We start from the raw sequence: 72,089 nt of genomic DNA, 5'->3' as shown, positions 1-72,089 counted from the left end.
AGAATGTTTAGCTTGTGAATCTTTATGTAACTCTCCCCTCCTGTGTCTCTGGAAAGTGTCTTTTCTGTATTATCCACTGACCAGCTGACTAGCTTTAATTACCATTAGCACTTAGTAACTGTACCAAGAGTGAGCTAGACCATGCTGCCAGCAATTAAAAGGAGTTGTTTTTTGGACAGTGTCAATACCTTTTCTGGACACCCAAAGAGTTTGTGATCTACAGTGAGAGAAATGCTTTTCTATGCTGTATTTTCACATGAAAGATGGATTCACAAATGCTAACAAATAAGAAAGACAAAAATTTGCATGCACTTATTGTGCATATGAACAGCCACAGGACATGCAGGCATGACAGAAATCAGTGTGTGGGTACAAACTGTAAGGCAGTGGGGCTTCAATATTGGGATCCTGGGTGTTACTGTAGTGCAAATCAATGGAAGTGACCATGGTTGACTAACAAGTGAAAAGGTAGAAGAAATCCAGTTTTTTGCATATTACTGTTTGCCTATGATTAAAAAAGAAATGACATGCTATGTGTTAATATATGGTGTAATTCTGCAGTCTTTCTCTGGCCAGACTCAGACATGAATTCCAAGTTGCTAAGCATCCTTACTTTTCTAGGGCAAGTTGGTGGAAACAGCAAGTTCTTAGCCCTTCTACGAATTAGGGTCTATTAGTTTAACTATAAAAGTTGCCTGAATGGTGACTTTAGAATCACACCGTTTCACTGTTATCTTGTAGAGTTTAGCAATTTTACGTAATATAAAAACATTAACTGACACATCTGTGGTCTTGTAGATAAATTCATATCAGCTTCTGGAATACGCTTCCTCCTTTTAACTCTTGTACTGCTGTTTTCTATAATGGAACACCTTAAAAAAGACCTAGATAATCTTGTGACGTTTTCTGATGTGTAGGGTCAGCTTACAGATAGTCTTTATACTGTTCATGTATCTGCATGTGTTTTATATTTTGGAGCCTTTCAAATTACAGCTTTTGGTCTTAGTAAAATTCTTTTTTACAGACTTCTAAACTAATAATGTATGTGAAAGTATGGCTGTCAGCTGGGCTTGAAAGTATATTTCTTCCTATTATGTCAAAATCAAATATAGAAAGGTTATGCATCTTACCCAGTATCTAAGGAGAGAATGGAGCTCTGGGACTTCTGCGTCTTGCATTCATATTAAAGCTGCTATGCTAAAGGTCTTTGTAGCAAACAGTCTGCTCCTGCTGCTGGTGATATAAAAAAGTAGCAGTCTCATGTGTAGACATAAGCATTCTCAAAATACAGGTATTTCATTTTTTGATTGCACTTACACAGAAATCAGAGATCAAAATAATAAATTTTGGTCAAGCAACATTTTGCCTTTGAACATGACTGTTCCCAAATTAAATTAATTCAATTTTAGACAAATCAATCCATGCTTAGCATAAGGAGGGCTCTTGAGTTCAGATTCTCAAAAATCAGCTGGAAAGGATAAAGGTTGAGCAATTATTTTTACGATTGGCTGCCCATTCAATTTCTGTTTCTCTAATGGGATTGTTCAGTGAGTATTCTACCAAAAGCACGGAAATTGGTTAAGCTAATTCTACTCTGCAAAAAAGATGAAAACCCATAACATGGTATTTAACTGCTTGCTTTTTTTTACAGGTCTGCCTAAGCTCTTGTACTGCATTTTAATTTGTATAACTTAACTTCAGATAGTTTTGACAGAGGAAGCTCAGCTCTGACTTTCCATTGAGCCGTGCTTCAGCAAAACACCTACACATGTTCTTCAGCCCCATTGCCTTTCGTGAATAAGCATGCAGCTAAAGATAAGCTGTTGCTTAAATCTCTTCTTGCCTTTGACATTAAGGGGGACATTTATTAACTTGTTGCATATTGTTATTGCTTCATTGATATGCAGTGAGTGACAAGGATTTATAACAAGTAGGGATCTGGATAAATATAATTCATAGGGAAAAGCACGATGTTTTTAGCCGGAAACAAAAACCTGCCAAGGATCTCTGGCAATCTATAAAATCGCATTTAGCTATAACAACCAGGTTAAAAAAAACAAGTAGGAAAGTTCAGAATATCAGAGACTGTCCTACCACATGCACGTCTTTAGTGGATGTGATTTGCCCTTGGCAATTTGTACCCACACCAGCATCAGTTCCTCTACATGTTTGGCTACATGGCGAAACACGGCAGGGAAATGAAAAATCACCTCCCCATGCACACGTTCCCTGTGGATTATTGTACAACTGCAAAAATACCTGTGCTGGCACAAGCAGGTGCAGATGGGGGTTAAAGATGGGGTAAATCCCGCTCAAGCAGCCTTAAGCAATTCTGCTCATTACTGTGAAATGGCAGCTTCAGACTTTAGAAGTACTACAGACGTATCAATAAAGCCCTCAGCCGAGGCTAATACACCCTTCTAGCTTGGCCATATAGATGCAAACCATAGTCCAGGGACAGTGTCATGCTTTAACCCGGCAAGCAGCTAAACACCACACAGCCGGTCGCTCACTCTCTGCCAGTGGGACGGGGGAGAGAATTGGAAAAAAGGTAAAACTCGTGGGTTGAGATAGAGAAAACTTAATAGGACAGAAAAAGGAAGGGAAAATAATAATAATGATAAAAGAATATACAAGTGATGCAGAGTGCAATTGCTCACCACCCACTGACCGATGCCCGGCCAGTTCCTGAGCAGCGGCCATGCCCCTCCGGCCAACTCCATTCAGCATGACGTCCTACAGTATGGAATATCCCTTGGCTAGCTGGGGTCAGCTGTCCCTTCCCAGCTTCTTGTGCACCTCCAGCCTCCTCACTGGCAGGGCAGCATGAGAACCAGAAAAGGCCTTGACTCTGTGTAAGCACTGCTCAGCAACAACTAAATCATCCGTGTGTTATCAACATTATTCTCATCCTAAATCCAAAGCACAGCACTATACCAGCTGAAAATTAACCCTAGAAAGAAAATTAACCCTAAGAACTGACCCTAAGAAAATTAACCCTATCCCAGCCAAAACCAGGACAGACAGGAAGACTCATAGTTAGGCAGACAACAGAAAACATAAAGAGCAACTCATTTTAAATGTATTCAAGTTTACCTAATATACAATCTCAGTGTATAAGTTGATCTCATGTAAAATTTTAGTGGAGTTTGAGTTACAAAATTGCATGGAATATTTATGACTTTTTAATGACATTCTACAGGGCTGAATATTAGCTACATAATGTCTGATCCTCTAACGGTGCCTCTGCTCATGTGAAGCTGCTTTGAGAATGAACTTCATCATGCTGGGGAATTTCTTTGGCTGGGTATTTTTAAGTAAATAAACAACCAAAGAGTTAATGACTTGGAAAAATCTGAGCTATTAAGTGAGTTTATTAGGCATACAAAGCTCTGTCACTGTTTAGTACTTCATATTTCAAAAGATCGGGAAAGATGGAAATGACTGGGACATATGTCAGGGGTACAAGAGAAGAGTTTGCTGCAGCAAACTGACTATAGGGCACATAGGGCAACGAACAAAGGATGTCTGAATAAAAACCTCCAAAACATAAGCCTGAGAGGGAAAAACTATGGAAATTAATGAGTGCTTAAAGTAGGGGGGAAAACAGTGAAACAGCTCTGAGATGAGGATGGATCTACAGAGCAGAAGTTGGAAGCAGAAGCAGCATTCCTCTGTAGGAACAAGTTGTCTCAGTTGCAGCCCGACTTCCCACCTGGGACCTGCTGATCATGGAAACATAGCATTGCTCCCTGTTTCCAACACAGATTAATATTATTTTAGTTCATTTATTAGTAGGAAGTACACTGTGGGGCAGATTTATAAAGATAAACAACTCCTGTTGCTAACAAAATGCCTTTGAAAATCAGCCGTTGTGTTCTAACCATTTAATTTCTCTTGATTATTAAAATAAGTTACTCGCTACTTAAAATAACTAGTCAAGTCATGAAAAGGAAAACTATTTCCTTACTGAATTTTAATTCCTACTTAATAATAGGCTCTCACAGGCTTTTGAATGTAAGATCAGTGGAGAGTTCAGTGCTTTTTAGGATATATCTCACTAACAAAAAGAGGAACAAAGCATGTCCTATAAGAATGATAACAAATAAGGCTTCATCTTGAAATCTGAGTGCTGGCTCAGTCTTTACCACATCACATGTACTTCACAGGCCTAAATTCTGCTGTGACTGGAGTAGGTAGATCCTTTGTCCATCAGGGAAGAGGTGAATGAGAGAGGATGCTCTTAATCCATGAAGAAGGGGGAAACACAAGCTACAAACTCCAGGGAGTGTCACATTCTACAAAAATTATGAGAATCCTTGGGAAATGCAGGGTTATCTCCAGGAGAAGTTGAAGCCTGTGTGGACTCTGATATTGCCTGTGGTTTATCCTGCTAGCAGGTGCTTTTGTAGCTGTAGTGACAGGGTTTTGCAAGCCACAAATACTTCTTTCATACCAGGAAGGTCTGCAGGGCCTGGGCTGTAAGAAATTGTGTATTTGCCTGCAAGAAAATACAAGAAAGAGCAAGTGCTAGAACTGCTATTTCCCTAATTACCAGCTACATTCAGTTGGACTAAATCCTCTAAAAATAGAATTTATTTTATTTAAATTATCACAATAGCTTTATTTAATCTAGAGCAAGTATGAGCAAGCTTATTTAAAAGCTGACCAATCTTTTTAATTATTCATTGTTCTTCAGTTACTTTGTCATGTGTGAGGAAAAACACTTGAAGTTTTTTCTTAAAGTGGCTAAATCCATATTCATCTTTAGCTTGGTTTTTGCATTGCTTTTGAGGGAGGTAGCGAGCCAGTTTAAACTGTGTCAGCATTTGTCTATGAATGAATTGTAGAAAACTGTTTTAATTTATTTTTATGTTTTGAATAATATGTTAACAGGCAATCATTTAATTTTGCTTATGCATATAAAAACAAACAAAACTCATGGGAATGTGTAATGTTAAATCAGATGTTTTACATTTAGGCTCAAATCTAACTAATAACTTCTAAATCCACTTTTGTATGCACATGCAAATTTCCATCAAAAGCAGTTGCAGGGACTGCAGGGTTGGCCTACCAGAATATTTAAGGACAGTTTTTATCAAATCTTAGTTCTTAGACCCAATTTTAATTTGAAAGCAGAAATGAGTCCATACAAGTCAGTGGAACTACAGTTACAAAATTGATCTCACCCCTGAGATCTTATGCAAGCGAAGGGCACAAGGCAAGCCTGGACTCCAGGCATCCTTTATATGCCCTTGCTCTGAAAAGAATGGGGAATCTGCTTGGTCTCTGGCATGTATTGGTCTGATTTGGAGGGGCAGCAATTTAGTTCTTTACCTCAGGATCCTTGTGGGTCTCAGGAGATGGAGGAAACATGCAGCACAGTGGAGTTTGGCCATAGCCTATGTCACTGTGAACAGTCTGTTCCAGTTCTCTGCACGCAGAAGAGGAGTCCCTGTGCTGACACTTCAGCAAATTAATCTCCCCTTCTCTATGGCCCTTTTGTTGCCAGAGTACTATTAAGAAACATTAGCGTAAGGAGAGTTCGGTACTTTGAATTGCAGGCTTCGCTTGTAATCTCTGATAGTATCACATACGATGTAAATACTACAGGAAAATTCATGGAAAGATGAAGTCTCTGCAGGAAAGGAACATTTAAAAGCTATTAATTGAAAGAACCACCAGGGAGGAAGAAAGAGAGGAGATTAGCATCTCTGGAAATGAAAGATATAAAAGATAGACCATTTCCATCACTGCAGTTCAGCAGCATGCAGGAGTTGAAGGCAGATGCTGTGTGATTTATTATTTTTCTGTGCGGGTAGTTCATATATGGTCTTTGTAATATACTGTAAGTCTGCAAAACAGATTCGTGCCTTCCCTTCCCATTTCTTTCTGTTTTATCTCCTATATATATAACTTCTCTGTGCATTTAATGATTAGGATACTAAAAAAACTTTTGACAGTTAGAGACAGGTATTATGGAATACTCCTCAAGTGTATTGGGAGCTCTATTAAACAGTCTCTGTTGGGTGTCTGTTAAACTGGGAATACCAGTCATATCATAATAAGAAAGTGATACATTTATTATTGAAGTATAATGTAGCTGCTCAGAAGCACTGGCTCTATTTCCTGCTTTGCTACTCTTGCTTTATAATCCTGGGCAAGTTGCTCCAAATTTCTAGGTATCTATATTTCGATTTTATCCCATCTTTGGTTTTGTCTACTTAAACTGTTTCTCAGGGTAACAGCTTTCCCTCTGGCTTTCTGTGTATTTTGCTTTGCACTCTAAAACCCTGATCTAAAGTTGGGATGTAGGCACTGGTGTAGTTCAGTAATAGTGATAGATAACAGTAGCAATAAGTCAGTTTTCAAAAAGGCAGTTCCTCTGACACTTGGCATTTACTGTAATGTCAATACGCAGAAAGGTTTAAAGAAAGTAGTCTGAATCATGCCACTGTCATTTGTGAAATCTCCGAGCCTTCTCAAATTGAGAGTGGTATGCATGGCTAGTATTTGGATTAAGAACTCCAAGAAAACTTGAATAAGTTTTACAAGAGCCTGCACTGAGACTTACGAACTTCATAATATTTAGCTCTTGGTAGCAATTGTGTAAACAAAGGTAAGGACAGAGTTCGAGTGTTTTACAAGCATGACATCTGACATGACTGAAATATTTTATCAGTGGCCCCTGCAAGGATTTCTTTAAGCACCACTGTCATACAGTTGATTGCAATGTGAAAAAGGCGAGACAGCAGGAGGTAAACATGCTCAATTCCTAACCACATTACTGCTTTTACAGACCAGTAATTCTGGGGCCATAGTCAATTGCAGCTTTGGAGTTAACTAATAAAGATACATCCTGAGTCAGTGAAGGAAAAATTTTTCTTTCTCAGACTAGATCTGGACAGTTTATCATCAGCAAAGACACCAAGAAACTTTCTGTAAGGATACAGGTATAGGATTCTGATATCTTAGTAAAGTTAGTTTGCCTAGTATACACCAAAGCACAGTTTATTTTAAAGTCAATAAGGATTCCATAAAATGTCTTGCAAGGATAGACAAAGCTGATCCCTTGTGCAATAGGATTGTTTCATAAATTCTCTTGGCAGTTTCGCTTGGATCAACTGTTCCTTTATCTGCTATGCAGTGTTGTGTGCTGCAAGAAGATCTCACCCACAGCTGTATGTATTTCACTGATACATGAAGTAACAACAGTCACTTATTTCAGTAGTGTCTGTGGATCCTGCCTGAGCTCGGGGTCCTGTACAGCTGCCTTCTGCGGAAATCTGTAACGAGCAGCTGTCATCTTGCAAATGGGTGGATTCCGATGGAAACTGGAAATCTCACATCAGCAGCATCACCAAGCCTAACCTTCTGAAATAGGACTCCAGAACCAAGGGACTCCAGAGAAACGCTGAAATGTGCCTAGTCCCCAGGTTATCTGTAATGCAAAGGTAGCGTGGAATGACAGCCTTCACACCAGCGCCATCTGGGAAGCCGGGGCTTTGCAAGAAACCATCCAGAAAAATTTTTGGGAAGCCCAGCAGCTTCCAGAAGGTCTCTATTGATATGATCTCTGTTTTGATAAACAGGTATTTTTCAACAAAGAATTATTAAAACTTTTTTTATCATCTCCACCTCTAATGTTGAGCTGATCCTAATTTTTCAGTGCAGAAGACAGGCGTCAGTTAGGGCTATTCAGGTGTTTTCCATAGAGAGCACAAAAACTAAAATCCATTCCTCACATGCTATGTTATTCAGTCATTTGTTCTTGAGAAAATCTGGAAAAATCAACCCAATAAATTTTAATTTTCAAATTTTAAAAATGATGTTTTTACTCCCTTTTCCACTGCCAGTTTGAAATCTTTCTACAGGCTGCATTTATACTTCTGTTGTAAGGCAGTTGCTAAATAGAACTACAGCAGTTAGAGATAGTAAGAACTTACTGAGTCATCCAGTTCAAGCCCTCTGCTAGGTTATATTTGAAAAGTAAAAGAAACAGGCCTTTTACATAAGGATCCTCCTAGTTCAAATGATGACAAATTTGCAGGATTGGTGGCATAGGATTTTGAATTTTGTTAAATAGTTTAATCATATAGGAAGCAATATAACTTTTGCTAATGATGGAAAATGAGGTTGACCATGTAGCCTGGCATGATTTATGATGGAGTGCAGTGTGCTATAAAGTTCTTTAGCCTTTAATTCCACCAAGACTTACAATCTTTACAACCATAATTTTCAAAAGTTAATGAATGTAGCAGTTGAATAAGCGTGAAAAGGAAGCAGAAATTATTTCCTAATGACTTAGTTAAAATGTTTATGTTAATCTTCACAAGGGACCCTACTTTTCAAAATTAAGACTCCTCATGGAGAAACTGGCTCTGAAAAGGGATTGGTTAAAAGATAAGAAATTATTTATTATATTCCTAACAAAGTGATGAAGCTTTAGAGATACAGGTTTAATCTCCTCTTAATTTGCAGGAGGAATACAATTTGAACTTCATCTAAATGTGGGTTTTTTCCCTTCACCCCAGCCAAATGTAGCTACACTGCAGTGTTTAGGTGTTGCCAGCGAACCTGACTCAGATTTCTTCATCATTATTGTAGGTAATGGCAATGCTACAGGCCAGACAGTACCACTTCTGATACCTTTGGGACTTCTTTATTGCCAATGCAAAACAAATGGCTTAAATTTGGGAAGCAGATCTGGTAGAAAAGCAAAAATTGGAACAGCGGTCAGCTCCCCGTCCTTCAGCTGCGACTCTTCAGTAAAACTTTGTTTTGTGACTAGCAGAAATGAGCTGTGATCTGGAAAACCAGCAGTAACAAATCTTTGGTGTGCAAAGTTAACATTCTTAAATATCTAATTTTAGAGTAGAATGGCATTAATTTTTTTGGTGTCATTTGAATATGAGGGTACTTAGTGATATATCAAGCAAGCAATGATGAACTTGTGAAAAGGCTAGTTACCCAGGGGGCTGTATATTACTGAGTCTTTGGAAATATGCACAAGGGAGGATAAAATAGAGTTACAGAGAGTCATGCTCTTCTGAAAATGTTGCCAAATGCATAGCTTTCAGAAGAGTTGCTCCCCTAAACTACTGTCTCCAAATATCCTTATTATCCTTATCCTCCATATAAATGAAGTATAGAAACTAGGATATGTGCAGCCCTCTTGGCTGGGCAGTGTAATATGCTTTCACAAGAAGCCAAGACTGAGAGAGACAGCTATCAAATGATCAGGAAATATGGATCATGTTTGCTTTTTCTGTCAGGGATTTAAAGAGCCAGAGAGGAGTATGGTCCATTTTTATGGCCTGAATATTCCTCATTATGACAGAGCCCTACCTCTTTTTCACTAAAATGGTGCCGAATCAGGCAAGCCTATGCACTGTGAAGCAAAAAATATATGAATGTTGCTTCAGGATGGAAAGGTAAATATCCCGTTTCCCATCAAATTAATGTTTCAGCACAGAAGGATCCCAAACGCACCAGTCACAGCAGGAGTGAACAGTAAGTTACCACATTTTTGCTGCTGCAGAATTTCACCCTTAGGAAAGGACAGTCAGAGTAAGCCCCATAATCTCTTTTTGGATGTACCTTCTCTAACTCAGGTATATTGTCCTGGATGCCTTCCCTCTCCTTCAAGAGAGGAATAAACCATGACTCTGAATTGTATCAGTGGGACAGTGAGTTTTTGTGCTAATCCTGTCTGTTATCCACTTACCATTACTTCTGCAGGTTCCTATGCTCAAAGCAGAGCTGTATTTTTCCTACACCAGTGCGCAGCTCCATGCCAGCTTACTCAGTCTTGCTTTCAAGCTTTGTGGAAATTCTAATGGAAGCACTAAATCATTTTGCTGTGGAACGTGAGCCTGCTTTGGCTATTAGCTGCAATCAGCATTCACCCTTCCTGTTTTAAATGAGCATGCTGCTCTGCACTCCCCCTCTAAATACAACGTTTTGCTCATTTTAGGTCTTGATTGTCTTTCTAGTAGATAGGTACCTTGAGAATTACTCAGCGATAATTGCTATCATAGTTCATCATTCCTCAAGACTGGGGATTTATGATAAATTTGTACAATATTTATATAAACAATGGCTAATGCAGTTATGCAAATGATTTCCTTTTGTACTGAAGAATAGGTTATTAGCATTAACTTAAAATCTGTTAGTTTATGGTTTACACATTGAATTATCATTTATGTTTATGAAATATGACTGTAAAAGTCTTCCAACCACATTACCTTTGTCTTGTGCGTCTCTAGGGAGCAGCTTATGAAACGATGGAAAATAAAGCCCACTGAGTTAGAGAATGACCCTTTCTAGCTCCATTCTGCCATTCTAGGGACTAAACTTGCCAAAATACTGATGTGTCTGGGAATTTCTTCTTAGTAAGTGGGCCTTTGAGGTGGGAGAGTGACAAAGTGGCAGCACATTATTGGCCGCCTTCTAGCTCCTGTCCTTGAAACACAGTCAGGGAAATGCCTGTCAGCCACAGCACATCCTTCTCTGCAAGAATATCCCTTTGGGGCTGTGCCAGCCCATGATGTACCAGAGCAACCTCTATTAGATGGCTCTGTGCCATGAAACCAGGCCAATCTCTAGCTGAAGACAAAAGTCAGAGTGCAAAAGATTTATGGCTGCTTTACCCTAAGCTGTACCTGCTTGAGTGCAGTTTGGAGTACAGACTTGCTATAGGAACCTGGTGAAAGCACCCAAGGGTCCCTTTTGTCCAAGTGTCATTTTCAGTCCCATAACAAGTACACTAATTTACATGGGAAAATGGTAACTGGGCTGATAGGCTGTTGCAGTTATTCCCTGTTGGGATAATCCACTGAAATGGATTCAGAAAAGGAAGGGTCAAAAGGAAGAATAAGAGTTTGAGGGGGAAGGGGACATTTTTTAATTTAGGGTTTTTTAATACATGTTTTCTCTTCTTCAGTGTTTGAAGGCAAGCTAAGTTTAGTTAAACTAAGTGGAAAAATTGTAAAGTGAAGAAAACATGATTTGGACAGGAAAAGAAAGGCTGTACAGAACATCCTAACTATGAGCAGCGGGAAGCCGCTTTGCTGTGCCTAGGTGCCCTGGGACAGCTCAGGTAACATGGGGTGTCAGAGCAGAGAGGTTTGGACCGGGATTTTTAAACTAACTCATCTGCTTTGCATTGGAGCAGATAAGCAATGCTCATTTGATCCATTTTGCTACTTTGCTGTAGTAAAGTCCAATGGAAGGTGAAGCACAGAGCTTAGAGTGGCAACTGCTTCAGAGACACTAACAAAATACATCCCTCTGCCACCATAGTCGCCTGCCCTTTATAATGCCTGTTCCCATCTCCACTAAATTCTGACCACTGTAGTAACATCTGCATCTGGGAATTAGGGAATGCACCATTTTGGTCAGCATCAAATAGGCCCGCTTTGGATTAAATGTTTACCAAACTGGTTACAGACAAAGGTACTGGAATAGCTGTCTGTTCCATCTTCTGCTGTTTGCACAGTAAATGATACAGGCATACAGCTATCCCCTACAAACGCAGGTGTTCTCAATGCATAAAAGTTTTCTGGCTTTCTGCCTGCCTGGGCAGGCTTCTAAGACACAGACAAGACTGAACTGATGAAGAAATATTTAACTGTCAAAGGAAACTTCTACCCTTCTGTGCTCATGTCACATTCAGAGAGACAGTTCTTCCACAGAAGGCTTGTTTTAGGAGAAGAGCAGGAAAGTAATTTCTTTCTGAGTGCCCAAATGCTTTGGTAGGCTAAATATTAAGGTAGGCTTAGATTAAAATAGTTATTATGTAGAAAAAAATTATGTAGTTGCCAGGTTATATGGAAAGAAACACATGGCTTGCAAGTCTCACTTCTTTTCCTTTTTAAACTGAAAGCGCACCAGGATCAACAGGCAAAACTCACCATTTTTGCAAATGGCCACAATCCCACAGGCTTGAACAATACAGTCTTTTCACATAATGGCTCTCTGCCAAGGTCGTGGTCTACTCATCCCATGGCAAGCATTAAAGCAGAAATAGCAGAACCCCTCAGATCAACTCTCTGGCCCTTGAAGTGCTGTTTAAAAAGATGTCGTCAATCCTTAAGTGTATAGCCAGCTAAGTCAAATCCGTGTCCTGAGCCAAAATTTTGTCCTGAAACCACTATTGTGACTAAGCTGAAGGTGGTATTAGAAGGTATTAAATATTTATTTGGGGATTCTGATGATGCTGAACATTTTTTCCTGTGGAAGCTCCTATCCCAGTGACCGTAAATGAAGAACAGGACTTGGATGAAGCAGATGGTTCAGCAGATGGTGACTTGCTCCTTTTTTAACCAGGCTTTTGTGTAAATGGAGTGTGGCATGGATCTCTGTATGCTTTTTGACTTTGAGAGTGTGTATGTGTGCTTGTAGGTTTTAATAAGTGTTTAATTATGAAACCATGTGTCATGATGATTATATGGATTTTACTGGCTCTTTAAAGATGTGGGAAGTTCTTGAAAATTTAGTTTGTTCACTGATTTCTGAAACCAACATTATCTTTGTAAAAGATATTTTGGTGTTGTATTTCAATTAAATGGGAGCAGCTGCAATCCTTGAGTGTGGGACTAATTTTTTTGCTCTTTTCTGGTTTTGTTTCTCCACCATTAGGCTTAACTTTCCTGACTGCCCAGAGCATTAAGATTTCAATGAAACTGAAAGACAAAAGAGCCAAGAGGTAACTGAAGAAGGGTGAGATGTGAGGTTCACTTTGCAAACGGCTCTGTCGAGCTGTTGAAAGTTCAACAGCCCCCAGCACCTACTTACCGTTCCTGTGCTGAAGGTAACAGCCCCCTCAACCCTGCCAGCAGGACTGCTTGTGCATGTGCTCCCTAACCCATTTTATTCAAAATTAGATGGATTAGTGAAAAAATGTACTGTTGAACCATTTCAACTAATGTGCCTCGTTTAGACTGATACGGGTTAAGGAAAAGTCGTGTGAGCAGCCTCAGCATCAGCAGATCTGAGGCAGCATAATTTCTACCACAGGAAATTTGATGATTTGCAGCAAGGATTAGATTGAGGGTGGCAGCATATGACAGTGGCACAGCTGGAACCAGAAGAGAATGTCATTTTACTGTCTAAGAGTGGTTAAACCAATGCAATGTCTTCTGTCTCCTTAAAGTTCGTATTCCTGTAACTAACCTGTGAATTTGCTCCTAATTTCACATTAATTCATAAGGCCACAGAGTGGTCTTCTAGGATCAAGCTTTGTAAGTTAGAATTTAATTGAAGATGGTCTTCTTGTATCTCATTTTATGTAAATTCTCCTATCACCTAGTATCCAAGTGCCTTGTAACTTCATTGGGAAAGGGAACTTTTTAACTTTCGAGGTTTGTTCTTTTGCTCGTTATTTTCCCAGGTAGGAGATTGTGTAGGCAGAGTGGTGTTTTTGCTGGCAGAGTTCACAGGTTTAGCAGACTGTTTTAAATGACACTAAAATATATTTTGGTTCCTAAGCCAAAAGACAAGCTACTTGCAGAATTGTCCAGCTTAACTTTGTCTCCTGCTTGGAGTGTTTCTAAGCTGAATATAATGAAGATCTATTCTAAGAATTCCTAAGGGATCTCTTCACACAGAATCTGGAACTGATCCATGGGTTTCCACACTTTAATCAATGCACCGTCTAATATTGATTTCCTTCAGAAGTCAAAGCGATTTGTTTCCCTTCCCTGGAGACTTTGGGTTTTTACCTTTGGCTGCAGTCCTTTAATTAATATGGAAATTGAGAACATCACTTAGGACTAGTCTTACGTGCAAGCAAAATGTGCAGTTGCATGGAGCCAGGTATCCTATCCACACTCAGACACTCGGATGACTGCTCTGTCTCCTTCTCTGGCAGCTGGACAACTCACACAACCCTGCTCATCTCTCCCTAAGCTTCTTTTTCTGAGGAGCAGAATAGTAAGTGACTTATTACTGATCTCTTTTTTTCCCCTCTCTTGTGATAGCTATTCCTCATGTCACTCTGGAGTAAAGATCAGCACTGTTCTCTCTGGAAATTTGCTTAGACTGGTAAGGTAATAAGGAGCTGATTACAAGCCAGAAAGCAGCTACCTGGAAAGCAGCCATCTCTCCCATCGTTAATCCATAGTCACCTATAGGTGACTGTCTATCAAGCAAAAAGTTTCAGATTTGCAGCTAAAGCCTAATACCTTTCCTCTAATCAGCATTTCTAAGCTGCCAATAAGAACGATCACAGCATTGCCTGCGTGAGGTTTCCTTTCATCATTTGGCAGTGTCAAGGCAGAGTGGCTCTCACTTGCTTTATACCACATATAACTGGAAGTTAAATACTGGGGAATCAGATGTCAGCATCAGGGTGTTCCATGTTAGAATTACTCGTGTAGACCTCAGTATCACAGAGGACTGAGGATCTTGTGCTCTCTTCTTCCTCGTCACTGTCTCTGTGTGCATGCTGTGTGCTGTACACATCTAGATACAATTGAGCATAAAGAAACACATAGCATCACAAGAGCAAGGGCACTTGCAGTAGTATAGAGGTCATCAAAGTCATTCTTTTAAATGACATATGTGATCTTGTGAATTTGTCACAATGCCAAGGGAATTGAAACAATTCCTCCTGGACACAAAGACATGAGTTGCAGGCAGTGATGTAATCAGTTAGGGTCATATCCAGCCTCATTTGAAGGGTAAGGTTCTCGGTGGTGTTAAATGACAATCTGTCCTGAATTTGTCATGCCCATATGTCATCAGTAACAACTTACAAAACACACCTCTCATTTTAGATCCAAGTTTGCATCTGTTCCAAGCAAAACATGTGCCATCTCCCTGTATATTCCTAGCAAGTCTATATTAGACAACACATGAGTAAGCTGAAAGTGAAACAGGAAAAAGTCCTTTCTATATTATGGGGAAATTAATCGCAAATCACTGTCATTTTTGCCTGACTTTACATGAATATAAAACCTCAGTGGAGAAAGCATCTCAAAATACTTCACCATATTTCAGTGACATATGAAAGGTTATTGTAGCTCAGGTACTATCCCTTAGAAGAAACACATTTTCATATGTTTTCCAGAATGTGATGGTAAACAACATATAATTTGTCCTGGGGGGAGAAATCAATCAAAAAGGTATAGAAATTTAGTAACCAGTGACATCACAGTGGATGCTTTGGTTGTGATTTCTCCATCTGTGTTTCACTGGTCCATCATACAGGTAAGGGACATCTTTAAAATAAGGATCCAGGCTGAGAGCAATCCATCCCTGGATACTGAGATGCCAGACAGCTGATATGGTTTATGAGAGGTTGTGGCTTAAAAGGAATTGATTTATAAATCTTTTCTATTTTTAAACATGCAGATGGACATCTAGTATGATTTACAGAAGCATCTGGCTTATATGCTTAATTTTCATTGACTAACAACCAATGTTTAGGTGCTTCTATAAATCTACCTAGCTGTTTCTCTTCATCTTTAGGCACATATATGCTTTGTAAAGCTGAAACAAAAAATTCAGGACCTAATTTTCAAAATTTCAGATCTCATGTGACATCAACGGCCAGATTTAAAAAATGCTCTTTTCTCACCATCCTGAACTCTTGCAAATTCTGCAAATTCACTATCATTATTTGATATATACTTTTTCAGGAATTTTGAACTTCTAACCTGAAAAAAATTAAGCCATATTGCAGAGAAATCTGCAATCCCAGAATATAAACATTTTAACACTAATATTTACAGTTAAATTTTTTTTTACAGTTATACAGTGATGCAGAACAAAAAAACTTCTGAAGTATAATCCTGCTCTAAATAAATATTTTTAGTGCTTTTTTTGCTTAGTCTTTTATGAAGTGACAGGTCAGGAAAAAAAGTCAAATACGTTTTCATATGTTATTGCCAAGAACAAAATTTCTGAAGGCTAGACTCTTTAGACTTCTAGACCTATGCAACACCAGTGCCTTCAGGGAGACCCTACAAAGGGAGGTAATGAAAATGTAGTAATTCTGCTGTTGTACAAGGTAGTAATATAAACAAATTTTCATCCTCTTAGATGCATCAATTCCAGAAGGTATGGGAGAGCAAAGGTTTACTTTTAGCATTTAAGTGAGCAGCCATATCAGACAGCAGCCTTGTTGAACAAGAAGGTGCCATGATTGCTTATCAGAACAAGACTGCTTTAAAAGGTTTAAATAACTGTGCTTTATTTAATATTCAGAACAGATTTGACTTTCCAGATTTTTTTCTAAGAGAAGCTTCTGCTGGGCTGGCACTGAAATTCCAAGTTGCAGAACTGAGTAAGTGTTTAAGATCCAATTATAATGAAAAAAAGAAAGCAAATGATGCCCCATAGAAATGCTGATACTGGTATAAACATGGTGACATTCTCAAGTGCTGCCTTTGTTATTAATGTTCTTATTTTTCCTTGTATTTACACCTTGGTGGTACAAGGTCACACCGTATACCAGCATGACTTTTGGAATTGTTTGCTGACATGAATATTAACATCTTGTAGAGTTCCTTCTCTCCCCCTTTCTCTTTCCCCATCATCCCTGCTTCCTGTTAGCATGTCAATATGAATCAAAATTAGGCCAAAAGGATTTGAGGTGATAAAACCTGAGATGAGTTATAATTAAAGTGATAGAACTGATTGCTGAGCTCCGCTGTGCTTTGAAATATTCTGCCAACTTATTGAAAGTGGATGAAATGCACTGTGCCAAATTATCTGCTTTCTAAACTGCAAGTCTTTCTAATAGGAGAGATGTTACAAGTTTCTAGTTGTTTTACAAGGCTATAGTTAGGGCTGCAAACTCCTATTTTTGGATACTTCAGTGACTAGTGTGAGAGTTTGTGTGATAAGTAAGACTGGGAAGGCAAATTCACATCTTCCCAAATTAGCACCCTCTATGCACCCATTTTTCAGCTCTTTGTCCCATTTTGTGCAAGACCAGCTGCCCTGGCAAGGGTATAAAAGAAGGTGCTATCCATATGTATGTAGTGTTATGTATTGTAGAATCTCTATGCATCTAAATGGATTTCCTCAGCAAATGCTGAGTGCCTAATAGTATTAGGGTTACAATTAGGCCTGGAATATATTTTGTTTGTTTTACTAGAGGTTTACTGGTTTTCTGATGTTTCTTTAAAACTAGCATAAATACTTTAAAACCAGACAATATAATCAGAAAGATTTTTGGGAGAACTTCATAATACAAGAGAAAGAAAATACTCAGAAAGTAAAAAAAAAAAAAAAACCACAAAAAAAAACCCCTATCCTCATATATGCAAACCCCAAGTTTAGATTTTAAAATCACAGCAATTCAATTTCATTTTAATAAGATTCAAGGATATTTTAAAAATTACTAAGGACCTAGAATTGGCTTCTTATTGAGATGCCAAGCATGTATAAATCTGACCTGATCCAATACAAGATTTCCTAATTCAGAATAAGCCAAATGCAAGTGAAGCTCAATTATACATGAAAATGACTCAAGGAATGTACAGTTTAAAAAAATTCAATAAATTATGTATGAAATAGAGTCATTTCACCACGTTGTTGTCACAAATGCAACACATCAAGGACACATTAGAAAAATTGTCAGTGAATGTAGAAAACACAAAATATAATTAACTCTGACTGCTGTTAGACTCACATTTTTCTGCCTGATTAAAATTTAACCCAAGTAAATTACAAATAATTGAAAAAAATCTCCCAGCAACCTGAAACCTCTTCCTAAGCTTTGTACACTTGCTGCAGTTTTCTTCCTGTAGTTGTGTTGACTCCAAACAGATAATAGCTGTGAAAGTTCCAGCAGGTAACTATGTCATTGTCATACAGGTCCAAGTAGGGAAATCTGAAGAATATAGTCTTATCTGAAATAATGGTCAGATGAAAGAAGTAGTCACGATCCCAGCTCTTCTCACACTGCCAATACTACTTAAGGCAGACAAAGTATATGCTTCAGATCAGCTCATATATACAAGTACCCTTCCTACACAACCCTCCCTCTTGCAGTAAGATTTAGCTCTAGTTAATTAAAAAGTGACACAGGTGATTGCACTCACACCTCTTTTCTAGAAACACCCATTCACCTCTCCCTTCCTTTGTTGTGAAACAGGAGCAGTTTCAGTGGTTTATCAGCGTTACTCACTGGTACACATGAGAGGAGAAGAAAAGAGGTTTGTGGCAGACACAAAACCACCTGCAGCTGGGACGAGCTGTAGCCTAATTAAACTTAACTGTCCCCAAGTGCTTTCTTGAGAATAGTTGCTCAAAATTACCTAAACTAATCCACTTTCTTAAAACCCCCTGAGCTCTGTTTTCCTCTCGTTTATTAGGATTTTACCTTTCTAATACCCCTGATTGTGATAATGTTGCTTTTGATTTATGTTGAGGAATCTGCAAGCAGAATTTGTCCACTAGGCATTAAGACAGAAGTACTGATCTTTATAGAGCTCTTCAGCCTGAGAAATGTTTTCACCCCTTGCTCACTAACATTAATCCTAGCACTCTCCATCTGTCAGCAAGTAAGCTGCAAGCTAAACTGTTTATTAAAAGTTTTTGAGAAACACCAAAGTTAGGCCCTGAAAACAAAAGTTCACAGTGACTTGAATAGCAGATTCAAGGCCTCAGAAAGAAAATGAAAAAACTTTCTTGTTAATGAGAAAATATAATCTATTTATATAACTCCTTTTTATTCTAGAGGACCTCATCAGTTTGGGCTTGACCTTCTCTTTCTCCCCATTTGTTCACCACTTATGTATTTTCTATGCAGTGTCTCACAATTAAGGGGACTGTAAAAGCAGAATTAGGCCCTTTATAAGTGAGTAGCTATCTAACTATAAATGAGTAATAATCTACCACTTAACAAAAGACTTTGAGAGGGCAAAAGAGCACTGCAGTGTTGTATAATGACTGCCACAGCCGAGTTCAGGAGAGGAAGAGGAGGAGATCCCAAATGGAAGAGGGAGAATTTAGGTGCATAGATGAAATGAAGTTAGAAAAATTCAGTTTGGCTGTGCTGGCATTTCAATATGGGCATATAATAAGAGCTCATTGGAAATTTTCTGGAGGAATACGTTTCCTTTGGACAATGCTGATAATGTCAAAATGTAAACATTTGGCCGGACTGTGTACAATGGCAGTGCCCTCCCCAGAAATCAGGCAAGGGAGGGAAATCTGCCTGGTGTTGGGCACCCTGCCCAAGTGCAGCTCTTGGATCCCACATCCTGCATTGCCCAGGCCAGAACTTAGCCTTTGCCTAGCTGGTTTTTTCCCCGAATTTTAGGCACAGACCAAATAACTGTTCTGCATGCCAGCATACAGAATTATCCATGCCTCTCCTTTTCAAGGCACTGCTAAAAAAGCAATTTAGGTATTCACAGCACTGTGGCAGGACTCTAGCCCCCATCTCCACATCATCACCACATCCCAATGCGTTGAATGTCTCTGTCGTGTAGCCTTAAGCAGGTGGGACTTATCCTGTGCCACATGCTGTGATGCTGGGCACATCCTACATGATTCCCCACCTTGTCCCATGTACTCAAAGGACTTCTGTGTTCTTGGGAACAAACTGAGTTGGTCTGACACTGAAGACATTGAGGTGCTGGAGTGTGTCCAAAGAAGAGCAACGAAGCTGGTGAAGGGTCTGGAGCACAAGTCTTGTGAGGAGCGGCTGAGGGACCTGGGGCTGTTTAGCCTGGAGAAAAGGAGGCTGAGGGGAGACCTTATCGCTCTCTACAACTACCTGAAAGGAGGTTGTAGAGAGGTGGGGGTTGGTCTCTTCTCCCAAGTAACAAGCCATAGGACAAGAGGAAATGGCCTCAAGTTGTGCCAGGGGAGGTTTAGATTGGATATTAGGAAAAATTTCTTCACCGAAAGGGTTGTCAAGCATTGGAACTGGCTGCCCAGGGAAGTGGTTGAGTCACCATCCCTGGAGGTATTTAAAAGACGTGTAGATGTGGTGCTTAGGGGCATGGTTTAGTGGTAGACCTGGCAGTGCTAGGTTAACGGTTGGACTTGATGATCTTGAAGGTCTTTTCCAACCTAAACAATTCTATGATTCTATGATTCTAACTGCTGGCCTGGAGAGTCTCATAGAGATGGGCCAGACAGCTGCTTCTCAGTTAATAAAAAGTTGAAGGGAATTTTCCCCCATTTTTCTAAAATAATAATAATTTAAAAAATCAATTAGTCTTCACAGGAAATGTTGAAATTTCTATTTTCATTACAAACCTGGATTTTTTTTCCCCAAAAGAAAAAAAAGATTTTCTGCAAGAATTATTGCTTTGGTCTAATATCACAAAATTGAGCTTCTCTCTATTTTTATAACAATGAAGTCTTCAGACTTTTAGTCTTTAGAAAAATGTCAGGGACCTTGACCATGTGTGTGTTTTATTTAACTTTAGGAACAGATTATGGGTTTTATGAAGCCTGATGGATGCATATACTTTGCCCTTGACCACATTTCATTTCATTGGTATTCCATTCATTTTTCCACAGTTTTAATGAACATACTTATTTACAGCCTTATTTTTACCACAGAATTGCACTGGTATAATTTAAAATATGAATTTAATCTAATATGGTTAAACTAGCGCAGAAAAACTTTTTATGTTTTAAAAACTATGTTTTAAACTAGTGCAGAAAAACTTTTTATTTTTTAAACTTTTCATTTTATGTGAAATTGTTAGAAACATTTTAATCTAGTTGGCAACAAGCTACTCTTCTCACTAAATAATAGGATATGCAAAATCTTTTGCGTTGATGTAATTACACTGGTAGAGAATCTGGTTTATCTTATATGAATGCTACTTTCTCATATAATCATCCTATATGCACCAAAAAATTTAAAGATGCCTATAGATTTCCTTGCTTCTGTTGAAGGATCTATTTGTGAACATTTTGCATTAGAAAATAATACAGCCTTAAAAAGGCATTTTTATCTGCTTGGTAGTCAGGTTTCTGTTTAGGTGAATCTGAATAGTCACATAAAGGCTGTTTTTTTCCATTTCAAACATACAACAATGGCCTTCTGGACCCTTTCCTAAGCAATACAAGACATGTCTAAGCATTATATTCTTCCCTCAAACGTGGATTTATGCATAGAGGTAATACTTCTGTTCACAAAAGCAAAGCCTGGGGCCATCTACATTAACAATTACTCTCCAATATTTGCTAACAACCTTTGATGCAACTCATCATTGTGCTGTTACAGCCGTGCTTTGGTGATTACAGAGTTTGGCAATTGAGAACATAATGCAGAAGGTAAAGTGAAAGCAGTTGTGACCCTAATCGGTTTATGGGCTAGATTTTAGTCTTGAACACCCCTGAACCCATTCAGTTTGCACATATATAATGAACACTTTGTAGGAAAAACTGGAGATGAGAGACAGAAAGAGGATAAACACAGACTTATGTATTCAATAAACTAGAGGAGATTATTTTTCTATTTGTCAGCTGAATATAGCTGCATCCCACAAAATTCAGTCTCTGCTTAATGTGATTCTCTGCATACTTTGATCAAAACCACAGGAATGTACTAAAGAGAATACAACTCCTTCCCTGCACCGTCTGTTAGTGTGATTGGCTTTGATCTCTGAGGCAGCTGTTACTTGAAAACTTTAAGAAATAAATATGTAATCAATAGCAAGGGAGCCAATATTGTGAAACTCTTAAGATGTAAGAAAGACTTTTTAATAACAAAAAGGACTATAATTTTATATCTTCAAGGCAAACACTAATATTTACTGATTTTATGTAACATTAGGTTCCTCTACCTAGTTAAGGAGGATAACTTTCAATGGCAATACCAGATGCTCATTTTGAGTATTTGGGTACTTCAAGAACCTGAATTTGATTTTCAGGTTATGAATGGACCTGAATATCAGTAATTTCTCTTTGGCATTCTTTGACACATCAAGCTGTTGCAAAGGCTTTGAAATCTGCTCTTTTCACTGAGATTTCTGACCCACTGGAGGATTTTTCCCCATCTAGAAATTGAGGATAATTATATTTCTGTTCGCATCTTTGCCTGCTTCTCACAGCTGGAGAACCAGCATTAACAAGACTGTTCTGGAGATAAACAGTGCCCTGGTGACACTAGGCAGAACAAGAATAGCAGCAGTAGTGCTGCAGGTAACCCTTCTCAGCCTTAGGTTTTGCTGATCAATCAGCAAAGCCTGGGAGAGCCGGCAGCCAAGAGAGTGCCTGGCTCTTTATCCCTATATGATGATTTATCCTCCTCATCGTTGGCATGTTTTAGTTTGGACCTTGTTAGATATGTGATTCAAAGCATTATGCATTAGAGCCCAGGCATAGAAGCATGTGCAATTAACAGTAGATTTATAAATGTCACTGGCTGGTATCCTCAATGTTGTGGCACACAAAAGGCTGTTCTGAACTCTGGACTCCTTAAGGCACAAAATCAATGAGTAAAATTGTTTAAAAAATACATGTCTATAGAGGTTTAGGTCTTTGTGCTTCTCTCTGGAGTAAAATGCATTAGTTCCCTGGGGAACTGTGGGAAATTACAACTGCTGTTCTAATTTTCTCAATAAAAGAAAATTTAAAAGCCCTCAGCAAGCACTCAGGAAATGGCACTTTGCATTTGATGCTTGATCATGACAAAAATATTTATTCAGTGGAAGAATAACTGTAAGAGAACATTTTAAGGGCTTTTACATAGAATTTTTCCACACAAAATATGTCAGACATAGGTCTGTCAATCACCTGAAATGCACATTCCAAAAACCTTTCCAAAAAATACAATGAAGCTATTATTTGAGAAACAGGAAAGTTCTGAGTTGGATTTTCTTTTTTTTTTTTTTTTTTAATGGTAGCTGTTTCCATTGTGACATTTGAAAGCTCAGATGTGACATTAATGGTTTGTGAGGATGAACTGGCCAGTGACTCACAAATGGCTCCCGAATTTGCTGTTCCAGGAAACAGCAGGCAAAGAAAAGCTGCAGACTCTGTCAAGAGTTCAGCTGTTTGATCTGCTGCCTCGTAGAATCTCCAGGCACTATGCCCTGCTCTAACCTGTTTCTTATTATTTGTAGTTGAAGCTATTTTTGAGTCAGTCAGCAATTACATATTGTGCTTTCTCTTTACTACAAATCTAATTAAAATAATACTGGTACAGGATCTATAGTTATGTTTTTGTTTTTCTTGGAAAAATGTTTGCCTTGGCTGAAAACGGGGTAACATGGAGGCCACAGTGTGATAAATTTCAGCCCTACTTTGCCATCTAATACCATACTTCTGAGATTATCTTTTCTCAAATGTTTCTTTTGCTCTAAGCCACAGGCCTCAAATTCAGAGATGAGCTGAAATAACTACTGGCTGAAAAAGTTACAGATGATACAGATATCCACTGGAACTGGATTTTGGAGAGAACATTCAGGTTATACAGAAAGGAACACCGAATTATATGTCATTAGGCATGGGTACAGTTTCCTGTAAAGGTTTTGAAAAATATAATTGTGGACTAATGCATTTGGGCTAAATTCATGGCTGCCCTAAGTGTTGTGACTTCAGTAGTGTTTGCTATCGTGAAATTCTGACCTTCCTGTATCAATATTATCAGAAAACTTGTGAAGAGTGACATAGATTTCAGAATTCATGGGGATTTCAGCATGTTTTGAGCAGGTCCGAGAGCACTGCAAAATACATTCAGGGGATGGTCACAAGAGAATGTGGATGCCATTCCTTAACAATAGATCCCTGTTCAACATATCACTTAAACATATGCTTGGTCCAGAGTTTACAGATTACGTTGTCATATATCCTGATCTCTCCTGATTTCTTTTGCTTGTATGTGGTGCAATCTGTAGGTTGTTACATCTAACCGAAAGAGGTACAATAGCAGAAGAGGGTGCGAGCCAGGAAAGAACTTCCCATGCTCAAGCGTCATGAAGGGCACACCTACACCACACAATGAAATTGAGAGCAGTGTAACTTCTTTAACTCAACGTTCCTGAACTAATGAGTCTGCCTGTGAAGCTGGTGTTACTACCTGAGATTTGGCACTACACCAAAGCAGCTACGTTGCTGTCAAGACCTCAGTGCTGTGTGCACTGTTTGAATGTCCTAGTGCTGGGCAGCAGTAGTGATGGGTTCTCCCCACGGTGCGCCTATTGCCATAGAAAGCTGCCTGCAGGTTTATTTGTGTAAAAGGCATAACAAAGTTGAAAGATACACCGTAGATCAGACTGTATATTGATGTGTAGATCCTGAATTATCTCACAGCCCAGAGAGCTCATCAAACTTAAGTTGAATCCCCTGTCAAGCCATAAACAAGGGCAGGTGTTCCCGAGGGGACTGGGTGACATGAACCAACCACAGGTATCACCCAGTGTGCTCAGGCACCGGGAGCAGCTGCACAGTCCACCAGCATCGGTGCAGGTGCCTCCAGCTCTGTGTAAGCCCTCAGGGCTTGCCATGCCGTGGGCTGGGATTTCTGTGCTGCATCACTTGGAGGCACAGCACAGGAGATCACCATTCATTTTTCTCCCCTGTGGTTTGGCACAAACAAATAATAGCTGGAACTAAAATGGTTAGCATAGGTTTATTAACTTTGAGGAAAACAAATCATAAAAGGGTAAATTGAAATTAACTGGGTTGAACACAGGGTAAATCAATAGGATTATACAAGGGTCACAAAAAGGGAGGACTTTCTTCTATTCTGTGACCTTTTGTGAGGACAAGCTTGAGGAAACATACGAGACAGAAAAGAAAAGATTCTGAGCTCTAGCTAAATAGCAATAACCAGATGTTCTTAGCAGGTGCTGTAAGCCCTGAACAGTGGGATTTTGCTACTTGATGTCTTATTTGTCTAAATCCAAAAAAGGACTTAGACTAAGGCCAGAAAGATGCAGGTGGCTATGGGCTCTGCTTCCAAAAGCTCAATGGCTTCTCATTCGCTCCGGCTGGAATGCAGAAGGAAAATTTCTTCTCAACAGACAACTGATCTAAGAATAACTCTCTCAAACAGACTTTCAGGCTTCTTTTGTACATCGATACTGAACAGAAGTAATTCTGTAACTACTGAGACAAATTTTGTTATTAGGAATTTGCAGAAAGTTCTTGACGATTTCAGTTCACCCTCCAGGGCAGTTTATACTATGGCTGCATGGTGTATTATAATAATGTCTAAGGCTGTAAGCTTGCATGAGCTATTGCTGCAGGCAGCAGTTGCTGCAGTATCTACTATATTACCAGAAACTGATTGAAATAATTTTGAGTATGAAATATAAAATTATAATCTTGCAGTGAATCATACTCATTTTCATAAATATATCTGTGCATATATACACCAAAAATTGCCGTTTTCTTCATTCCTGGAATATGATTCAATTGATATGATACCTTTTAACATAAGCCCAACAGTTGGTTGTTTCCTAAAGCTAATGGTGAGTCAAGACTAACGTCAAGATCCATTTAGATAAATGGGTGAATGCTGGGTTAGAATAAGGTGCCTAATTGTACAGTAGAGATCTCTGGTAGCTCCTGGGAAAGTACAGTCACTAATAAGCTAGACAAAGAAGAAACTCACATGCTAATGAAACCTCCCAACTGTGCTTTGGATGTGCTCTGGATGAGTTATGAAAAAAAGATAGAAAGCAACTGGGAAATAATCGTTTCTTGGACGTCTTAAAAACTTGATGAAATGCAACAAAAATTGGATTCAACCTGGAAAAATGCCAGCTAATCTATCTCAAGAAAAAGAATTCAAGTTGTACATACTTACTGTGGGGGACAAATCTGGAAAGCAGTAATGTGAAGGACTGAAAATTGTTGCAGTGCCTGTGCTCGTGCAACATGAATAAGGAGGTAATTGTTCATCTCCATACAACTCTGATAGAATACATGCATTTCTAGGTAGCTCATTACAAGAAACAAATTGAAGGTCATTCAGTGTACAGCAGAAATAACTACTGAGGGATTTCTGAATAGACAAAAGAGGGAAGATTGGAATGGATCAATATTTATAAGTTGGTGAAAGGAAGGTTAAGTGGTTGAGAATCAAAGAACTTGCCAACAATCTACAAATGGGATACACAGCAAGAAGGAAGAGGAATTATTTAGGATGTTCTGAGGCAGAAGGAGGGAAGAAATGAAAATTTAGGCTGGATACTAAGATAAAAACTCTGATACAGAAATGAACTATACAGTGTAAAATTCTCCCAGGGAACTATTTAAACCTCATTGCTTGAAGACTTGCACAAAGTCTTGACTAAATATATTTCAGTGAATAATTTATTTCTATTAGCATCAGGACCTGACCTTCTCACAAACTCCCATTAACTTCAGTGCATTTTGTATGTGCCTTATGAAGCGGCAGCAGGGACTGGGCTGGCTGTTAGCACTTGGCTGGAGTACAGTGAACTCCAAACAAATGTGGTTCAGACTCATGACAGGACCTGGGACCAGTCCGACCTCCAAGATGAGTCTATATAGATCTACATTGAGTGAGTACTCCCAAAAGACTTAAACTTGTAAGTCAGGTTGTATTAGAATATAAACTAGAGCAATTAGCTTGTTTATCTATAACCAACTCTAAAGTGAACACAAATTTAAAAGATAATATCTGTCTTTGCTGTTTGTGAGTTTGCAGATTGTGTCGTTCCTTCCAGATTTACTTTTTGACAGCTCAATGACTTTCTGTTCCGGTCCTTAGGAATTTTATTCATAGAGCACTAAGTGTCTCACTGTCTTTGCTTGGGCTACAGGCAAAGCTCCTTACTGTGATTTTCTCATTCTCCTTTTGCCATATTGTGCCAGTGGGACCATCTTCACCAAACAGGCTCAGTTGCTTCCATGGGAAGGAGCAGTCTCCCCATGGGCTAGATGGGTCCATCAAAGTCAGACACACTTCTAAGGAATATTCACAGGGTGAGAATGCCCAAATCAAACACTTACTGTCCATTGCAACCTCCCATGGTACTCATATCCCACCTGCAGTTCAGACAGGTTCAGGCAAAATTAAAAGCCTCTGGACTGTTTGGTAGCATACGTGAAAGTAATTGCGATGTCAAATCACACATGATCCAGATAAAAAATACTAAAAGCTACTGCTGCACCTGACACTGACAACTTTGTTGGAAGTCACAGTTAGGCGTGTGTCGCGGATGGAGTGAGCGTGCACTTCACTCGTAAGAGAGAAGTAAAAATATAGTTTATTGATACAGAATAGGGAGTTAACAAAGTTCAATGCGACAGTGTTTTAACAAGATTCGATGGCGAGGCACACTTGATTATTTACTGCATAGAGGACAGGGTCAGACAAAACTGTCAGGGAGACCCTCCCGTTGAGTCATGAGGTTCGGAAGGATCCCCTTGCTTTCTAAACTCCTTCTCAGAGAGGAGTCTAGGTGCGGCTAGATCCAGTCCTAGTCCCAGACTTGGTCAACGGTTTATATCTAAAGGATTATATATGCGCAATCAATCCTTTATATCACTTAGCTAAGATTTCAAAGTTTAGCATGCTATTAGTCACTTACCGAGGATCTGTTGCGGCAAGGAATCTCTCAACCTCGAGGAGTAACCTTGAGAGGCGTCCCTGCTCAAGGGGAGATCCTGGCGTGCAGCCCGCTGCCGTGCAGGAGAGCTCAAAGGGCTCTTGGGCTGCTCACTATTTATGGGGATAAGATGATTGACCCATAGTCATATTTGCATGCCGACCACAGGTTTTAATTTCTTCGGTGGGCGCATTGCACAATAGCCCTAGGCTATTGTGTTGTTATCTGTCTCCTGAATTCACTTTGAGCTGATGCAGCCATCATGACCAGATGCATCCATTACAATCACCGCTGGTGGTTATCACCTAAGCAGGGTTACAGGAGATAAAGGTCGGGGGCAGGGGAAGCACACCGTCACAGTGTGTCACCTAAAGATGAATCAAAGACAGATTTCCCACAGGAACCTTTGCAAGCCAGTAGGATACTGGTGTGGGGGAAGTTTTTGCTGATGCTACCAGTGTGTTCATATGATTCCAAGATTAATTTATACCTTTACATTTGCATTATTATTAAATTTAGTAAATAAAAGTCTATGCAATTATATCCCAAATCATTTGGGGTGACTAGCATGAAGTAGCACTAAAGTACACCACCTTTCTGTTGGTTTTGTGTTCTAGGACAGATGAAGAGACCATTTTCACTGACAGGATCTTTTTAGTTTTCAAGTATGTTTTGCCCTGTAGAAATGTCCTCTGGTGCGTTTTGTTGGGGTTTTTTTTTAATGTCAATATGGGAGTACAGTGTGTGCCTGGGAGCAAATAATGACTCTAAGATGATTAACGTGTTATTATTAAACTATGGGATAATCGCTATCCTGTCAAAGTGTCAGTGCATGCATTTCATTGGCCCCCATGTGACTGCAGCTCCTGTGCTGAACTCCCAGTAGCTTTTGATCTAAGGAGAATATTTTCTACGGTCAGCTGCTGAGTGTGACCCCTTCGGAACTGCAAACAGCATAAAGAAAACAAAGGTGGATAAACACTACTAAGTCACCCAAAAAAATAATACTTTTTTGTACCATTTGAAGTAAACCTAAGCCGACTTTTCGGATGACAACATACTGGCAGGACTGGTAATAGTGAACAAGCTGAGGGATAAGAAAGTGCAAACTTCTCGAGAAAAACAGCTAATTCTGCTTTCAGACTGGCTGATGAGTCACATACAAAGCACCTGCATGATGAAATGGACCCATACCATATGCTACAACTGCTTTTGCATTGGTCAAAGTGCAAAGCCTGAGTTTGTGCCAGGGCCTGGAGTACATGCCCTTCTGGAGTTTAGTTGACTAAGTTAAGGGGTTTAGTGGGCTGAGCTCAAGATCAGCTCCTTCGCTGACAAGAACTACTGCGAAGAAAACTAGAAGGGAGGGCCTGCCCCTCCTTCCCCTTGGGAGTTACTTTTAAGCTGAGGGTTTACTATTGCTTTCCCTGTGTTACTTTGCAGCCATGTTGCAGCTGCGTCTGTGCCAGGCTCTGACCTCCAAACTTGGACCTGGAGCCAGACCCACTGGCTGGGCTTCCTGGCTTGGAGCTGCCTCGTCGCTGAGGACTCACTGGGCAATCACTGGGCTGTGTCTGACCCTGATCACTGTCCCCAGCCCTGATACTGACCCTGACTTGCCGCTCGACATCCCAGCCCCTTGGTGGGGTCACTGCTCCCACCATTCTCCTTGTTGTGCTCACCACCCAGCTCACCTTCCCTTCCACACGCAGGTGGCCCTTGCTGCTCTCTGACAGTTTGTAACTTTATTGATTTCATGTACCTGAGTTAACTCTGCCCATTTTGGGGGTTCAAAATAAAATATGTGGACTTCCATAATAATTGCTTTCCAAAGTCCAGCATGTTGCATAGTCAACAACTGAAGTCAAATTTTTGAGTAATGGTGTATTTTGCCCAAACAGATGAGTGAAACTGAAGGTAGACAGAGATACCCTGTGAAGTGGTATGTTCAAACTACAGTTCACCTGCTGATAGACTTTAATTTCTACCATCCTGCTGTTGTGTCATTTCAGCGGTGGGAGCCACTATACAAGATAAGAGAACAGTGGCTTTCTCCACTGAAAAATTCATTTCTTTTGGTTTTTTGGGTTTTGCCAGGGAGCCAGCATTTAATCACTAAGATGTGTCATGCTGCTAAGCTGCATGACAGCTTGATGCACCAAAGGATGCTCCCCACTGAAAACGTAAACTGTTTATGCCGTATATTTTTCTACCTAAGGAATCTACAGATTTTCGCTAGTAATAGCTTTCCTTTTTTCCAGCTAAATTACAAAAAAGTGTCTGCATTTCCATTCTGGTATCAGTGAAGCTGAACAGCTCTTGTACTCTTATCTTACTTTACAATATATTTTTCTTCTCGATGATAATTGTTTTAAAGCATGAAAGCAATAATATGTTTTTCCTGTGAAAAAAAGATTTGTATATCACACTAGCCAAGCTGCCACTTTCTCCTGTTCTTTCTGGCTTCTAACATAGCTCTTAAAGAGACCAAATGATGGTTTCATCTCCCAGCTGTGCAAGATGCAATTTCTGAAGTAGAATACAGAGGATTATGGCCAATTTTAGGTACCAACAGGAACCTACTACTGCTCAGAGTCTGCAATTACAGTATCTTAGACTCTCATTATAGCCCTTGTTATATTTTGATACCTCCGTTTGCTGCTACTGAAGATACTATGTATCTTAATCTACTTTTTCCCTATAATTTCCCTGTCCTATATCTGCCCTTTACTTGTTGTTGGGGGTTTTTTTGACAGCACTTTGCAACAAATGATTTGTCAAAGACTCTAGATATTTTCTGACCACCTGATACTGCTGCCTACCCCTCACAAGAAGGCACTGCTAGCTCTAGTTAGGGAAGACTTTTCCTTTTATCTTGGCACTCAATGCCAAAATGACCCTTGCAGTCTAGGGAAAACCCTTTCTCCCATTTTGAAATTTCCAAACCTCTTCTGGATTGCAGGACCCAAAACGCTGTTTGGATGCTCTATGTTATTTGAATCCACTGACTTTGAAGAAAAAGTGTTCCTTGTATTTTTTAGATGTACTTTATGATCACTCCTAGCACAAGGCAGACTTTTTCAGTTTTAGAGAAGCAAAGCGCTAAATTTGTATTATGAGATTAAAAACCAAGTTAGAGAAGTGAAAGATAAAAAATAATGGAACACTGCATTTAAGGGCCTGACAATAATCTATTTCCCTAGTTGTCACTTAAATTTCTCAGAGGCACATTCTGGCAGTGGGAGCCAACAAGACAGTTCAACCACATCTGCTTGAAGTGTTACTTTTCAGGACCAACCTCCTCCTGGACTATTAACCTTCTGTTTAAACTTTTGATTGTATGTATGCTATCTAGCATTAACCAAGACTCATAGCATTTTGCAAGTGCTACATAATTTCCTTCCAACTTCTCAACTTACGGAAACATTGTATTGGAGCTTTGATTAACTCTCACTGTCAGTGAAGATACAGATTAGAAGTTGACTAGACTGAATTGTGCTTGTAAAGATTTTGTTGATGGATTTTTATAGACAGTATGTTGACATTTTGTACAGATGGAAAAATTTTTATTTCTTTCTCCCACTTACTGTTCTCCTACACATGTACACACAGTCCCTCATGTATATATTTGTGCCAGTTTTAGGGGGAAGTTTTAAACACCAGTGTTTTAAATTTGTATGTTTCTTCCTCGCTCACAATCAACTCAGCACAGAGTTACGTCTGTAATTAGTTGTGACAGCAAACAATTCAATTTGCATATGTAAGAGCTTCGTTTGTGGTACTAATTATCATCCTTTCTTAGGGCAGAATTTACAAAGGTATTTACATGCCTAACCTACTTTATGTTTTTTGAAACCTTCTTAGGCACCATTCTGTGACATTAGCTGCCAATACCTTTAAAAACAGGATTTGGTATCAGTGTCATAGAATATGCTACAAAAAAGAGATTAATGGAATGCATAATTTTCATTTCAGTTTGTCTCTGCATTTGATTCGGGACACAATATTAGAGGTTGTATTTTATTTTTTTTCAAAGAGAAATTCTGGCTCCTGCTGTACTTTTGACATGGGTCCCTTACTTCTACTTCAAGTCTGTGATTGTTGCCTGCACGCATACACATCTTTCTTTCACAGAAGTATTATTTTTTCACATTTCAAGCTGCCTCCTCTTTTCTTCTTTCTGCTTTAGATTTTCATTTGTTTCAGAACTTCTGTTCCCTGTGATTATGTATTTGAGTTCAACTGCCTTAATAAGACAAGAATCCAGAGAAAATCAACAGATGTATATTACTTACATTTCAACAGCCCCTGCCAAACAGCGCCTGGACTTCGATGCTTGATTGCACTGATGTGTTGTGATTAATGCTTTCCTAACTGTAGACAGCAGTGCAAGCACAGAAAGTTTAATGACTGATTTCTGACTTTCATGCTTGACCTGAAACCTGCTAAAGTCAATGGGAGCCCCCAAAGTCTTAATCCAAAATCCATCAGAGGCACTGAACTTCCCATTAGAAACAGTGGCAGTTGTTTCTGTCTCAGCCTTTGTAACTTGTTCACTGAGCCAAAAGGCAAACTGGAACATCAGGCAACAGATATTACTTACAGATTTTAAAAGTTTTATGATACAAATGGGAAACCTCTAATAATACATTCTAAACCTAAGGATAATTATGAAGTTCAGAGCAGATTTTTTTTTTTTTCATGGCTTGTTAATTTACTTGCAAATCAGTCCAGCTTTCTGGATTTAACACTGTGAGGAATTCACCAGATATTTAAACAAACAAATATAATATACACACATTAGTTTGGCATTTCACTATTCCTTTTGACCTCTGCTTTTGGTTGTTGATCAGAAAAACAAACCTGATCTGTTGGGAGATTGATGAATGTCTACACGTGAGGGTTGCTACTTATGGCTGTTAGTTACTGGAATTATACCATCCAGATAATACTGGAATTAACTTCTCTTTCTATTTGCAAAAGTATTTGTTAATCACTATTTCCAGACAATTCTTATTGAGATAAAAATTAATTGGAAATCATATCAGACCAACTCAGCTTACCAACTTTAATGGGGGGTTTCACCTGCTTAGGACAAAACTAATTTTTTGATACTTTTTATTTGTTTTAAATAAAGGTATGCTCGTGCATTAAATGGGAGCAAGCATGGAGATAATTAATCTGTATTGTGAAGTTGCCAACTGTTTAAGTCTTCATGAGTTAATTAAAACAATTTTTAACTTTTTAATTTTAGTGTAGTTTAAATAGTGACAAATTTTAAAGAAGTTAAGAGGCTGCTAATTAGTTTGTGACAATGGTTACATGCCTGGTTCATTGTGAGCAATTAAGAAAACAACTTCTGATATTTGTTAATTGCTCTTTACACATGCTGCACAAATGGAATGTTAGAGCAACTGACCATGAGATATCAAAAGTAGGTTGTTTTACCAGGAAGCAAAGAATTCCAACCAGTTTAGATCTTCAAAGTACTTTAGGGACTTCTTTGAACACCTTTGTAAAGTTCATATATGTGACATGGCAATTTAGAAAGACGACAATTGCTGGAGAAAGAATTTTACAATGAGAACATGAATACTGTCTACTGTGGATAAGAGACAATAATTGAGAGTCATTACATGCTTAAAGTTAAACATCTCCTTGTGGTGCTTGCAGACTTGAGATCAAATATTCTTACTGTATTTTGCTATATGCTGGAAATAGAATTTGGGTTTGTAAGTAATGATCTACTCTGCTGACTGGAAAGTTGTGATGCTGACTGTAAGTTGCAATGACTTACTCTAAAGCTCAGAAACCAGGATGACTCTCCCTTCCTATAAAGCAATAGATACTATCAGTCTATGGAGTGTTAGAAGCTGGAAAATTCATAAAAAACCCACAAAAACCTGTCTGCTCAGCATACCTTCTGCTGAGTCCCTCATGTATCATATTGCTCTGTAGGCAGTATTTCCAGATATGTTGCAAGCTGTACAGGTGGGTGTACCCATATTTTCTGTGTCATGATTACCACTAAGTTGCCTGACTGGTATTCCTGTCAAATAAGCAATTTGACGCCGCCGCCTGTTTTTTCATATTTAGGTAAAAAAATGTCAATGCCAATGTTTCCTTCAGTAACATTTTCAGTCTCACCTGAAACCTTCAAACACTTGTCACTAATCTGCAGGCACAAAATGCTGTACTAAGTGCACAAGCAGTAATCCTTACAGCCATACAAAGGCTCAGCAGTGCCACTGCCTCCAGTTTGACAGAAACCGCCAGAAGTCAGAAGGGGTTCTCAGCTGACATTTCTTAACTATTATTTCTGTTGTATTCCAACAGGGTCTAATTGTTGATGCAGAGCCCGGGCAGTTTCCACAGTCCATCTTTGCATATTTATTACATGCGACCGACTATTCTTTGTCTACATGATTCCAGAAATCTGAGAAGTGCAAAGGTCCGTGACAGCATAAGCAGGCGCACAGCATATCTCCAGGTGAGTCTACATGTCACTGATACCGTACTCTCTCTCACAGACCATGCAAAGTTAACGATGAACTTGTTAAAAAGGGAAATGCTTGAATGGGCATGGCTTGGGTTGTTTGATCACTCTGAGTTTGGTGTTGTTTTCACACCTCCTCCATCATATTTGGTGATTATGCCTGCAGACATAATGTTTTCCTCAAAGTAGAGCTACTAACTGGCTAGCAATTATTTTGTGCTGAACTTCCCTTCCTCACTCTTGAGCTAAAATAATATCTTGGATATCATGTAATCTTTGAATAATCCCTTTGGTGCTTCATAAATTAACAGAAAGTCTGGCAGCAGGACTGCTTTTGGCAGAATTTGCCAAAAATCTGACAACACAGCTGGAAGTATAGCTCTTCATGTTAATTCTCATTAGTACTATTACTTTCATCTTTCTTTACCCAATGAACATATTTAGTTGAACATTGCACTCCCATTTGCAACAGGCTAAAATTTATCTCAAAACTGACCAAACTTTGCAGAAAATAATACTTTGACAAGCATGATCTTGGAGGATCTAATCTTTTTGTCAGTGGTAAAATGTGGCTCTTGACACAAAATCCTCTCCTCCATGTGATTTTCTTGTAAGCTTTACCACCGATACTGGATACTTGGGAACATTTGAAAAGCAGCTTGACCTTGTTGCATTCAAACTGTGCTTACTCAAGTTTGATGAAAATCTGCCTAGTATTTCACATATCCACTTTGAAATTCTATCACGCCTATCAGTTTTTGGTTGTTCAGGGGCCCTATCACTGTGAGTTTGACCCTGGGTTCAAAGCTAGCTTGGTGTAAATTCATAAGCTTTGTATTGTGGGAGTTACAGGCTGCATGATGGATTCTGGGAGCTGCCTTTATCATGCATAGACCTAAACTGACAGAAAATTTACATCAAACTCATTCAGACATGTCTGGTTTCAGAGTATCTGGAATGCTCCTCTTCGAGTAGGGCAATGTGTTGACTTGTATCACTTTCTCCTGCAGAATCAGGACACTTCCTGCCCACCCTCTTTGTTTATGTAGCATATGGGATGAAGCACTATTCATCCAGGCAGTTCCTAAGGCAATGGAACAGAGGATTAATGACATCGTAGCATATGGAGCATGGCCCCTCCTCAGGCCTGGGGTTTCTTAAGCTGTATATATACCCCTGGGTTTATTCCATACTGTTCCATTTAGCATTATCCCTGCCTGAACTGTGTGGCTGCTATATCCTTTTACCAAAAATATTTCCTATTGGGTAACTGAAATAAAACAAGCAAAAATTGTAAAGAAAATAATCTACCACTGAAAACATGCAGAGGTATTTTTAAGAGCACAGTGGATATCAAGGCAGTAACCCATGAGAGAAAAGGACGGCAAAGGCTTGTGTGTCCCCTGAGTAAGGTGGAACCACGCACAATATGCCGTAGCCTTGCTTTGCTTCGAAGTTCATTACTACAACCTGAAAAATAGGAAAGAAAATTACAAGTTTATGCTCGCATACCCTGCTCTGGCAAAGCTATTTCTGAAGATGGAATTCTTTGGAGTATTTTAGTTTGTTTGATTAAGATAACTTCAGAATTTGTTGGGCCCAGTTAAAGAAAGGAACAATTTAAATATGCAGTTAACCCTCATGTTCAGGGGCAACTAATCTACATTCTGTGTGTATACTATGATATAAATTACTGAATTTCCTAAAATGCATTGATTTCTACTCATAGAAGAAAATGTCAGTAAAAGGAGTCCATAATTACAGGTGGTTCAGCTTTCGCCATGAGTTTTTGCTGGTATGTTAAGTCCAGAAGCCACAACACATTTAAAGTATTTTTTCATAATGCCGTACTTCTTGTACATTGTGTGTGTGTGTATCTGCATATGAGACTCGAAAAATGCTTACACAAGCAGAGTTTGTGCTTCAAACAACTTTTTTTATTGCTAGCTCTTTGTATTTGCTAAGCAAAACAAATTAACTGTTCCTCAAAATACCATTTCCTCAAATAAAACTGCCATTATTTGCACTTGTGCAACACAGTTCAGGACACCACACTTGCAGTGTGATTCATCCAGGAAAGGCTCCCTTTCTGCACCAGATCTTTGCAGGTGCATTAACCTTTCCGTGTCAGTCTGTCTCTAATCAGTTTTAATGTCTAGAAATTTCCATCTAGTGTTCATGGTTTTTTTCCACCATGGTAACCAGAAATCTAAGTACACACCTGGTCTTATATAGATCAGGAAGACTTTAAATCAAAATCCTGACAGCTGTTTGGTACATAATAAGTGTTATGCCTGCCTTATCTTTTGTTATATTAAAACAGGGGGATGTGAAATGAAAATAAAATATAAATTTGCCCTTCTAGTGTCTTCCCCAAGTCTGCTATACCAGTGATATCCCTGCTGGCTTTGAACTGAGCTTCTGAGACCAGTGTCTTTGATATGATCCTTGCCCTCTCAGTCATGCTGCTTCCTAGAGGAGTTTGTGTCACTGATCTGCTGACAGCCAGATTGCTATTTTTTCTTCAACATTGTACTAAGGGTAGAAGTGACATTATGCTGTTTGCAGTGGGTTTTCTTCCCGCCCCCCCCCCCCTTTTAAAATTAATTATTAAATGCGATGCCAGGGACAAATTATTCTTGGGGACTGAAGAACTGTGATCTTTCTAATAGACTTGGATTAATTCCAGCTGATTTTAAGCACCTTTCTCCATTAGCTAGAAGAGCTGATTAGCATGAAGAGCCTCCTGAGCTAAGTGTCTTTCTAGCATCTAAAGTTAGTGCTGGTAAACTGAATCACTGAATCCTGCATTAGGCCTGGTTTTACGGCTCAACTATAATCTCGGTGCATTATCTTTTCCTGAGATAATTGCCTATTTTCCCCTTTGTTTCAGTAGAGCTATTCTGACAAAGAAAGCCAGAACATCTCTCGCCCGCACGCTTCTTTGTTTCACTTGTATGAATTTCTGATGGGAAGCCTGTCAGAGGGACAATTCAAAGAAACAGCCTGATGAACGTTGCGGTTGTTGACTTCGGACGCGAGCCCCCGTCACCTCCGGGGTAAGCTCTAGCCCCACACAGCAATGGTGCCTGCGGTGCTCGCTCGTTTCTTCTCTTTGCCGTAATTTAGTGCAAACATTTAAGAACTGGCTGAGAACTAATTGAGAACTTCTTGAGCGATGTGTTTCCTCAGACCTGAAGAATCTCTACCTTCTGAAACAAATATGCTGCAGTTGACGTCCAGAAAGATGTGTTTCGCTGGATGTATCTAGGCCGCGCTTCCTCAGAACGAGACACACTGGTGAGGAAGCGCTGTCTTTTCCCTTTGAAATGTGTATTTGAATCCCACTATTAGTACACAGGGACGCGGTCCGCGCCGTGGGCCCGGGCCGGCCGCACTCGCCTCAGCGGGGCGCGGAGCAGGCACGGCGGAGGCGGAGCGCCCTCTCCCGACAGAGCCGCCGCTCCCTCGGCGGTGCCGAGCCGGCGGGAATTTACGTAGCCGCCTGCCATCTGTGATAACTTTTACCTTTCAGATGTTGTCTTTTATTATTCTAGCAGTATTTTTTTAATACAGGCAGCGAGAACCCTGCAGACGGGCCCCGCAAACAGGGCGGGGGCCCCGCCGCAGCCGGTGCCGCCGCTGTCCCTCAGAGCGAACCCCACGGTCCTCCTGCTCCCCAGGGGGCGCTGCGGCCGCCTGGTCCCACCCCGCTCCTGGCCCCGCCCTCTCCGCGCGGCGCATGCGCGTTGCTCCGTATCGCCGCGACAGGGCGGACTGGGGGCGTTCCGGCTCTGGTTCCTGTTCCGGGCGAGGCGGCGGCGCGATGGACCGGGAGCTGCTGCGTCAGGCGCTGAGCTACCACGGCCCCGCGCTGCTCTCGCTGCTCCGCGCCGAGCAGCACGACAACCCCGACTTCCGCGGGCTGCTGCCGCCGCCGGGGGCTACCCTCGAGCCGCCCCGCGGGGCCCCGCACCCGCCGGCCGCCTGGTGAGGGGCGTCGAGGCGGTGCGGTCGAGGGGAGCGAGTGAGCGAGCCGTGAGGGGGCCGCGGGGTGTTTCTCACCGGGTTCTCCTTCCCCTAGGAAAGAGACGGCGAGCATTGACACCGAGATAAAGCGCTTCATTGCCAAAAAAGCTGATCTCCTCTTTGCTCACTCGTGGAAGCCCAATGGGCCTCTCGCCGACATGATTGAGGAAAACGAAGGTAAATCTGCGAACGGGTGCGCCGCGGCTTCTCTGGAAAGCTGTCACTCGGTAAGGTCCGCTGGGTAGTGTAGGGACACTGCCCTTAAATTAGCAGTATTTTTAAACACAAAGTGAAAAGTTTTATTGTTGCTTTTTATAGGCTGTGCATAAACTTCCTGTTTATAGGAAGCACAAATAAATCAGATTTTAACATGTTTTGCTATTGTGAAGCATTTTGTGTTTTCAGGCTGTAGCTTAGTCTTTTCGTAACTGTGAATTTCTCATGTGTTGCAGAGTGTTATGCTGTTATGCCTCCCCTGGAACGGTTCATGGAGGTTCCCAGGGAAGAGAGGAGAGAATTATTTTTTCGAGACATCGAACGTGGTGATATCGTGATTGGGAGGATTACTTCTATTCGTGAATTTGGCTTTTTCATGGTGTTGATTTGTCTGGGAAGTGGTGTCATACGGGAGATTTCAGATTTAGAAATCACTGTAAGATATAGCTTTGATCAATATTTTGTTCTTGATAAATAGTAATTTTTTAATTTATTAGTTGCTTCTTGTATCTCTTAGTGGAGTGGCATGTGTAAAGGTGAAACTGAACTTTGGGATGGTGGGTGGTAGATGAATATGTGGACAGCTTACGATGCTTTGCTGAGTCAGCAAACACTTATTTTTATGACCCATACTCAATATTTATTACTTCTGAGTGGAAAAGTTCATTATGTATGGATGCATAAACTTTTATTTGAACCAAGCCATGCTTTTAACAATCACTGCTCTGATATGCATTAAGATTAAACTAATCTTCTGGCTTAATCTTGGGGAGGAGAAAAAAAAAAAACGTTTTGGCTTTGTTTATGATACTCCTACTTTCTTCTATTGCAGGCACTTTGTCCTTTGAGAGATGTGCCTTCTCAAAGCAACCATGGAGATCCTTTATCTTATTATCAAACTGGAGACCTTATTCGAGGTAAGTAGCTGCAAAAGTTGTCAGGAAGCCATTTGTTTCAGTTTTGAGACACTTCTGTAATTTTATCGTAACTTTTATTGTTTCTATAGCTGCAATCAAGGATGTTGATCGTTACCATGAGAAGCTCACGGTGTCGCTTTACAGCTCAGCTCTGCCACCTAATCTTTCCAGTACAAAACTGGGTGTAATTACTTCCGACGACTTCCCATTACATTATAGGTAAGAATATGTTATTCAGCAGTACTTGCCAGGTGTATTCAGTGTGTCTGAAGAGCATCTTTGTCAGACTATTCTTTAAACTTGCTGATGGTGTTTCTGATTGAATTGGATGATTACCTATTTTTTGTTGTTCATCTCTTTAACGTACTTGTTTCTGGATATGTCAGGTGTGGTTGGTTTTTTAGTATCTTTCCTAAAATGTAAGGAAAGCACAAGCAGAGTGAGGTATGTCACTGTGGGACTGTGTTAAAAACAACAACAAAAAAACCAACCCACCCCCCAAAAAAAAAACCCAAACCAAACAGCAACAAAAAAAAAGAAACAAAAACCTTGGGAGACTGGAATATGAAACTCTTAAAATTTTAAAATTACTCTTAGAAGACAGAAGGACACAGCCATCTCTGCAATTTTTATGTTTTTTTGTATGTCCTGGAGTTACCTAGATGGGTGCCAAAATAGGTTTCAAAAGCTTGCTTAGGCTAAGGGATATAAGGGTTGCTAAATAGTAGGAAAATATATGCCTGTAAAAGAAAACAGCTTGTGAGCAGTAATAAATATCAGTATAGGCATTTTTGTTCTAAACAGAAGCAACATGAAATTGAGTATAAGGTCTGTGACGTTGTGTTTGTGTACATTGGTGCTTTTTTTTAAGGCGAAGCATGGAAGTTGCTAATACAGCAGAGACATTCGAAGAGGTTTTGCATCGTTCCCCAGGATTCGCTAATCCGTCATTAGTTGAATATTTAGCAGAAAAACTAGGACTAAGTGAATCAAATCCACCGTCTTTGATGAGAAGTCTTCAAATGTAAGTGATTTTTACATTGTTGCTATCTTATAGCTTTGTGGAGATTATTCTAATCCATTGAAATAGACTTGTGAGTGGAAGTCCTAGACCACTTATACTTAAACCATTTTCATTTAGATTTATATGACTGCAGCTTCTGTGTCCTTAAATACTTAAAAGCAAACTCCTCTAGAGTAAGCAATTTACATTTGAAATTCTGTTGCTCTGAATAAGCAAGATGCTTTATCACACAAAATGTTTTATACCAAATACTTCAGGAATTTATTGCTTAGATCTTGTCCACGTCTTTGGATTGAAATGTGGGATGTTTAAGTTTTAATGTTTTCTGTCAGATTTTTATTTACAATGTTTATTTTAGTAATAGATTTGACCTCTTTAGTGAACTAGGCTCAAACATATGCAATGATTGATGTTGTGAGCCCTCCATATATTAAGCTCCAAAGCAGGTATGAATATGGTATATTTTTGTTAAATGTACTGCAGCTGTACTAGTTCAGTTCAGCACTTGTGGAACGGGTTGGGAAAAACTGGTTTCAGAACTAAGAAAGGACATTCCTGACTGAGGGAGAGCAGTAAGGCATTGTATAAATAATATTTCATCTTATTTCAACTGCATTACCTATTGTAAGTTTAATTTTGTAGACTCAAAAGGCCAACTTGATGGTTTTGTTTGTTTTTTTCCTTAAAGTAAAAACTTCAATGAAGAAGATTTTGCCCCTGCATTGAGGAAAAAGCAGTCTGCATCTTGGGCCTTGAAATGGTATGCAATACTTTTTCTTGTCAGAGCTTATTGTTAGGTTAGATTAGGTTACAGGTTATATTTCTTGAAAGAAAATACACATTGAACCAGTTGTTCCACTGCATGTGTAGTGATGTAACCAGGAAGATCTTCTTGAAAGTAACCCTAACTGCCAAGTGGGTACATGATAGATAAAGTCTCAAGACTCAGTTCCAAAATACATCTCACGTTTAAGAGAGAACTTCTTAGAATACTTATAATATGCTGCCCCATTGATGAGGTGAGAGCAAGATTTGTGACAATACCAAGTACACAATTTTCCATTTTATAATTGGGTGTTGAATGACCTAATACTGCTTGTCATGCCATTTAAGCCTCAGACTGTAGATTTAACAAGTGCACTTGCTATTTGTATTTGCCTGGCTGCATTTGGAAAAGCAACTCTGGATAGGTGCTATTGCTTTTATGTTTTGCAGTGTATTTGGGCATGCTACAGTGTGGAGGAGGCAGAAGTAAGACACTTTTCTCCTAAAAATTTAAATTTTTTGTGGAAAAACTTCTCTTCAATGTACCAGCTCAAAAAAAGAAAAAAAAGTAATCTGAGTGAAGCCTCAGAATTTCTGGTTGCTATGCTAACAAACCAGTGTTTTGCTTAAAACAATAGTGTTTTGCAACTTTGATTAATGACAGGAAAAGTTGCTTATAATGTTAAATATAAATTTTAATTTTTTAAAAAAGTCTGTAATGAAAAGTTCTGAAATTCAACTCATATCAGTTCTCTTCCAATAAGTTAATCTCCTGGTAAATGTAGAAGAAAGGTTCAGGTAATATGAAATGTAAAACCTCAAAATATTCCAGTTTGAGATGAACTGGTTTCGGTGTGTACTATCTACCTGTCTCGCCTCGTGTCATTGGTCTAATGGTGATTTTTAGCTTTGGATATAATTAAGCCTGTTCCAGTTTAATGGTAGTAGGTCACACATAGAGTTTTGTGCTGAAAAGTGCTTAAATATTCATTCTGTAAATGAAAAAGTGTTATTACCTATCACTCATTTGGAACCAGAATTTGAGAGTAATTAACAGTATAAAATCTGCATAGACTAACTGTACATAATATTTTCTAAATATTTTTCTCCAGTGTGAAGGCTGGGGTTGATTATTTTAAGGTTGGGCGCCATGTGGAAGCCATGAATGAGTACAACAAGGCTTTGGAAATTGATCCACAAAATGTTGAAGCTTTGGTAGCACGTGGAGCTCTGTAAGTCTGCTTGTTTTGTTGGTTTTTCTACTTTGTGAAAGAGAAACACCACTAAAATCCATCCAACTTTTCTGTTGTTCTAGGTATGCAACAAAAGGCAGTCTGAACAAAGCCATAGGTGATTTTGAAATTGCTTTAGAAAACTGTCCTACCCATAGAAATGCAAGAAAATACCTTTGCCAGACACTTGTGGAAAGAGGCGGGCAGTAAGTGTTGGGGTTGTGGTTTTGTTTGGTTGTTAACAAGTTCTCTCATAATATTTTTTTAATACCATTCTAGTTAGGACACAGAATGGCATCTTTCCTTCCTGGCTATGTGTTTAAAAAAAAAAAAATTATTTGTTGGATATATACCTGCTTGTGCAGTTGGTTTACACTTCCTCCTCTGTCCCAGTTAAAATCTTGGCAAAACATTTGAGGTTTAATCCCTAATATCCTTTCACCGGTAGGTTATGAGGCTTGCATAAAGTCTCATGAAATGTTTGAACATATTCCAGGAGGTTTATTGTGGTTGGTTTTTTTTTTTTTTTTTAAAGAAAGTATTTGTAACAAAATGATGTTCTGTTACTCTACTGAAATATTGGTTAACTACTGTAACACAAAATTTTATTTTTGAATATTCAGGGAATAGATTTATTTTAAGCCCTGTGTTAAGAGAGAAGACAGTATTTTTGAAACTGAAATTGAAATTTCGAACAATAATATTACTGATGATGATTAGGAGATAATGTGTCAGAAATACCATTTTATTTCTTTACTGAAGTGGGCTAAGATGGTAGATATTGTCTTGGACAGAGGCAGTGGCAGTGTCATAGTGCAAATAAGAAAGGTAGTCCTAAAAATAACAAAAAAAGAGTCAAAATCTGTGGCTCAACTGTATATGAATTATCACTTGAATTTTAGGTTGGAAGAGGAAGACAAACTACTAAATGCTGAGAGTTACTATAAAAAAGCCTTAAGTTTGGATGAGACTTTTCAGGAAGCAGAAGAGGCCTTAACGAAACTCCGTAAGCATATGCAGGTGATTCTTTACTTTCTCTTCATATAGTGCTCTCAATGACAATAAATGAACACCAAAAATAATATTAAATCTTTTGAACAGGGAGAGTTTAAGTTGATGGTTTGTCTTATTCTCTGCTTCCCTTTTCCACAGTAAATCTTTTATAGTGAGCATTATGGCTGTACCTACCAGAAGAAAGGTACCTCTTGATGACTCCACTGTTTTGAACAGGATAGTAAAGAAATGCCAAACAGTGGAGATGGGGAAAGAGCAAAGCCTATTAACCCTGTCAGCTAAAGCAAGGATACAAATATTCCATCACACAAGCATGATTAATAATGTTAAATTAAAACAATCTGTGAATACAAACATGAAAAATGTAAAACACTTAGGCAAGCCAAATAAACATTGCACAGCAGCATGTACCGGCCAGATCCTTGTCATTTAGAGTAATTATGAAAGAGAGAGTAACACCAGCCAAAGCTAACTCACAGGAAGATCCCATGAGAGGGGAAATTAAGAGGTGATTTAAAGTAAAACAGCAGAAGGTGGAGGGTGGGTGGGCAGGCAGTTTTGAGTATCTTAGCTTTCTTCTCTGCTGTGTGGTTTTTTTCTCTCTTCTCTTGCACGCAGCATGTTTCCTGAGCCCTGGTGGATCTCTGTGCTAATCTGAGTTGTCATCTTTTTTCTTTTATTTACCTCCTTCACTTGTGTTGTCTTCCAGAGAGGATCAAAAAGTAAAATAGAGCACTGAGGAACAGGCTTGTTCTGTTCTGTGCTTCTGGAGGAAGGAAGTACAATGTGAGGAAGTACATAGACTGGGGTAGATGGCCTGAACCAACACTTCTTCACTTGGTGGAGCCATAATGCTGACAGGCTGTGTCAAAAGAAGGGGGAGAGGAGATATGACAATCTTATTAATAAAACTGAACTACATGATAGATAAAACATTGTATGGTATTTGAGCACTATCCACATTTGGCTGCTTTAGAAAGGTGTCAGTCTCAGTTAAAATGATGAAGGATATTCAGCAAATAGGAGATAAATTTTACTCTCCTTGAGCATTTTCCTGGTGTAATGGGTCATTGATGCAGCAGATAAAAACCATGATGCTAGCTATTGCTTGTTGGTTTGAATAGCCTTAACTGCAATTATTTCCTTTATTGGAAATATTTCCTTTATTGTCTCTTTTAAGACAGTTGCTAAGTTTTGAAAACAATAATCAGACTTTCTGCTCACTCTGAGTATGAATAGAGCTACTCTTTAGGGCTGTAGATGGCAGAAGACTGGTCTCTAATAGACTTAAGTAATTTAAGGATTATTCATCTGATGAGATGCTGTTCTGCATTTACATGTATTTTAATACGTAAGTCTGATACTATCACTGTTGTGCTAGAATGGCTGAAACACCACTGAAGCATGTTTTCCTGTAATACTGATTATGTGTTTTTCTCCAATGCATTTTCTTCTGAATTGGACCGTTGTTGCTGTATCTGACATCTGGTGCTGCTCATCGCCAACAAACCGTTGGAACATGATTTCTTACGTAAACTATGCATCAAACTGGTCTGTGAAATTGTTACAAAACGGTTTGTATTTGAACATGGCCAACTTGAATACAATGGGTTCTGCCATGTTTTACTTGTAAACTACAATAATGATACTCTCCCTGAAACCTTTCTCTTTTTGGGTTGGTTTCACCCCTCTCCCCTTCTCCATGTTGCTAATACTGTGCTTTTCTTGCATGTTCTATCTATACCTTTTGGGCTCCATGCTTCACGGTGTGCTGGATCACGGGTACCACTGCAATGGCTGGTCAAATATATTTTTTTAATGGAATAAAAACTGCAATATGGTCCTTAATGTAAACCTGATTACCACAATGGCCAATGCCAAACTCCTGAACAATATTAATTCTTGATCTGGGAATCCTGGTAAAACATCCCTGGTGTAATTATACATTCGAATGGGGTTGGGGGCATGGGGAAAAATACCCGTGTTTACACTTACTTTTAATGTAATTTTTTTATGATGCTTGGGTTCAAAAAAGAAATCTTTGGAAATGAGGGAGAAACAAGCTGCCAAAGAAGAGAGACAGAAAGAAAAGAAAGTAGAAACAAGTGCAGAAAAATTGCGTAAGCTCTTAAAAGAAGAAAAAAGGTAACTTTGTTATATTCAGTATACTGATTATGTGGCAATAAGTGCAGATAAGACTATGAACAATGCATTTCCAGACAGATTGTCCAACAGTAAGCTAGGTAGAACTTCCACCTAGGTAAGCTGCTTTTCTTCTGGAATCTTTTGTGGGCAGTGTCCTTTAGTGCAAATAACCCTTTAATGGAGATACATGGGGAAGAAGAGAAGTTGTTTAAAAAATACTTTGCAATGTGAAGTATTTGCGAAGTGTAGTGCCATATTAAACTGGGAAAGATGCCTTTTATAACATACTGTTTGGTGGATTTAATCTTAAATGTCATTTCTTTATCAAAAAATTGCAATTGTCTTGCCAGGTCAGGCTCAGTTTCCATTCATGCCTTGCAGTCCAATCAGCCAAACTCTGGGGAGTAGAGATTTGCTTTCTATACGCAATTTTTGCCTGATACTGAAGATTCTCTCACAGGTTAATTACATTTTTTAGGTTGAAGAAGAAAAGGAAAGTATCGACTTCGTCCTCTTCCTCCTCCTCATCAAGTGATTCTTCATCAGATGTATCAATTTCTTCTTCCTCCTCTTCCTCTGATCACAAGAAACGTAGGAAAAAGCGTCGAAATAGATCAGAGTCTGCTCGCAGCTCCAAAAAATGCTCATCTAGAGCTTCTTCCCATTATAAAGATCAGATTAGGAAAGAGGAGTGGTATTCGCCTCCGGCTGATACCTCTGCTTCCTTTCTTAACCAAAATTTTGAAGTGGAAAATCTGCTGGAAAGGCAGGACAGCTTAGTGTGTCCAAAAACAGAAGTAAGAGAGAAAGACAGACACTGTTCTTTTTTGAGGACTTCAGGTGATGATGAAGACACTTTTGGAGGTAGGTCTGAAGATTCAAGAGATTCTTACAGTAGCTCCAGAACTCTGCCAAGTAGTAGCAAAACTGAAAAATATGGTAAAACGGATAGATTTTTCTCCAGTCGGAGGGGTTCTTTGGGTTCGTATCATAAGTCAGATGATAAACCCAGGATGCATTATTTTAGGAAATTAGAAAGGAATGTAGAGGGGAGAAAAGAGCAGTTTAAAAAACATGGCTCAGGTCAAGACAGGTATTACATGTCTCCAGCAGGGTCTGACTACTCTGGCAAGTCACTGGGAAAGTACAGATCGTATTCTAGCACCTGCTTACGTGAAGGCGATAAAAGTTACGATAGTGATAGGCATGTGTTCAGTCAGCATAAAAATGAAAGTGAGTATAAGGGTAGGAAAAGAAGTTACGAGGAGACTAATAAAACAAAGGAACCAGATGAGGAAACATCTTTAAATGGTACAGCACAAACAGAAAGTGGCATTAAAAGAAACCTGCCCCAGAACTTAGTTAACATATTCAATCAAATAGCTGAGTTTGAGAAGGAAAAAGGAAGTAAGCAGAAGAAACAGTAAACTACCTAAGAAAATGCTATTCTCATGAGTGTAGTTAAATGAACTTTTATCTGAGTATCTCTTGAGGAAATGCATATGAAGAGCGATAGAAGGGCAGAATTTGTTCTGTCTTGCAGAATGTCAAAGAGTACAGATTGTATGCTGGAAAGAGATGCAAGGATTATCCTACATAAAATATCAGTTATTATTTAAAAATCTAAGTTTCCTGTGCTCTTAACTTAGGATCTTCCTGTACAGTATTCTCTGTCTGATGGGTTGAAATCCTGATACCCCTGGACTGTAGTTAGTTGTGGAGCTCACATCAAACATGCACTTTAACAACAGATGTTTTTTGTTTGGGGTTTTTTTTCCCCCCTATCCCCTGGGGTACTATTGACTGTTATTTTTGTATCAAACTTAATTTTCAGCCATAGAAAGGGAATAACTGAAAGAAAGGCATGTGCCATCAATGTATATAGCTCATTTGATCATTAAATTTTCTTAATTTTTCTTAAGTTTGTGTTTTGATTTTTGTTAATGGTGCTGGAATGTTTCATACCGGTGCACTGGTTAAGTGAATGGAACCCTCCAGTGTCTGTGAAGGCAAGCGTATTACATTCTTTAAATGCATCAAACACGTTCTCTAATGTGAAAAAAACCCCAACAGAAGTAGAAGAGAGAATTTTAAAACAGTGTTTATTATCTACGTAAGTTCAAGTGTGGGCCTTTGATTTTTGTTTGGGGTTTTTTGTTGTTAGGTATTTGCTTTACAAGTAGCTTGAAGGCAGCTGTTGCATTGCAGTGGGAACAGATATGCTCTATTTACAGTGAGTTCTCCAAAGATGGTTGGCAGGACACGCAATACCAACTGTACTTCAGCTGCAAGTGTTCCAAGTAATTCTGTAGATATAGGTCAGTTGCAAAAAAGGTACAGTGTAATTTTGAATAGAAAAAGTACAGTTTTACTGACTTTAATCATATACTGTCATCTTTCAATTAAGATATTATCCAAGATGGCTATTTGATTAATAGTCAAGGTTGATCTTGAAATGAAACATACATTTTCTTTCCAGGGTTGTTGCAGTGTAATCTAAAATTATTTTGTGAAGTGAAGATATCAGTTTACTAAAATTAATGGCTTTAACATAACTTTCCTTTTCATTATATGAAAAATTAATTGATGGCTTCTGAAGGGTTTTGCAGATCTTTAGTTCTCGAACAGCAAAATGAGAGTCATTTAAAGCTTAATTTATTTTATTATATAAAACATATGCTTAACATTTCTCCTAGATAATTTATTGCATACTGTAGAAGAAAGTTGAAACATACATTTCTGATAGAAATTAATGATAAGATTGCCAATAGACCTTGATAAATAAGTTAAGGCTTCTTAATTGATTAACCTGTAACTTAACTAGTATGAAGCCTTTACTATGGCCTTCAAAAGATTACTTAAGACTTATTTTTGCGTTTACATATATCAGAGGTGCTGGCTCTGCTGGATGGCTGTGAACCCACAGCAGCTGCTTCTGCAGGAGTGGTGATAGGCAAGCTCTGCTCTATAACTTTCAGTGATGGAGGCTGACTAGAGCTTAAACTTGTGCTTCTGGAGGATCTGAAAGACAAAAGTTTACTCATCAGTATACAGAAAATAGAGCTTCTAAAGGTGGCTTACAATAAAGCCACCCAGCAGCAGTGTTTATTCTAGGTAAGATCCCCTACAACGATCTCTGTAGACATTACCACTAATAGCTTAAGTAACTTGTGGGAATGTTGTCAGGCTGTAACTGATTGAGCATATTACAGGCATATTACAGTTGAATATATGTCAAACATATTCAACTGGGGAAAAAGGTATCAGTAAAAGCATACATGTCTGTCTTCCCTATTTAATTAGGAAAGGGAGCTCACACTACCAAGTACAAAATGTGGCTGCAGCTCAAACTTGTGCTTTTATAATGTGAAACCACTGTTTAATTAGAGCACAGTTAGCAAAAGTAAGTGTAATTATTCTTTAATTACAGTTTTAAACTGTAATGGATGTGGAAGTAAACTTAATGGTGGGCTAGAAAAATCCAGTAAACTTAAAGATGGGAGAGTAGAAGGAGGAAGTTTTTATAGAGTATTCAGGAAGTAGAGACAAGATTGAGAAGACCTTCAGGAGTGAGGAATTCTGTCATTTTTAGGGACTAATTTTGCTGCTCTAAGATTTAACTTTAAAAAAAAAAAACCCAAACAACTAAAGCCAAAAAACCATTGCTAGCACTTACCTGGTAGAAGCTAGTGAGCTTTGTGTGGATGGTGATCGAGAACTTTGACTACCACCAGCCGAAGCAAGTGTAGGAAGCTCTAAATTGGACTAGAAAATTTGGAAAGAAAAAAGAAGTTGACCTAATGGTTGTATGATAGGACTGGGTATATCAGGAGGGTTTACAATTCTTTGTATTTTAAGATGTTGAAAGCAGATGAACACTTTTTTCTGTTTTACCATAAGTATAGCTTATTGTTGAATTTAGGAGTTGCCCTTGAAAGACACTCCTCAGTGGACTTAGAGCCATCAATCAAGGTTTTGATGGCAGTTAACTGGAAAGCTCACCTGGTGAAAGTACGTTTGAAAGGGTGTGGTTAAATCAGGATTTGCTTCTAGAACATCAGCTAACAATTTGTTGATGTTTCTGTTGAAGCTTTTCAATTCGCGAAGATCAATGTCTCTCTCTTCCTGGGTTTCTGTTTTGGTTTTCTTCAGAGACTGGATTTCTCTGGATAGCCTGGAACACTTGTAACACAAATATTTTTAAAGCATTGCTATTATGAAAATGCAACACTTTTTCAGAAACCTGCTAAGTTTAAATTCTGTGGCTTTAACCATACTACTGTCTGTCACTATAAAGTTAGAAGTTGTCATTAATGAATATACAGACCTGGTTTATAACCCTTTCTAGTTTTGGCTTCTGTTCTTCTATGTCTTTGTTCAGCTGCAAAATAAGAGCTTGTTTTTCCTTCTTTTGCTCTTGGAAGAGGGCCTCCTGCTTCAGTACTGTATCAAAATTTTTTTCCATGCTCTGCAAATTCATTTGAACAGTAGTGTTAGTTTATAAAGCTGTTCTGATATCATTTCACTTTTTGTATTACTTTGTGGGAGGGTCTGCTATCGCTACTACTTGTTTCTAAATGTAGCTCAAGCAATTAGTACTAATGATAACACAACTCAAACCTTTCTGCCTGTCAGACTGTTTAGTGGATAAATACCTGGATAAAGAGACTACCAGGTAATTGACATATCTTTAAAAAAATTACTTTAAAGGTACTATTAAGTTATAAGTATGTATTTTCAGATGTGGCTCTGAGCAGTGTCTACAGAGGATTTACCTGGCACAGTAGCAACTGACCAGTGCAAGCTATCCTAAGAAAAATAACATTGTTTCCCTTGGGAAGAGATGGGTATCTTTGACTGGAATTAATAAAATCATCTCTGTAAGGGCAGCTCTGTTTTTTAAAAAAAAAAAAAATTTATTTAAAAAGGCAGGAAAGGGTATGCCTTAACACCTCATTATATCCTAGGACTTGTGCCCTGATGAAGATGTGTCCCTCTTCTTTATTTTCAGAGATATTATTTCTTAAGTAAGGTATATGCCCTATGGTGGTAGAATAAGCAATAGGAATGTTTGTTGACCTATAGCCAATGACTTACGGCTTAATCATGGGTGCCTTTGATTTCTTCTGCCTAAGAAAATTTTAACTAAAATGTCACACATCAGAGTTAAGTGTTGTTGTTTCTTAAAGGGCCAAGTGGGCTTTTTGATCACAAGGGGAACCATGAGTAAGTCCTTGATGTGGAGCCTGAACACAAGCTATCCTTTACCTGCATTTAGTGCTCAGCCTGCTAAGTTAGGAGTCAGCTAGCTTTCTTGAGCTAAACTAATACTGTTTAAACTGAAGCATCCTGAATGCTAATAAAACAGAATATGTTCTCCTAAAAAAATCCTGGGACCTAAATGCCAGAGGACACAAGATATGTGGATTTTAATCTCTGCAGTACAGGACAGGATGTTACAATATAGTGGTGTATGCTACACAACAATACAACTGCTTTCTTGGATGCCAGAACAGAGCACCTGTCACTGTGCCTCTGGGATTTTGAAACTTCTATCTGTATGTGACTAAAAGGTCTGAAGTTTCATTGTGATTCAAGAAAACTCAAATAAGCACTCAACTTCTGAAAGGAGACGTAGAGCCTTCTAAAAAAATTGTATCCATTCATACAAAGCATAGGATATAAAAACTGGGAAAAATTTGTCCCACAATTTCCTATTCTTTCAATAGGATGGCTTGCATGGATTTAGCTACATGCTGCAGCCTTGTCTGTTTGACCGGAACTTTTGCTTGTATTTTACCTGGAGATTTTCCTGAAGTTCCTTGATCTGTCTTTGTTTGTATCTGTATTTTTCATGAGCAGCCCTTTTCTCCTCCTCTAGTTTCAATTTTTCCTCATATTCCTCACCTGTGATCCCAAACAATGAGGCAGCATTAATGCTGGACAAGCAGTGTATGCAACTCAATTTTCACTTTAAGTTGCACTTTAAAGTAACTGCATGACAGAGTATTACTATATTAGTGTTGGGAGTATTACAGAGACCTCAAGGTTTTTTAAAAATACTCTGCTACTAATCCAAATCACTGCAAAAAAAGTAACTGCCTTCACGAGAGAGAATGATTTAAGAGCTACTGTTCCCAGAGCCAGCAGAGGGCACAAAAGTTAAATAATCAAATCTTTTCTAGAATTAAGCTTATGTAATTTCTCATGGCACACCTTACTGCACTTCTGTGCTTATCTGGCTGAACTATTCACAGGAGCATGTGAATTACGCTCCCTTTTGCTACCAGTTTAGTCTCTCTCAATGATTCATTCTTTTGTGCCACTGAATTTCCCCACTATATACCCAAGTTATACAGTCATCTGTAACTCACACAACAAATAGCAATTTCTATATTCAATTTCTATTTCAATTTCTATTTATCATACTTGTCTCAGTGACTTCCTTGAAAGAGTTTCGGTAATTGCTGTTGCAGTTATTAAGTACACACAAAGTGTTTTCCAGAGCTACAATTTCTTTTTCAGCTTTGCAGATCTTTGCATCTAAATCATCACCTTCACGTTGAAGTGCTTCCTTTTCCTGTGCAGCCTGAAAATAAAACTGCTATTTTAGGTGACTGCATGCATACTGAAAACATTAGGACAATGATACAGAAAAAAATACCTGCAATATTTAGGGGTTAAAATCCTAGGTAGATATATGGGTCTTACCTGTGTTGTCAGGCTTGAACTGAGATTTGAGTTACTAGGTAACTGGAAGGAGTAGTTACTTACAGTATTAGAAGTTCTTTGAGGTGTTTCATCCATGTGCATTTCATTATAGGTATCTGCCTTTCCATCTAAGCTCACAAAGTCCTGATTAGCAGTATCCACACTGTGTACAAAGCAGTTTCCATGCTTTGCACTGCTGATGTGAACTGCAGCACGTTTCACATCTGTTTCCTTTACCCACAAAATCCAAGTAAGAGTTGAGATTGTACATTATATAAAACTACCGAGAGAGTGTTAATAGTCATCCAGTTTGGCTAGGAATTACTTGAAAGTCTTCATTCATCTGATTAGTGATATTTAAGAAACACAGCGAGCTGGTGAAGGGGCCTATTTTCTATAGCCCCTCAGAAGATCTGATACAGTGAAAAATCTCCATAGTTTAGAGGCTATACACCCACAGTGACTACAAGGGTTTTACTGAGGGTCTTCTGCTGTGCTGGATCTCATAGCAGCAGAAATACCATCATTAAGAATGAGAAAGAGATGGACTTCAGAGCCAAGATTGCAGCTGAAGCATTTAGCTTTAAGAGGAAATCAGAGTTTGTGGAGATCAAAAATAATAGATTTTTGTTCCAGAATCAGCATATTGCATTATGGATAAAGAGTGATTTCCCCCCCCAATAAAAAGCTGAAGTATGCATTGGTGATTGATAAGTAAAATGGGAAAGTTGACATTCTTCAAGGTTTAAATGCCATATGGTGAAATAAATACCTAAAAATAACTCTGAAGGATAGAAGAATTTAAGATCATGTGAGACTGTGATAAACTTGTTTTCAGTTTATAGCAGATTACCACATGACCAGTACTTTGTGGGTCTTTGTAAATTAATGAGCACTGAAGTGAAATTTTTCAAACTGCTTAAAATTAAGGCTCCGCTGACACTAGGACTGATGACAGAGATGCATGTGAAATTGCTGTGTCATTTAAATAACCCAACAGTGTCAGATAATGTAAAACAAAGACTGAAAGTAAGCAGTAGGCAAGGAGGTTGTCTCAGTTACTTGACTAGAACCCAGGGAAATCTATAGCTTAAATACTTCAATGATAATGAATTCTGATAATAAAATACCTTAATTACATAGTAGGTATGAGTTTTCTCCTCTTCTCCTTCAGGTGGCATCATGACAACAGTAAGAATTTCATATCTGCATCTCAGTTTATCAATTTTATTTAGGCGATCTTGAAATTCAGCACTGATTTATTTTGAGAAAAAAAAAAAAAGGGTTGAGAAAGTGTTTGTCTGGTAGTGTTTTGTGGGCAGTTCTTGTTACAGCAGTTTAAACTACTGGTGTTATTCCGGCAGTCTGTCTGTGTACTAGGAGACAGAGCAGCAGTTGTGCTGCTACTGTTTTTTATTGCTTTCTGTGTTCTCCCAGCCACAGTAATCTGTTCTTCTGGTTACCTACACTTTTCTTTCAGTTCTAAACTGAGTCAAAGTTATTTGCGTATTCCAGATCACTGCATCCTGGGAGGCTGTGCCACAGTCCTTCCCCAAAATTTTTAAAGGTTTGGCATTTAAATACTACAGCTGCACAAGCTGCCCCCTGCTGATAGTATCTTCATATTGCCACTACTATACGAGCGTAAGCAACTGTAGGCAACAACCCCAAATCAAATTACATGGAAGTATCAATTAGCTGTGTAATTATCAAAGGAAAAAAGCCACACAGTCTGTGCTCTCGGTGAGCAGTTAAGCTTTAATCACACTAAATCACTCTAATTTCCTATTGTGTGGGGTGTGGTTAGCAGAGGAGTGAATAAAAAGCCTGCCAGATTTCAGCAGTTCAGCTGCTGAAGCATTGATTTTTGGCTGGATATAGATACTGGGATTTCAGAGCTAAAACTGTCCCAGATACTTTGCACTGATTAATACAGAAGGGAAAAGTTATTTCACATGTGGTTGCTTTGTAAGAGGGTACATACATAATTCAGAAGATTTAATTTTGTTATCTAGGACACATAACGGAGAGCTCATTTGTTAAAAAGGTAAAAAAACCAAACCAAAACAGACCTACTCTGTAAGTCAAAGAAATTACAGTTTTATCAAGCAGTTGGTAGTAAACCCTCTTTAAAAGCAACTTTCCTGTTTTAAATACTTTGTCATACCTCCAGACACACTAATGTCACATTTCCTGATTATTTTGAAAAAGGCAGGGTCACACACATGACATTGACTTTAAAAAGATGTCTGCAACTGAGGTTTCTTCTCAGTACTACAGAAGATCTTCACTAACAGAGTAAACAGTACCCTCTTGTTCACGAAGGGGTTAAAGCTGCAGGCTGGATTTCAGAGAAGGGATCTCTTACTAGCCTCAGCTGTCTCAGTATATAACTTTGAACAAGATTTATTTTATCCTCAGTTTCTCTAATTGGTGAAACTGGGTAAAATGCTTCTCTTTTTCAGTAAGTCCTCATATAAAATGTACTCAATAAAAGTTACAAGTTTAATTTATATAAGAATAGTTACCTTATGCGTTGCCGTTCCTGATCCACGAGTCTTATCTGGGAATCCAGCATTCCCTTATGAATCTTTATTTCCTCCGTTCTTTCTGCTATGGCTTTCTTTAACTCCAATTTTTGTTTTTCCAGTGTTAGAACTTTCTCTGACTTATTACACAGAGTATCTTGAAGACGGTTCAATTCTAGTTTTAAGAGATTCTCTTCAACCATCATGTCCTAATAAATGCCAAAAAGGTCTCAAAATAAGAAAGCATCATTTTTAATTAAGATTATTTATAGCAGTTAATTTTTTATAAAGCATCCATTATTTTATCTTTAATATATATACAACTGTAAGACTCATTTTGCTCTGCATTTAAAAATGTTCTCATTTGCTAACAGTTTACATGGTGAGTGCGATGGGGTAGATTGTTTCCTAAACGGTTTTATACAAATTCATCAGCCTTTCTAATGTTCTCCATCTACAACTTACTTTCAGTTTAGGTGGTTTCAAAGAAATTAAGCAGACCTTACAAGGAACTTTCTGAAGCAGTTAATATCTCACTTGAACCTTTATAAATGTCTGGAATATGTTCTAGATTCTGTAGGTCTACACGTCATGTTGTTACATGAGCAAATTTATATATACACCAAAGCTTATGAAAAGCAGCAAGTGGTGAACTTCATTACCATGCAAACACTTTGAGTCATTTAAAAAAAAAAAAACAACCAACCTCTTGTGGATCCTAAACTCTGTACCATTTTTTTCTCTGAGTTCTTTTATGCCATCAGTTTCCTGCTTTTGTTCCCCTGAATTTCATCCCCAAACAAAAGTCACAGGTTAGGGAAAGAGAGTTTTCATTGAGGAGCAAGTGCACCAGTTAAGTCAATAGTAAAACTCTTTCCCCTGCTACTTAGACCCTGTGTTGTTCTACTACCTTAGTGCTTTCTTTAGGAAGGCTAGAGCTTATTGCAGGAAGAAATGTGCAGTAATTAAGGGATTGGGAACTGTTTTCCTCTGTTTATCAAAATATGGGGAGAAGGACATCCATTTTATTTCTAATTCCTTAAATTGGAATATAGATAGACCCAAACCATCTGCTGGAAGAAATCTCACTGTTTAATAACAAAACTGAGCCAAACTTACTAGTTGGCATCACAGACTGAGAATAAAAATTCAGTGCTAGGTAAAGACATTCTTGAACAGTAAATACATTTTCTATTTTAAAGGCAATTGTTTCTCAGAAAAAAAAAACACTGACCAGGTGAATATTGTGGTATAAGTAATGTTTGATTAAATTGATAACCCAAACAAACTTTATGCTGTATACAGAGGAGAAGCAACACTTTGCCTACTAAGATAATAGTGATGAAAATTACTTCAAAAGTTTGGGAAGGAAGATGTAATCAAGAAACTACAAAGAGGGTTCTTAGGGATATAATGATGTAGCACTGTGGGAGGCAGACAACAGCCTTCAGATCAAGTAATGAGTTAATGTGTTTTAAAAAACAAACAAGTGTGTCCTGTATTAGTAAAGTTGCAAAATAATACTGTACCTGCTTAAGGGCTTTAGCTTTTTTTAACTCCTGATCTGATCTCTCATTGAAAAGATTTAGTTCATTTATCTTGATCATCATACCACTTGTTTCTTCTCCTGTCTTATCCATTGCTCTCTTGATGAAATGGATATCACTCTGTTTCCAAATAAGTTATATTTAATTTATTTCAGTGAATGTAGGTTGCAACAAAAGCTACCAGTTAATTTTAAATGAGATATTTTAAGTCCTGGAACCAGGAACCATCATCTTCTTGTGCCCACATGCTGCTCTGCAAACAGTGCCTAGAGCATTGCAGTCCTCATGCAGAGTGCTGTTGCAATATTAATGTCGTTGCTTGTTTTATTTGGAGTGTAGTAACTGTTAGTTATACAATTTAGATCTTTCAGCCAATAAGGGGCAATTCTAATATAATCATGTATTTTGGTCTAGATAAAAAAAAATCTCTTGGCATGTCTGACCATGACTTTGATATTTGTAGTTCATCTTCATAAAACCATCTGTCTTTGATAATACTCCAGAGTATGAATAAATTCCTGGAGGTGTATTTCAATGTTTGATTATAATCGCTACTCAAATTTTGCATCTCCTCAAAACTGAAGTGTGGGCACCAGTTGCCCAACATTAAATCTTGTTATTGCATGGATCTCCAGTTAAAGGGCTCTCCTATAAGCAGTTTCTTCCCCTCACTAAATTGATCAAATTTTTGCTTAACTATCACTGAGAAACCAGTTGTGATGTTTTATTAAAAACCTGACTTTTCTCTTTGTAAGGTTTCTCTTTGAAAAGAGGTTTCTAAATGTGCTAAAATGTAGATGATTAATAAACAAATATGTTTCTTATGATTTCTTTTTATAAATTGGCTACAGAATAACTGACTGTTTCATACCTACAAGAAAGGTAAGTGCATTTTTAGAGAATTAATGATGGTCACTGGATAGTGGAAAAACAGATAACGACCATGTATATGCAAAATTCTCACATGGGAATAAAGACAGAAAAATAGTATTTCTGAATTACATATCAGGATGGGGTCAACTAACTCAAAGTCCCTTTGATTCAGTAATGTTACTTAGTACAATTTTAAATGCAACTGTACTTATCATTTTGTGAAAAATATAGAAGTAGTAGCATCACAGAATAACATTCTCCTATTTCTACATGGTCCTAATGATAAATTCAGACATCTGCAAGCAGTCAGTCACATCTTGAAATGAAAGCTAAGCTTACCTTTCCAACATTTCAAATGCTTGTCTTCCTATTTTTCTGGAAGGTATAGGGAACATATGAAGTTTTCTACATGGGTTACACAAACTTCAGATATCTTTTAATCTAATACCAAGTTATTAATTAATAAGACCCAATCTACTTAATTAACTGAGGTTTCTAGATGTTACACAGTCAACCTGATGTTCTAAGGAAGTTACCTGAAGTTTCTTGTGCTGCGCATGTAAAACATCATATGCATTTTTCTTTTCTTCTAAGGTTTTCTTGAGTTCAGCAACTTTTGCTTCCAAAACTTGTTTTTCATCTGCATTAACCTCCCCTTCTAACCGTGACAGCCGTCTCTGTACTTGCTGAATATAAAAATCCTGTTAAAATAATTTTTAAGAAAATTTATAGTCTGAGATAAGCAATTATAGCCTTCCTATAAAGCTAAAACACTGGATATAAACTTGGATCTAAATATTGGCTTTAGGACAGTCACCCAATTAAGCTATTGTTTTTATAATAATTTATGGCTTATAGACCTCATTAGCAACATATTCTTAGATGACTGATGTGCAGTGATGGTTTAGGAGTAATCTTCTAGAAAAGTAACAAAGCATACTCAGCACAGCCTGCTGTAGGGAGGCTTACAGAGGAGTTGCCATCTTGCTGTTACCAGTGGATGCTGATATAAAAGAGCAAATTTTCAAAGTGGTGCATAGGAAATACGCACAAAATCCAATTAGTAAATAACAGGATTTTGGCATGTACCTCTTGTATTGCTTTAAAAATTTACCCTGAGGTGTCTGTGGTTCAGAGGGATCAAAGTAAAGAACTGATTTGAGAAATTAGTGGGAAAAGCAGCAGATCCAAAAAATAATGAAATACACAAGTGCATAATGTAGGTGATACTATAGCAAGTTTCAGTTATTTCTATTTTATCCATACATAGAATCACAGAACCGTATAGGTTGGAAAAGACCTTTAAGATCATCAAGTCCCACCGTAAACCTAACACTACGAAGTCCACCACTACACCATGTCCCTAAGCACCTCATCCAAACGTCTTTTAAATACTTCCAGGGATGGTGACTCAACCACTTCCCTGGGCAGCCTGTTCCAATGCTTGATAACCCTTTCAGTGAAGTAAAATTTCCTAATATCCAATCTAAACCTCCCCTGGCGCAACTTGAGGCCATTTCCATCTAGAGACAGAAATAAATGCAGACTTCAAATTATACTGCATGGCATTTCCAAAATGGTAAGATGTTGACAAAGATTACAGAACTCAAGCAATTTACTCTCATTAGACCCAAGAAACAATCATAGTTTGAAAGTACATTAACATTTTACCTGGTTATATATTAATTCTTGTTGTTTTAATGCATCCGCATCAAGTCTGTGCAGTTGACTCTTAAGATTTTTAAGTGATGTTCGACTTCCCTCAATTTCCGCTAGAACACACTTCTCCTTATCCTTCTGCACCTTTAACTCTTGAGTCTTCTTGAAAAGTATTTCTTTTAAGTGGTTCATTTCTGTTTCTTTTTCCTGGTGACAAATTAATCATTAAGCAGTAAGAAGTAATTAATCACATCAGAAGTAATTTCTGAGGAATTACTTGCCTTTATTAATCATATATAGAAAGATTAAAAATTTTCAATACTATATCCATTAATATGAACACGGAATTTCATAGGTCTTCAAAATGGTTGGCAAGAAAAGTCTTTGATGTAAAGAGAAAGTAGTCTTTTTTTAATTTTTGTTTTTTAACTTGGATCCTACCCTACTGTTACGTGACCTTTTTTTTCCATTATGGGAATGCTACTCTTTTCAGCCTTTCAGAAAACTAAATTCCTGTCATCCTTCCAAAAAACCCCTCCTTATTGCTTCCAGTATATTTGAATATTTGGAGAAATATAATTCAAAGCTTTTCAGTGGTTTATTAATACTGGTAACTCTGTGTGTATGCATGTATATGTACATATGTGTGTTTATATAAGTTGGAATAATTTTGTTTGAAAAATTAATTACCCATTTTAAAATCACTTCCTAATTCTCAGAGGTAAGTTGCCATTAACACCTAAATCAGTGCAGGAAATTAGGTTTTAGTAGGGTCTGTTACAGTAAGACAATGCTAAACGTTTCAGGTAACCTGAAATGTACTGAAAACAAACAAAATTGAGATTATTTTCTTTTTATAACCCTAACAAGGAAGACAACTTTATTCTTTCCCTCCCTCCTTCCACCCCCCCACCCAAATAACCAAAGACTTTGCAAAGCTCAGGCCATTCAGCATGCTAGTTTCCTGTAAGGTACATCTCTAAAACAAGTGATGTGGCATCACAATCCTGTTCCAGAAGTCTCATTTACGTTTAGTTCAAGTCTGGTACAGAGTTTGAAGATGCATATTTAAATTAATATAGCAAAACACCTTAGAATTCACTTTTCTACATTGATTAAAAATGTGCTTATTCTTGATTTTATATGTATACCTTGTGAAATTTGCTTGTGAACCATCTTGCTGGCTTTAATAACGGTGAAAGATAACTTAAGTCCTTCTCTAAGAGTTCATAATCACATTCTACCAAACAGATTTTTTTTGTAGTTGAACTTGCTGTAAGTGCAAATGTAAGAAGCATCACAGAACTAAAGCACAAAATGGTGACATTTCATCCACATTGTTCCTGTAAATATGTCTTCACAGTAAATTAATAGATGCAGCAAATAGCCATGTGTGTCTAATGGTGATGGAAAGCATGCTTCTGACGAATACATTACAGACATTGTTCAAGAACAGTTCATCTAGTTAAAATACTACCCTGAAGCTGTGGAGCTGCTGAGCTCAATGTCATCTTAGGTTATCCGCCGCAGATGCAAGTAAAGAAACCCTGCTAATGGTTTAGCCACCCTGGTAACAGTCTTAAGGGGAAGCAAATAAGGTTTTCATTTTAATGAAATGTTATATCATTACAACTTGTTTTCAAATTATCTGAAAAACCAAAATAGTAAGTAAGGCCTGTAATTTAAGAAACTCTCTAGTTTCTGTATGTGTATTTAAAATGTGCGGTTAATGCCTGCGGAGTTAAAAAGTTTGCAGAATAACACTCAATCTACTGCAAGGAATTATTTCACATATGTCCTACAGGAAACACAAAACAGTAAAAAAAAAAGAGTATACAGTGGTATGCACAAGTACTTGTGTGGGAACACCTGCTGTCACATTAATTTAACCTGGTCATTTTACAGTAAAGAAAGCTTCAGCATATCCAATACTCAATTGTCCAGCAAAATGTAAAAAACCATTTGTTTCAAGTTCAGTCAGAAGCTAAGTAGTAAAATACTTTAAGAGAATTAGTAGCAAAATGACAAAACAGTAGAAACATTTTCTGAAATGCGGGAAAGTTCAGATGATTGCATTACAACATTGCATTTATTCAAAGCCCTTTACAGTTCATCAGATGATAATGAATTAGGATGTTTTTACTCCTATACTTAATTTGCAACATAAGAAGTGGGGTTAGAATTAAAAAAAGGTAGTATTAGACATGTTAAAAAATAGTCACCATATGACAGCTTGTACCTGCTGCTTCCCAGGTCAAAATCGTTATTCATCATGACAATGAAATCTAAAGTGAGCCAGTAATTATTTAATAGTCTACAACAAGTTAGATGTATCAGAGTATCATGCAGTAGAATTAAAATAATGAAGAGGAGACTAGGCCAGCCAAATCTGATTAAAAGATTTCAAAATCTTTTTTCATCCCAGTTTGTCAGAATCATAGCTCTTTGCAGGTTTATAAGTTTTGGTGGTGTTTTACTAAAGCCAAGAAGTTTTCAGTGGTAATGTTACTGAAAATTCATCCTGACAAGATTCTCACTCTTTAACAACCTTATTGATGGGAAACTGAGAGAAGTTCAAGGACCCTTGCTCCTCAGCAGCCCGTAAAACAGAATGTTTAGAGACATAAATTCCCAAGCAAAATACAAGATGTTGAAATTTTTCAGTATTGTTACAAAGCAGAAGCAAAACATTTCTATATAATGAAATTTGCCACGTTCCAGTAAAGAACTTTTATTTGAATCTAGCCAAGAAGTTGTAAGTAGCTTTTAGCTGATGTCAGAGGTAAATGCCCTGTTCAGTACACTGATGCAGTCAGAATACTGGTTTTATATCTGATCTGTACAATGACAGTTCCAGCATCCTATGGTAATATATGGGGACACCATCTTCTGAATTGCTGGGACCGCGTATTTTCCTCCAGTTTTCCCAGCACAGATACTGACGTATCGACATGCACGTTACTTCATCGTTTGATGAAATAGCTACATGTCATATTAATACTTACATTCTATTTTAATATATAAATGTTTTTTCTAGATAGAGCTTGCAAATTCAAATGAATCCTTATTTGCAGAAACCATGAAAAACATTTTACCTTGACAATTTTTTCTTCATCCTTTAGTATCTCTTCCATCCTCAGAGCTTTGTCTTCTGAACTGAGTGTCTCCTCAGTCACAAGCTTCAGCTTATTGGAAAGACTTGCATTTTTTTCTTTAAGAAAGCTTAATCTAAACAAAATTACATTATTTAACTTGTTAAATGTACATTGCATATGAAACACTGCCAAAACCAAGCAGCATATCTTACTGAGCAGTTGCCTAATAAAGCAGGCTAAACTTTAACCTATGATAACCAAGGCCCTAACTAATTTTTTCACGCCCTTTAAAAACAAGGATTGCCAGGAGTATTTCCTAAATTGCCCAGTGCCAGAAACTATGGAGGACATGAAGTAACCAGAAAGTTGGAGGCTTTAATCATCAACATTATTTAAGGTTCTTTGCTAGCTCAAGGATTTGATTATATTACTAATCCTTACAAATGATATTTTTAAAGGTCTGTTTCTTACCTGGCTTGTTTTTTCTGAATTTCTTTCTTCAGATTGGTTACTTGTGTTCTCAAAGACTCTAGATCAGAAGCAGTTCTGTCCACAGTGAATTTCAAAGCATCCAGCTAATAAATTACAAAATGGAGTCATCGAGCTCTTATTTACTTTGGTATGTATTAGGATATTTAAAATTGTAAGGGACCTATTTATTAGAAAGTATTCCATTTCTTTTTAACAGTGTTTTCCAAATGAGAAGTGCTGCAAATTCTGAGGTGCTGTAAATCAGCACAGCTAGTAAACTCAATAGACTAATTTACATAATCTGAATACTGGGACAAAATACTTAATAATTAAGAATACAGAATGAATTATGAAGGTGGTGTGGGCTGCAATTCTTGTCCAACAGCATCTGTATAAGTAGAACGATGGTTTTATAGAGCACAGCTGACTTTGATGAGGTTCTTTGTGAACATGGATACCCTTATGTATCTACTAAATATTTCTAATTCAAACTTTGTTGGGTACATAAAATTATTTTGATTAAGATAAGGGAACACTGTGACAAAAATGCAAAGACATTTAATTTGGTAAAAAATACATGACAGCATACACTCATTAAACAGAATAGGAATACTTTATAATCAGTAGCTCATTAGTCTTCACAGTATCACTTAACAGTGTAAGCGTAATTGTCGTCACTTTCACAGCTGAAGAAACCTGATCAAGGGTATATATAGCAGGTGTCTCTCTGTACCAGAATGAGAAACGGGGAGGTCACAAGTTGTCAGTTGAACTGTAAGTCTGGTTCTTTCCTTGTTTCTCACTTGTGTGCCACAGATGTTCTAACACCTAATAATGGGAGACTGTTCTCATTACCACATTACGTAGTATTAATTGTGAAAAACATCAAGCAAGAATCTCACAGCTTAGAGATGAAAACGTACCAGTTGTGTGAACCCTCAAATTTATATGAATTATAGGGTAATCTAATAACCTACACCTTGTTTGAGCTACCTACAGTTTAATTAGGATATCAGTTTATGAACCACCTGCTACAGAAAAGCTATCCAAAGTTAAGGCAACAGCAGATGCAGGTATTTTTTTAAATGACCAAGCTTGCTGAGTAGCCCAGTGTTACCATTTTCTTGTTAAGAGAAAACTTACTCAGGTAATGCAAGCATATCCCTTTTCGACAGAGCCATGAGACTTGAATTACCTCTTAGAAATACTTCTACAGGCATTTAAGTAATTAAGCAGTGCAGCTCATTCCTAGCTTTAAGTGCAGATTAAATATAAGTAACAGAGTAAGTATGGACAGCATCAAGCTGCCCTGTCCTACTGCCTCTTCATTAGAAAGCCATGTGAAAGAGTTGGCTTTTCTTCTTTTCAAGTATTTTAACCTGACTACAAGGGCCATCAGCACTCACTTCTGAGAGCACAGGATAGGAATTGTTTGGAATCCGGAAGGGATTTCTCTCATCTTCATACAATACTGCAGTCTATGTATGCTAAGGCAAGACATGTCTCCTTCTGAAGCAGCTAATAGTGTTACACCATTTAAGAGAAAATTCATCAATTTTATACCAACACAACAGAGAATACAAGCTAATCTCTTCACCACTATCAATGAAAGGATTAAGTTGAGGGTTCAGATCCCAATAATCATGGGTAGACTGAGAAGAGTAGACATTTTGTTGAATTATTACGAGTCTAGTATAAAAACAGAGAAAAGCAAACGCTATTCCTCTATCTCCTCCATCTAGTCAAAAGTTGAGTTAAAAGTGATAGTTTCAGTCTGTTTTTCTGAACTGTTTGGTCATCCTTACCTCATCCTGCAGCTGAACTCTGTAAGTATCCTGAGTTTGATATTCGTTTCGGAGGCTGGTAGCTTCCCGTTCAGCCGAAGAAATTTTCTTTTCATATTCCATATTATTAAGAGTTTCATTTACCAAAAAGGAAGTCTTCTCTTTCAGCACAATTTCTTTCTTTCTGATCTCCTGTTTTATCTCTGTTATTAGCTATCAGGATAAAAGCATTTTAGATTTGCTTGCGTTAGATTAATAAAGGGTACAACCAGAAGATAGATTGCTGTTAAGACTACTCTTTGCATGAGACAGCCCAGCTATCACATCATTCTTAAATTACTTTATTCCACTCATACATCACAACACCAAATACTACAATTGTTTTGGATTGGAAACTTCCAAAAATATTCCAATAATTTCAAAAAAGCATGACACTATAAACTTGTATGAAATAAAAATTTTTTTGATTGATTGACTAGGGAAAAAAAAAAGCTATGTGAACAAAACTTCAAGTAGACTTGAAATGGATGAAATGCAAGAGGAAAATCACCAACAGTAATGATGCTTACTTTAGCTGACAGATTTATAGCTATTCAGTGAAAACTGTGTATTTTGAAAGGTTAAGTAAAAGATTAGCTACTGGGAAAATTATACTGTAGTTCTAATGTTAAAAAAAAAAATCCGTTTACAAAAGCATCAGTAGGACTATTCTATGGACTACTAATATATGGAAGGTTGGCCAGAGCTGGGGGCTTTTTTTTGGTTTGGTTTGTTTGTTTTTTGGTTTTGTTTGTTTTGTGTTGTTGTTTTATATCTGTTGTTTGTTCTTTGCAGGAATCTTCTGACATGAAATACTAAGAAATCCAAAATATTTCAGCTAAATTAGACCATTATATTTTCTGTTTGGTAGTATTTCTTCTGGCTTGTCATTTTTTATTATTACATTTTTTTTAGTGTTATATCTTAAGCCTGTTTAAACCATGTTTCTGCTCAGGATACACCTAATACCCATATGGGCAACATAACAAAGCTGATATTCTTTCAGCAGAAAAGTATCATACTAGCAGAGCTAAGGATTTAGGTAGAAAGCCATTGTTACTTTGGAATCCTCATTTATAACATTTTTCTCTACACTGATCCTTCAGGCTTTTTCTGGTGCATCTGTTCTATTGCCCTGCAGAACTTTCCAAGGAGTTCACACTTCTGACAAAGTCAGGATAAAATATACTTTATTTGTACCTCTTGCCATTGTACCATCTGTGCATAAGACACTGACAAAACCAATGAAGACTATATCTTTTAGAAATTAATACTAACTTATAATGCCCGACAGGATCTTTTTTGGATTAGAGGAGTGCTGTTGCTTCTCTCCATTTGCAGAATGTACTTAAGGACCAATTTTTAACCTTAATGTGATTATTTATCATAATTCTGACATAAATGTTAGTCATGCATTTGTTCACAGAGGTAGCAATGCTAATTCCTTCAATAATAAATGTTCTGTTTTCTTTTTAATATTGCATCCCAGACACAGAATCCCCTCCTTGCAGTTGATTGTCCGTACACTCTAAGAAATAACACTCCACCTTGTTGCTTCTTAGATCACAGAAAAGAAAATACTGAAACTGGCATGCTTTGCATTTTCCAACAACCTTGAGATTGAAAATTAAACCTTGCATAGTATCATGCAGAGTATCATTACTTACACTCAGAGATACTGCTTTCAAAATAAATTCTGAATATATTTCAGTAATATCTGAACTTTGAAACACCGTAACAAAATACAGAGGTAAACACAAAGAGAAGACTGAACATCTAAAAGACCCAATCATTCTATGTGTGACTGGCAAAATTCCTATCAAAGATACAAAAGTAGGCCGATATGCTGATAGGGATCAGTTTTACCAAAGCACAATGATCAATCTGTTGATCTCTTTTCTGCATCTGTTGTATTGCATTCTCCCACTGCCTAATGACTTCTTGCCTTTCCTGATGAACTCTGCGAAAATCTTCAGCTGTCTTGTCAAGCTCTATCTGTTTAAAAGAAAGCACCCCCATGATTTCCAATTTTAAAAATTTCATATATAACAAGATATATTCAAGAACCTTAAGCACAAACCTGAGCTGTTATGGTTTCTGTAAGCTCATTATCAAGAGCTCTGCGCTTCTGATTTGCTTGCATGGTCAACTTTTCTACTTGAAGGGTTAATGCCTAAAATGAAAGGATACGAAAACAAATATATAATGCCGTATAAATTCTTAAAGCTCTGCTATAATTAGGGGTGAAATTACTGAGGCATCAATTTTATTGTGTTTTAGAGAACAAAAAACCTGAGAATCTAGCCTCCCAAATTTTTGGTCATACAAGAGGTCATAATCTCTTGTCAGACCTTGGGACCAGACTGGAGCTAGGCCAAAGTATCCCTCCACCATGTATAAATGTGTATGTGGGGTCCTCAGCATCAGCTATTTCACTTTACTCTTCTTACTGTGCTGTGTGACTTGCTAATGTAAATTATATCAGTGAGACTGTTTGTGTAAGCTAAAGTTTTTGGGTTAAGTATTTAATGAGTAAAAATCAATTTTTTCCTCCCTATATTTAAAGGCTCAAAAGAATATTAACCAGGGCTACATATCTCTAAATTAATATTATACTTGAGAACTAAACCCTTATAAAGTCTGAACTTGTGACTGAAGTGTCTATTTATAACGTCTTTCGTTATTCTAGGCAGTGTTACTGAAATAGCCGTACTTTGTTCTCAGTAATATTAACAAATTCAGTTCTAATGGGAAAATCTACACTATTTGTCCATATTTGGCATGCATTTTTGAACAAACTCCTCTCTTAATTCAGTGGCAGTGTTTTCTAGACTTTATTAGCCATTTGTGCACTTTCTCAGAAAAACTCAAATTTTACCCAGATGAACAAACAAATTAATGTCTTCAATTATGCCTTTCACCTTTTGTAAAACCTGTTCTCTCTGACCTTTAAAATGAACCTCATACAGAATTGCACTGTTTTGCTAAGTGGAAACCAGTTTAAAAGCACTGTTGTACAAAATCTTGTCTCCGTCTTACCTGACTTGATAACATAACAAAGTCTTCAAATGCTAAAATGGCTCTCTGTTTGTTTCTGAAAATTGCTGTCGCTTCTACTTACTCCTAGTTTCCCTTCATCTTGTTGTGCATACTTCTGGATTGTGATAGTGTCATTATCTTTACGATTTGATTCCTTTATCCAGCTCTCCAGGACTTCCTCATCACAATTCATCTGTTGTTTTAAGTTTTCCAACTTCTTAGTGGTTTTATTTATAGTATTCTAATAAAATTAGAGATAAATTAAAGGGTCAATATTAAATGTCTAATACTTTATTTGAATAGTAATTGAAACAACCAGTTCAAGCTACCGTTACAAGTTTACATACATCTTGTTGTCAACAGAATTGCTAGTTTTCTTTTTTGTTAATTGTGTATTATACTTGAGGAATGCTAATACACGTCCTGGTCTTAAAGAAGAAACAAGACAGTAAGTTACCACAAACTTAAAATGCAAATAATTTGAAACAGAAAAGTCAGCCTCTGGTGAGATATACCTATATTAGGGGTATTTATTCCACATAATAAACTGATCTGAGGCATCATAGGGTAAAGTTTCTCCCTTGCACACTAAGGCCCAGTTCCTAGATCTTTATCCTGCATATCAATTTACAAATGGCCCCACGTGACTGCGAAGAGACTTCCTGACACAAATATGAGAGAACCTGGATCCAGCTGAGCAGCAAGGATATCTTCATCATGCTACCCATTCTGAGCAACTGGAGATTACAAACAGACTTAATGAGAAGAAAGAGAGCAAATATAAAAATAAGCAAACATCATTTAAATTATTCGTAGAAAGAAAAAGAGACAGTTCCATTAAACAGAAAAACACCTGTAATTAGATAGCATTAGAATACATTTTTTTAAAATGTAAAACAATTTTTTTTCTCAAAATCATGCCCCAAGTTTATTTTACATGGGGAAGAAGATTTGCCACCAACAATTTAATTTTTAAACCATAATGAAAATACGTGCAAGAATTAACAAGATGGTGATATGGATGTGTGGCTGTGTATCTGGCATTAAGAACATTAAGAACTGCAGCCTTTCAATATCTAGTTAATATTTGCTAAGTCTTGACCAGTCTATGCAAGGAGATCCTCAGCGTCACTCTACTTGCCTACACAGGGAAAAGCACATCCAGATCATTTATTATACTTTATAAGATTTAATTATAATTAGCAATTCTTGACTTATACTACTATTTCTGTACATGCAACTGAGGACAAGTCATAAAATCTAATTGCAATATGGGTGTTCTCTTACAAAAATTGTAAACCTTACTTCTTGACTGTTTTTCTTTTCTCTTAAGGAAACTATCTCATCTTCCAGTCGTTTAATCTCACTTTTGAGACGTCCACGTTCTCTCTCAGCAAGGGCTTTAAAGTGTTGTTCAGTTTCAATTTCATTCTCTCTGGCTTTGTAAAGAGACTAGAGAATAATACAGTTCAGCACTTTACAATAAAAAAGCAGCACATATCAACAAAAAAACCTTTTTCTACATACAACCAAATCCCAAATCAGAGATGGTATGATTTTGCCATGTAAATAGAGGAATTTTCAGAGCAACTTTATTGTTCGGATTTTAGTATCTCAAATATATGTATTCTAATAAATATACAACACACCCATTGTATTGTATCAGGAATCCACAGATCAACCATTTATAGCTCTAAAAACTCAATTCAAAGATATTTCACTCAAGATTCAGAATCTTAATCTTTCAAAATCAAAATCTTAGTCTCTTGATCACCAGCGGCTTTACGTCAGATTCAGGAGGCACAGCAAAAGAAATCATGTTATTGTGTAGTGCAGAGACAGAACACCACCAGGCTGGCCTATAGCAGTATCTCTATATTGTCTAATCTATCAAAGTGATTTACCAGGGGTTTTCTTCCTTGTATATTAACAAATCTATTACTTACTAGAAGCTTCTCTTAAATAGACACTAGTATGTGCTGTCCCTTTCTTTATGTGCAGATTAAAACTTGACTCTAGCACAAAAAAAAATTTTAAAGTTGATCAGCTGCAGGGAAGTTTTCTAAGACTTTTTCACCTAGGATCTCTTACCTGTAAAGGTGTGCAGCTTTGACTCAGGACTCTTTAGAAATCTAAACCACACATTTTGGCCAATTAACTCAGAGTGTAAGTGAAGACTTGCACCTTAACCATCTCACTTCATTTTTCATGTCCATAAATTAACTCTTCACTAGTATTTCACAATTAACTCTTGACCATTATAAAGATTATAAATCTGTTTTTCCCTTACACTTTTCCTTGACCAAATTTTTCTTATCATCTACAAAAGTCACCATTAATAAAGAATTCTAAAATGCATCCTTCTTGGCTTTCTTCTAGGTACAGTCGTTTGATCTTGGATGGTCATCTAATGACCATCACATAATATCACTTTGTTTCCTGTGAAAGTCCTGACAAATCTCTAACAAAGCTGGCAAAATATATAGGGATACGGATACCAGCCTTAGAAAGATACTCAGATTACAAGTCTGTCTGATAAAATGGATCTGCTAGAGGTAGCGATTTACCTGAGTGAAGCTGAACTCTTGTCTTATGTTTTTCAAATGAGATGTCATTGCTTCTATACGCTCTTCAAAGTCGGTCAACTCATTTTGCAGGTTTACTTTTTCTTTTTGCATCCTCTGCAGCTATTTAAGAGTTAGAAATGTCAAGTAACTACTTTTAGTTGAGTGCTTATTACCTGCAACTACTTAAAAATATAGTCATGGCACTTACTAATCAAAAAATGTAAGAAGTATGCGCTACGTTCCTCCAAAGTAGCGAGGTGGGAGATTTCGGAAGAAAAGGTAGTGGCAAAAACACTTTTGCCATTAAGTACTGTTGCTTATCATCAAGATAACCGAAACCGTCGAGGCATTGCACCGCTGAGCAGGCACTCGCCTGACGGCCAAATACACCCACAAGAACCCCGAGCTTTGCTAAGGGGATGTACAGCCTCTCGCTCCACAAGCACCCCCGCGCCAGGCTACCGAGGAGCGGTGCGAGGCACACCGCGGCACCCAGCCGGCAGGCGGGGACGGGGAGCGGCGGGACGGGGAGCCGCGGCGCACACCGTGCAGGGACGCGTTCCCACGCTTTAAGGCGAGGGCCTCGCTCCCCGTTGCCCTCCGCAGCTCCGCGGAACTCGTGGGGTTTTCCTCCCTCTCTACCCGGGCCCCGGCGGGCAGGGCAGCCCGGCCGCGGCGGGGAAGGCTCCGTGCCGCCCCGCGCCCTGAGGCGGGCGGGGAGGGGCAGGGCGCCGGCAGCCCCTTCAGAGCCGAGCGGCCGGTCCGATGGCTCCGCTCCCCGGGCGGCGGCGGGGGCAGCCCTCCGCGGGAGCCCTCCAGGGCCGCTGGCGGGAGGCGGGTTCCCCTCCCTCCCCGGCCGCAGTCCCGCGCTCACTTCGTCCTCCAGCGCCTTGTTCTCCGCGTTGGCCACGGGGACGGCGTAGCCATCGTCCCAGCGGAGCTCGGCCAGCACTGAGGCGGTGGAGCGGCTGTTGACGCTCTCCATGGCCGCTGGCGGCCGTAGGCGACGGGGAACAGCGGCCGGGCCTGGCGTCGCCGGGCCCCTTAGCAACGCCGAGCCCCCGGCGACCGAGCAAACGGGAAGTGGCTGAGGCGGGAGCCGCCTCCCGCCCTGCCCCGCCCTGCCCCGCGCCGGCGGTTGGCGGCCTCTGCCCCGCGGCTTCTCGTCGCCGGAATGGCCGCAGCCTCGGCGTGGTGTGACCAGGGCGCACTGAATGTGGAAATTTCTGGTCTAAGTACTTACATCAGCTCCTAAGTAGGGCGGTTTTTAGCGGGGTTAACCAGAGCTGTCTGGAGACAATGACCTTGCCTGCAGTCGCTTGTAACCGTGCTGAAGTGGAAGGCAACAGACCCAGTGCCTTCAGCTGACACGCTGCTGGCAGTGCCTCAGAGTCCCCCCGCTCAATGGCCTCCCTGTCGGAGCACCAGCCTGCATCACAGCTGCATCAAATCTGGGGTCAGACCAGGCAGGGTAGCTGGCCTGTTGCTGGTAACACCTAATAGGTTTCTAGGAGGGTACATGGTGCATGTCCTGTTTCTGAACAAGCCTCTGGCATTATCTCCCAATGACAAAACAGGTGGGTTTCCTGAGGCAGAGATTGCATTCAGGTGACCACAAGCACTAATGCCATGTTCTCTATAAACTTGGCTGTTACCTTTTTGAACCCATCTGTACTTCTGGGTTGCAGATCATCCTGTGTTACTGAGTTCCATCATTCATAGATGGAGAAAGGCACACCAGCCTTGGCAGGAAGCGTCTTGCTGCAGAAACCCTCTGTTGGTGACTATTTGCCTTGTTGTCTGGCTGAAACATCTGAAAAGACGTTAAAGGAGTTAATCAAAGTAGGACTAAAAAGTGCCTGAGCAAAACAGCAATACGCACTGACAAATGGTTGGGAGGTGGTTTGGAGGAGCGAGGAGTTTGCAGTGAGGTTTGTTATAAAACATGGGCCTATGGCATAGTAGCAACACTGACCCCAGCAGAAGACATTGATTTTTCTAGATATCTGCATATGCTATGGAAAAATATTTTCAGAGAAGAAAAGATCGCCAAAGAACAGTGAAAGTCAGGCTGGTCAGGATGCACCAAAATGACAGCTTGCAGTCTTGTGCAGATTATTGCTGGTCTTCGATTGTTGGTCACTTCACGTGGGTTTTTCTTCCCCCTGAGAAATGATGTTTTTCATCCCCCTGAGAAAAGTCTCAAGTTATTCTTAAAAGTATTGAAAGAAAAAAGAAGAGCAATGTGAGGAGGCAACCTAGTTTCTTAAAAATAGAGGAATGGTGCAGGGTTCAGTGCCTCAGGCTACCTGTGAAACAAATACAGAGGTCATGAGGAAGATCGTTTTTGCCTCTGTTGTCTTACGTGGCACAGGGGGCTATGGATGGTTCTAAGATGTGCTGAATAATATTTTTGAAGAGGCAAG

At 38.5% G+C, this 72,089-nt stretch overlaps 2 protein-coding genes across 5 annotated transcripts; one reads left to right on the top strand and one right to left on the bottom strand.

The window, feature by feature from the left end:
- The first annotated feature begins 37,791 nt into the window (after positions 1-37,791).
- Positions 37,792-47,369, top strand: TTC14 (tetratricopeptide repeat domain 14). Of its 4 annotated transcripts, none has more exons than XR_012043305.1 (12): positions 37,792-37,998; positions 38,093-38,214; positions 38,490-38,689; positions 39,086-39,170; positions 39,260-39,389; positions 40,042-40,194; positions 40,883-40,954; positions 42,072-42,191; positions 42,275-42,397; positions 43,094-43,211; positions 43,344-44,779; positions 45,241-45,358. XR_012043305.1 is itself a non-coding variant. In XM_072866818.1 (12 exons), exons 1-12 carry the CDS (start codon positions 37,835-37,837, stop codon positions 46,775-46,777), a joined length of 2,346 nt encoding a protein of 781 aa, XP_072722919.1. In that variant the 5' UTR covers positions 37,792-37,834; the 3' UTR covers positions 46,778-47,369. The 4 variants fall into 4 exon arrangements, 3 of the variants coding, with proteins under 3 accessions (XP_072722919.1, XP_072722920.1, XP_072722921.1); XM_072866818.1 differs by lacking the exon at positions 43,344-44,779 and adding an exon at positions 45,829-47,369 and having other exon boundaries at positions 45,241-45,350; XM_072866819.1 differs by lacking the exon at positions 43,344-44,779 and adding an exon at positions 45,829-45,964 and having other exon boundaries at positions 45,258-45,350.
- Positions 47,370-47,942: 573 nt separating this feature from the next.
- Positions 47,943-70,749, bottom strand: CCDC39 (coiled-coil domain 39 molecular ruler complex subunit). The gene is made up of 20 exons (XM_072866817.1): positions 70,538-70,749; positions 69,664-69,783; positions 68,402-68,548; positions 67,179-67,337; positions 66,138-66,230; positions 65,924-66,052; positions 64,040-64,231; positions 62,235-62,338; positions 61,764-61,896; positions 58,681-58,875; positions 57,546-57,710; positions 56,119-56,256; positions 54,590-54,798; positions 53,192-53,315; positions 51,780-51,939; positions 51,151-51,257; positions 49,678-49,818; positions 49,353-49,532; positions 49,027-49,115; positions 47,943-48,371 (listed from the first exon to the last, which is right to left on the bottom strand). Exons 1-20 carry the CDS (start codon positions 70,646-70,648, stop codon positions 48,209-48,211), a joined length of 2,859 nt encoding a protein of 952 aa, XP_072722918.1. The 5' UTR covers positions 70,649-70,749; the 3' UTR covers positions 47,943-48,208.
- Between the last annotated feature and the right edge of the window lie 1,340 nt (positions 70,750-72,089).

This window comes from Ciconia boyciana, chromosome 7, assembly GCF_034638445.1.
Source record: "Ciconia boyciana chromosome 7, ASM3463844v1, whole genome shotgun sequence".
Classification (NCBI taxonomy): domain Eukaryota; kingdom Metazoa; phylum Chordata; class Aves; order Ciconiiformes; family Ciconiidae; genus Ciconia; species Ciconia boyciana.
Note: the sequence above shows the minus strand (reverse complement) of the source record. Positions and strands in the feature narration are given on the sequence as shown.

Bases quoted from the DNA above. Each gene is read 5' to 3' on its own strand.
- CCDC39 (XM_072866817.1), bottom strand. From the start codon at position 70,648: ATGGAGAGCGTCAACAGCCGCTCCACCGCCTCAGTGCTGGCCGAGCTC. The intron at 68,549-69,663 runs GTAAATCGCTAC...ATTATTCTCTAG, and splicing joins AAGAGTTCAGCTTCACTCAG to TCTCTTTACAAAGCCAGAGA. The intron at 67,338-68,401 runs GTAAGGTTTACA...TAATTTTATTAG, and splicing joins AAAAGAAAAACAGTCAAGAA to AATACTATAAATAAAACCAC.
- TTC14 (XM_072866818.1), top strand. From the start codon at position 37,835: ATGGACCGGGAGCTGCTGCGTCAGGCGCTGAGCTACCACGGCCCCGCG. The intron at 42,398-43,093 runs GTAAGTGTTGGG...CTTGAATTTTAG, and splicing joins CTTGTGGAAAGAGGCGGGCA to GTTGGAAGAGGAAGACAAAC. The intron at 43,212-45,240 runs GTGATTCTTTAC...GGTTCAAAAAAG, and splicing joins AACTCCGTAAGCATATGCAG to AAATCTTTGGAAATGAGGGA.